General features: G+C 41.1%; 3 protein-coding genes across 8 annotated transcripts; 2 read left to right on the top strand and 1 right to left on the bottom strand.

The window, feature by feature from the left end:
• Window positions 1-3,119: 3,119 nt before the first annotated feature.
• On the bottom strand, window positions 3,120-5,915 carry mthfs (5,10-methenyltetrahydrofolate synthetase (5-formyltetrahydrofolate cyclo-ligase)). 2 transcript variants are annotated; one of them, XM_076011497.1, is made up of 3 exons: window positions 5,628-5,915; window positions 4,335-4,599; window positions 3,120-3,634 (listed from the first exon to the last, which is right to left on the bottom strand). In XM_076011497.1, exons 1-3 carry the CDS (start codon window positions 5,751-5,753, stop codon window positions 3,408-3,410), a joined length of 618 nt encoding a protein of 205 aa, XP_075867612.1. In that variant the 5' UTR covers window positions 5,754-5,915; the 3' UTR covers window positions 3,120-3,407. The 2 variants fall into 2 exon arrangements, with proteins under 2 accessions (XP_075867612.1, XP_075867604.1); XM_076011489.1 differs by lacking the exon at window positions 5,628-5,915 and adding an exon at window positions 5,202-5,434.
• Window positions 5,916-6,788: 873 nt separating this feature from the next.
• Window positions 6,789-13,654, top strand: fah (fumarylacetoacetate hydrolase (fumarylacetoacetase)). The gene is made up of 14 exons (XM_076011478.1): window positions 6,789-7,209; window positions 7,440-7,550; window positions 7,766-7,887; window positions 8,226-8,275; window positions 8,842-8,932; window positions 9,768-9,865; window positions 9,995-10,047; window positions 10,194-10,293; window positions 11,300-11,430; window positions 11,745-11,820; window positions 11,927-11,973; window positions 12,579-12,680; window positions 12,938-13,055; window positions 13,336-13,654. The coding sequence occupies exons 1-14, from the start codon at window positions 7,129-7,131 to the stop codon at window positions 13,404-13,406; spliced, it is 1,251 nt and encodes a 416-aa protein (XP_075867593.1). The 5' UTR covers window positions 6,789-7,128; the 3' UTR covers window positions 13,407-13,654.
• A 10,679-nt stretch (window positions 13,655-24,333) lies between these two features.
• On the top strand, window positions 24,334-58,822 carry arnt2 (aryl-hydrocarbon receptor nuclear translocator 2). Of its 5 annotated transcripts, none has more exons than XM_076011435.1 (20): window positions 24,342-24,825; window positions 30,437-30,548; window positions 32,194-32,241; window positions 33,711-33,758; window positions 35,216-35,429; window positions 36,155-36,368; window positions 39,414-39,516; window positions 41,467-41,532; window positions 42,456-42,541; window positions 46,618-46,694; window positions 47,365-47,499; window positions 47,844-47,918; window positions 48,657-48,808; window positions 49,260-49,344; window positions 49,647-49,773; window positions 49,903-50,005; window positions 50,221-50,359; window positions 50,613-50,763; window positions 54,967-55,112; window positions 55,709-58,822. In XM_076011435.1, exons 1-20 carry the CDS (start codon window positions 24,795-24,797, stop codon window positions 55,805-55,807), a joined length of 2,211 nt encoding a protein of 736 aa, XP_075867550.1. In that variant the 5' UTR covers window positions 24,342-24,794; the 3' UTR covers window positions 55,808-58,822. The 5 variants fall into 5 exon arrangements, with proteins under 5 accessions (XP_075867581.1, XP_075867550.1, XP_075867566.1 ...); XM_076011441.1 differs by having other exon boundaries at window positions 24,343-24,825; window positions 49,260-49,335; XM_076011451.1 differs by lacking the exon at window positions 33,711-33,758.
• The last annotated feature ends 2,126 nt before the right edge of the window (window positions 58,823-60,948 follow it).

Raw genomic sequence — 60,948 nt, 5'->3', positions numbered from 1 at the left:
CAGGTCAAGACTGTGGTTTCACAACCAGGTTCATTTCCCCTTCTTATTCAAATTGTCAAAGTGATGAGATGTCACATAAGTTTTGTCTGGTCTGGTGGTCAGATGTTCAGGTTATTGTAACTCTTGAATTGTTCAGTTAATTTTCTTCAGTGTGGTGGCGGTGGGTGGTGGATGGCAGGGAACCTTCGTGTTGTATGGCAGCCAAACTGAAACACATACATAATTATACTACTCTTGAGTATGTTGATGGAGGTTTTAATCCACATGACCCTTGAGGAGTTTCACAGAGGGGGTAATGCCACCCAATGGGCACCCCTGGTAAAACATCAATTTGGAATGAAGCATTACTGCAGATAATGAAACCGTGAAACCGCCGGTTTTGAATTATTTCATGTGACCCAGATAGAATTCCCATCACTTGCCTCCCAGGGTTGGGCAATACAAATATGCAAAAACCAAATGCCCACGTAGCACCTGAGGCTCTGCCTGAGCAAACGTAAATACATCCAGCAGCTCAAGCAGCCACCCAGGGTTTTATGCTGTGCTTATTGCAGGTGTCTGACTGTGCAATTAAAAAAAAAAAAAAAAAAAACCACACACACACGCAACAACGGAACGATTCGATTTCAAGCATCGCATGGCCAAATCCTCATTTGACATGTTTGTGAATGCAGTTAAAAAGAGAGTACCAGCGTTAGAGCTGGGATTATGTTATTCAATTTCATGCTCATATTTGCATTTTTACATAACGATGTTTCACGACATAGCTTCATGCATCATATTCAGCAGAGCATTTTCCAAAAGACTCTGGATTTGGGGAAATAAGTTTTACGTGAAGGAATAACTAAATACAGGCACCACTGAGCCAGAATCCTTCTGAGGGACCATGCAACTACACAGCCTTTGAAGATAATCTTGATATTTCAAGGGGAGAACAATAACAGAGAATGATGTTTTGTTTTGAACAATTAGTAGCCCCAGCAGGGATTTTAGTTTTTTTTAAAAAGAGCGCAAACAGAGCCTAATTTAAAATACGGCCAAGTGGGATTGCTCTTGCAATCTTATCACTGCTCTCTTCTGCTGTGATTTCAAGCTGGTCCCATATAAGTGGCTATCCAAAGTAAGATAGACAACAAAAAAAACAGTGCCTAATCCTTTTGAGCACAAATGACTCTGTTACAAGCTATATTTACGTTCCATCGGGGCTCAAAGTCTTTAAAAGTGGGCAGGTAAAAAAAGGATGATGAATTGGAAGAGAGGTTCAGGTTATATGAGAGGGAAACAGTGGTGGAGGAGGGGTAGTGTGCGCAGGGAAGGGACTGGGGAAGTCGAAATGAGCAGAGGGAGGCGAAGATTGATGGAAAACGGTGAAGGAGCGGCCGTCAGAAAAGAGGTGGCGAGCAGAAATTGCCAATCAGCAGGAATTCTTCCCTCTCATCAGGGCGGAGGGATGTGCCACGCGTCCACAAAATAGCACACACCGTTGCAAGTTTGCCGCATGTGAGAGCGTAATGAACAGTTTGATGAAGTGAGTCTGGAGGTTGAGGGTGACACGGTGGGTGAGATGCCACTTCCACGGGGGTGTGGTACAGCAGTGAGCTATGGAGCAGGGAGTGATAATGAAATCTCAGCATCCAGCCTGCCATCATTTCAGTTTCTCATCATCCTGGGAAGCAGCGCCGACTGCACGCTTCCACTCACAGGGTTCAAACAGTTAAAGGGACTGTTGGCAGACACTGTGGACCATCATCTTGTATTGTTTATTCTCACATCTGAAAGGGTGTGTGTCTGGAAAGAGCACAAAGACAACTTAGATTACCTTTCAGCGAAATCCACGTAACTACTGATGCCTTAAATTTACCCGATCATATAAGCTGTCCTCATTCCATGCTGTTCTGTTAACATACTGGGCAGCTAGAGTCAGTTAGAGCGGCTGGTCCATTGACAGAAGGGTCGGCGGTTCGAATCCTGGTCCTTGGTCCTTAGGCAAGACACTCAACCCTACATTGCTCCCCATTGGCCTGGCAGTGGCTTGCATGGCAGCAGGTGCGTGAGTGGGTGAAGGTGAGGCAACAGTGAAGTGCTTTGGGGCATTGTGTGTGCAGTGCACTCCGGACCATTTATAATAACTGCAGTGCTTTTAAATAAACTGCACAAATATTTAAGTTTATGACTTTCTTGTCTAAATTTTACAAAGTGTGGAGACTGTGGACAGGAACTACGGAAGCACATTGCTGCCACGCTAGAAAATAAAAAGAAGCAGGGCTCAGTATCACATTATAACGTGAAACTATCACGTTACTTTGCGACCATTTTCAAGTTTCTCCTGATGGAAAAGTAAAATAAACATCCCCATCATGTATGCAGGGAGACAGAATTATGAAGCGATCTTTGGCCAACAGAGCCACAGTACTGTCATATATTGTCATATTGATTTTACATGCCAGCCTGTCTTGAGGATGAGCGTGTCTTCCATTCACACCTTTCTCCGTTTGGCAGGATGAAATTTGAGAAGAAAGGAAAGACATCACTAACCTTAAAACTGTCACAAAGTGGGTTGTAAAATGTCATAATATGATATGTTTAAAGATTGACAAACTAAACACGGCTTAAAATTGACTGCACCAGTTCCAGAGTACAGGCACTGCAATGTTCGTACAGTTAAGGCTGCGCTCATGGACTTCTGCAATAGTGGGCAGTTTGGGTCCCAGCAGGGGCTGTTATAAAATGATGTATTAACATAATCCATGTTGTATAAATATTCATAACTCAAAACTATCCCCGGCAGCTAATCCACATTTCTAACAGGATTGATTACAGAGGGTTCTGGCTAAAATTACGAAGTTTGAATAATTGAATCGCTATGACTGTATACACAGGGCAGTCTCATTGACTTAAGGCTTTTTAAAAGTAAACCAAAGGCAGTCAGTAATGCGTGTAAAAAATGTACAACCTCGTTATGTAATGGAGATTAACCCCCGACACACCTGTTTCCTTGTGTTCTCTATCTCTGCGTTCTCTCCTTTGCCTATCATACCACACAGTATTTCCCCGATTAACTTTATTTCTATCGTCTTCGCTCAAACTTGTGTGTTGAATGAATGAAAGAGACGCTTGAATTTTTTTCCCTTCAGTTTTTTTAATCGCACCAACGCAATGACATCAGAAGCAAAACAAACAAAAAACAAAACGCAGCAGCAAAATATTTGCCATTTACTTCAACAGAAATATTAATGACTTTTCATTTGAACATCAGCCTTAAAAAAAAATAGCTGTGAGTTCTTATTCGAGTGAGATAGCAAAAGTCTCATTTCAGTTTTAATTGGCTGACAATTATGGGCTACAGGAACGCTATCGAACCTCAAGCTGCAGATATCAGCAGACAGACAGGCACTCGTCTGGCACAACTACTCCTTCTTCTCGTACAGCACCTCATCTATGAGCACGTCGTTGTCGTCGACAGGAATACTCTGACACAGCTGCTCTTTGTAAGCCAGCGCGATTGTGTAAGGCTTCCCCTTGGGGTGTCTGATGCAGCGCTCCAGGTAGGTGTCGTAGAAGCCCTTCCCCCGGCCCAGGCGATTCCCAGCCTGGTCGAACCCAAGGCCTGGCATCAGTATCAGGTCCAGACCTCCTGTGAGATCACAACATGCTTTCATCAGTGGTTGGCTCCCGAAAACGACGGCTTCACGTGCCAACGACTGGGCACATATTCAATTCCATCACCTGTGCTACACACATACATGAATGTGTGTGTGTAGCACAGGTGCTGTATGTATTCACACGTACACACACACAAACATATATATTTATATATATGTTTGTGTGTGTGTGTATGTGTGAATACATACATACATATGTGTGTATATATAAATATATATACATATTATATATATACATATACATATTACATATATATATACACACACACATATATATACATATACATATATACGTATGTATGTATGTATGAATATGTACATATATATATATATATATATGTATATATATATATATATATATATATATATATATATATAATGTGTGTATACGTATATATACACACATATATAATTTGTAGTGGTGTATTATGCCATAACAATATATGACTTGACTGCTGTCACTGTTATCAAACAGCTATCAAAAATGTTACTCTAAAGAGAAACACCACCACCATCTTCTGGCACATTTGTGCTACTTCATTCTGAGTCAAAGACACAACTGACAAAATCATAGAGGGAAAGTTTTGAAGAGGCTGTTACTGCATTAATGCATGTACTGAAAAATAAATTAAATTGTTTGCAGGCATGTGTGTGTGTGTGTGTGTTGTTCACCTGCGGCCAGAGCTTCCTCTCTGCTGTCATCATCCTGATTGGGTTGCCTGATGTTCCAGGAGGTCAGAGGCAGCATCTCTATGTCCTGCAGACTTTTGAGTTCCAGCATGTCCATGTGGTTGCTGTTGCTCTCGTACCTCGGGATGAAGCAGCTTTTGCCCCTTTTGAACACGTCTTTGAGGATCTCTTCAGTCTGGACTTCGTCGTGCATGCTGAGAAACACTGCGATCCGGTCACAGGACACGTATTTGGGGTGGCTGAATAACTGTGGGGGGAAAAAATATACAAGATAAGCAGAGGTGGCAAACTGATACGCATTCTGTACTTAAGTAAAAGTATGGATACTTGTGTGGGGAAAAAAAATACTGTGGAAAAAGTCTCCCTCTAAAATATCCACTATTACACACTTGTTTTGAACTACACACCACACGCAATTCAGATAGCTCCAACTTCAAGCAACAACTATAATAAATAAATAATAAGTGAACTACTTTGAACAGAATTTATAGTAAAGATACATGAGAAATCTAATTAAGCACAGTAACAAAGTATTTTGTACTTCCTTACGTCCCACCTTTGAAGATAAGAAACACTACAAGTCAAACTCTTAACTTAGTAACAATGCAAACTAAATGACTATTCATTGTAAATGATAAAGTAACCTCGAGTGATAAAACTGAAAGCGTTAATTTGGTTTTGTGGTTTGCTTTGGAGGCAAAACAGACAAACAAACAATGTAGTTGCAGTGAACTCTCGAGAAGAAAAAGACCTTTATTAACATCACGTGGGGGGGATTTGCTAATTACAGCAACAAAAAGTCTTGCAAAAAAGAAGGAAAAGCAGGATATCCACATGTTGGTTGTTTACATTTCCAGTGAAAGGGTGACGGTCATTAGCAGCCGTTACATAACTGGCACATGTCCATGTTGTGGAGTTCAGGATGACTGATTCGACTGGTGCGAGAGTTATTGCACAAAATATCGCTTCACTTTTCATTCAGGTTTCACACTTAAAGGTGCCACTTTTCCAGTTTACACCCAAACTGCCTGTTGACGGAGGACGGAGGAAGCTCGTTGATGTGACACCAATGACACAGACGTTGAAAATAATAATAATAATAATAATAATAATAATAATAATAATAATAATAATAATAATAATAATAATAATAATAATAATAACAATAATTCAGAGTTGCACGTCGCTTCCGTTGCTCGTCGTGGGGGGAGAGAGACCATAACACCACCCCAGAGCCCTCCTCTTCCTCCCACTCTTCCTCTTCCTCTTCCTTACCTTCTGTGACACGACCTGAGACTGGCGTCGCTTCTCGGCGTCACTCAGAGCCGCCACACGTCCTTTAACTTCCCTCCTCAGCGCCTGCTTGGCGGCCCGCAGGGTGGCCATCCTGCACGCTGCCATGCAAACAACCAACAACCAACAACCAACCACGAGTTCAACTACCAAGCTAACTGCGCGTCCTCTCCGACGACTGCTCCCGCCGAACCAGTTGCGAAACACCCCGGTAGTCGATCATTGACGAGCGGGTCAACAGCACACGGTAGAAGACGCGAGCGGGTCACGCGTTCACGGGCTACGTTATGCTACTCATTCAGTTCTGGGTCACTTCAGGCAGTTGCATGCGTGCGTGCGTGTCTGTCTGTATGTGACGTCACCACATACCAAGCGTTAATGCTTTCAAGACCGTTTTAAAGGGGGGAGAAGGACTTGGAGGGGTGTGTGGTTGACAAAAAAAGGCGCGGTACGTAAATAAAAACTAACATTTTAAATTCAGTGTATGAGTTTCTGCACCTCACTGGAGTGTTTAGGGAGATGTAGTTAAATAAAACGCCAGTGGAGGGCAGTGATGCGCCTTTCGTTGTCCACACTGCAAAAAATAAAAAGAGAATAAAATGAAATCCAACGAAACATAATTGTTTTTATTTAAGAAGTAATGGAATTTAATGCATATATGTTTTAGTCACTCTGTATTTCTACTATATACTCAAAAAAGCATTTTAATCCTAATCACAAATTTAAGTCATGTTCAAAGATATCTACAGAAAAATCCATATGTGTGACTGAAATGCCTTATTAAATTACTGCTTTATTGTGTGTTTTGTTGAATTATACTCCTACTGCATCAAAACATTTGACTGTAGTATCTTAAAGCAATTTCACTTTACTTTTAATTGTACCTATAATGAGCAGTCGATCTTTAAGTCGTGTGCAATGGATTAAGTGCCTACAAATCCCATTAAATATTTTACTTAATGATTAAATAATGCAAAATAGTAATGCTTGTTGCACTCCACATGTATCCTGCGTTCTTTTAAATATTAATTGGCTCCATGATTCATCCATCCAACCATTAACTATCTTGCTTTTTCTTCACTCAGCATTGTTGGGGTACTGGGGCCTATCTGGTCTTGGGGTGTTGCACACCCTGCACAAGTTCTTCAAAGAAACAATACAAAATATGCTAAACAGAAATAATAATGATTTTAGACAAGTTGAATAAAACAGTCATGAATTAAAACAGAAAAACAAATAACATAAATGTAAAGTAATTGCAGGTCCTGTTGTCTGGTGTCTGGATTTGAGTTTTGCTGAGTCACTTTGCAAGGTGGTTTGCATTAAATCCAGGATTGGGGAGGATAGCCCTAGAGGAATACGATTGGCTGTGCAAAGGGAGGCGGGCCTGTCCAAAGTTTCACATCTGGAAGTTGTCTACTGCTGCTGCCCATTCACTCAGTAACTCCATCAAGTTGTGTGTGCTGCCACGACCAAAGAGAAAATGTCCTTCATTAAAGTAGATGCAAATTCTGATTTCTCCTTCCACAACCTGCCGTATGGAATATTTTCCACACCTGATAATGTAAGTCCATCTCTTTAACTTCACCGCTATAGCTTGGTCTAAGTCATGGCATTCATTTTCAGTCTTTGCAAATACAGCTTTATTCATTTTGTGTTAGTTATACATGTTAATTTTGTCTTGTGTTTGAGAGAATCTGACTGTCAACTTGTATTTAGATCCAGGTGTAAGTAACTTGACGTGACTTGAGCCACGTGGATATACTAAAGTTAAAACAATCTTCATTCCTTTAGCCCAGACATCGGATTGGTGTTGCGATCGGAGATCAGATCTTGGACCTGAGTGTTATAAAGTCTCTGTTCCAAGGGCCTGTGATTTGCAAACATCAGGATGTGTTTGACCAGGTAAACTGAATCACGACTGATACCTCTCACGCTGACACTTTTTCTTTCAATCATCATACATTTTTTAGTGTGTCAGTGTGCAACGTCGCATTTCCAGTCTTTATGACTTTGATTTAACTGTGAAAAATAAATGTCCCGAGTGCTAATGAGTGCTTCACACTGCAGTGTGATGTGTACAGCACTTCTTCACGTGTTATCATCTTTCTGCCTCCAAGCCAACACTGAATGGATTCATGGCTCTTGGTTACGAGGCCTGGAAAGAGGCGAGAGTGACCCTTCAGCTGCTGCTGTCAGCCAGTGAGAGCACACTGAGGGATGATGTCAGCCTTCGGAGCAGGTCAGAGATCACTGAAGTACACACAAGATAATATCTTCATCAGACGTTTGCACTTTTTGTGACTTTGCTCCCAGCGACAGCCAAAGTCAGGTCACAGTTTGTAGTTTCATTAACTGTTAAAGACAAACAACAATGACACGGGTACTCAAACATTAAAGAGAAAAAAAAAAGACAGTTTTTACTTATTTCTACCATGAAAATAAAAAGTGCAATAAAACAAATAAAAATATTTGTTAGCAAATGATATTTCAAAATGTCCAGTCTTTTCGCACAGCTCACCTCTCAGATGTATTCTGCTCATTTCAAAAGGACGTTGCATGTCTTCCTCATGTCTACAGGGCTTTTGTCCATCAGAGTGCAGCAACGATGCACCTTCCTGCAGACATTGGTAAGCCTTAACTGTAAACCATCCCCCCATTCAACAGAAGTTTGACTCTGTTTTTTATGACTCATAATGGTAGTTGTATCACGTAGTATTATTTAGCTATCGTGACCAATTATCACAGAGATTAAAGCCCAACGTTGTTCACTGAACCTTTTAAACTGTAAAACCCAATTTTCCCTACTCTGAAATTGGATGACTGACTGACCTAATGACTGACTAGTTTCAAAGGTTGGTCAGCTTTCAAACGACCAAAAAACAGTGCAGTTTCTTTTACTCAACCTTCAAGAGTGAATGAAACTCAACCTTTACTCAGAAGAGTTCTCGGTCAGAGCTTTTACAGATGGACTTTTACAGTTTTAAAGTTACCTAACTTAAAACCTTAAAAGTGTTTTACCATAAATGAATGACAAACATTTGCAATATTTTAGGGCAGATAAGATGGATTTTAAAAGCAACAACCGCCAGCTGTACTGTACATCATATACTGTATATTGCTAATGGATGGTGTGGAAAAAAGATGTGAAATGTCAGTATTTCATTAAATTTCTCTTCCCTAATTAACACCACAGGTGACTACACTGACTTTTACTCCTCACGAGATCATGCTACCAATGTGGGCACCATGTTCAGGGGAAAGGAAAATGCTCTCATGCCAAACTGGTAAGCAGTCAGTCAAAATGGCACTTTGTCGTTGAGCTTGAATCCTGTGTGTTCCTGCTGTTATGGCAAAATGTTACTAGCTCTGTGTGAATGCAGGCTTGGGACAGACGCCACCAAGGTTTTTCAAAGTAATTTTGCGGCCTCACTGTCTCTCTGGGACCATGCACGCAACCTCACTGATGAAGGCAATATATATTTGTTCCTTCCAGCGGAAATGCTCAGATAGTTGGGGCTAAATCTGTTTCCTGTAGAATTTGACACCTCTGCTCTGGTTCGCCCCCCTCCCCCCCCAGAGGCATTCAATTCTTTCTCCAATCAAAATAACACAAATTATTATTGTCAGAAAATATTTTTCACAATAGCTGCTGAATGAATTTGAATTAGTCCACTGAGTGTAGACAACATCACTGTGTTGGTTTCCAGTTTTATGATAAATGCATTCTGTTCTTTTGACTCTGTACGGACTTGAATTTTTGTTCTACAGGTGATGGATACTTGAGCGGCTCTTGGACATAATTTATATTTAATCTTTGCGTATTCTAAATGGATGGATGCTAACGTGTGATTTTATTTAGTTAGTGTGGTTACCGTAGTTTACTTTTGTTCGGTTTCATTTGTTATATTCCAATGCCATGTGTTGTCAGAGGGCAAACAGGCCACACTGGGATGGAGCAGCATTTTAAACCAAGTCAGCTTAGCATTTCACCTTTTCATGGCTGCTGCGTCTCTGCTTTGGTGTCTCTGAATTCTGTGAGCGGCATTCAGATCCCTTTGAGGACTTTGCATCGTCCTTCTGTTACCAGTGTTGTGCTAATTTGAATATCTTGCAATGCAGGTTGAGGCTTCCAGTTGGATACCATGGTCGGGCATCATCAGTCGTCGTCTCTGGGACGCCTCTCCGTCGACCGTCCGGCCAGATGAGACCTGACCAGAGTACGGTTTTTACAATTGCTCTTTTCTGTTTTCCAATTTTGCAACTTGCATTTGAGTCACAGCCACAAACCATTTTTATCTCCGCTAGGTTGCAATCAATAACTACTGTGTATGTGGCCTTTTTTGCAGCAAAACCTCCGGTGTTTGGCCCATCAAAGCAGTTGGACATTGAGCTCGAGATGGTGATTATAGTCTTTGCTTATTCTGATTACTCACATAACTGGTGAGACCAATAACAAATTTTGCAATAATCATTTGTCAGCATGTGATACCCTTGGCCTTCCTTTGTGATATCAAATATCAGTCTAACGTTCTTCTCTTTGACCAGGCTTTCTTTGTTGGAGGAGAGACTCGGCTCGGGGAGTCCATTCCAATCAAAGAGGCCCATAAACACATCTTTGGGATGGTGTTGATGAATGACTGGAGCGGTAAGGCTGTCACATTAACAGTGCTATACAACAAGTACATCGAGCTCAAAGTTAGACAAATATAGAGCTTTCCTACCATCACTGTTTCTGCCTCCTTTTTCATTTTCTAATGAGTCAAGGATTTGAAAATGAAAAGGAGTCATGTAACTTTCCAAGAGGAATGTAAAGAAATGGAAAATACAGTAAAGCAAAAGGTTCTGACATCATCACACGCTTGACCAGGTTTTGATATAACTCCAAATCAACCACAGCCGCTAATAATTAGTAGTGACGTTTCACTTTGGAAGCCAACTTGTTCCCTAATTCAGATCTGCATTATACATGCTGAGGCTGTCACTCGAGATTAAGTTTAATTGAAATGGTTTTAGAAATAAAATGCAAGAGTCAGTCATCATCAAAACATCAGTAGGAATATGTATTATTTATCAAGCCGGTGATCTCTGAAGAGACAGTGCACGGTGCTTTAGCCTCCTGACTGTCATTTTCCCTAATATCCACTTTTACTGCCGCCACATTCATGCACTCAGTCAGGCCAGTTCCTCTGTCTCCATTGGCCAAAGAAGAGAAGAAAGAGGGTTTAAGTGAATGTGACAAGGTTGTCTGTTACCATACAGGCTTTTTGAGTACATCGGGAAGTGCTGATCTGCTGGGATTGTCATGCACAGCTGTCTCCGAGGTCTGAAAAAGAGAAAATATACAGTGAGCAGCAGGGGTTTGGGCTGTCTGGGCTCAGGAGAGAACGGACCAGTTGGAGACCATCGCAGGGGAACAGTAACTCAAATAAGCTGAGCTGTTTGGCTGTCATCTAATATTCTGAACAAACCTCCAACATTTTTTCTGTTAGTTCCACTCTGACTGTTGTGATCCTTGATGCTTCAGTAGTCGCTTGCCAGTCGCTCAGCATTTATCATTATTATTATTATTATTATTATTATTATTTATTTATTTATTTTTAATTTCTCATTCTTGAAATTACATGATTTGGGTTTTTTCAAATATTTTGCAGCCAGAGACATCCAGGCATGGGAGTATGTTCCTCTTGGTCCTTTCCTGGGGAAGAACTTCGGCACAACCATCTCCCCCTGGGTCGTCCCCATGGAGGCGCTGTTACCTTTTGTAGAGCCCAACCCCATTCAGGTTGCTGCATGAATCACTTCTTTAACTAATTAAAGTGATAACATTTTCTTCTTTTACAGTTTTATCTGGAGGCTATGTTCCTCATTAGAGCACAGGGTACTGCTACACATAATGCATTTTTAATACAGTATGTATGTATTGTCATTCAAGGCTCTTCTGCCTCGACATTTGATCAGACTTTAACAGTTATCTGCACAATTGTTTTTACCAAACGTCAGTCGCCTATACTTTAAGCCGCTGCCCTCCTAATGTGGTGCACCAGTATTATGTTGCTGCCTATGAGCCTTAAGCTATTGTTTCTGTTATCCCCTCAGGATCCAGAACCCCTCCCCTACCTCCAACACCCGGACCCTTACACCTTCAACATCAACCTGTTTGTGTCCCTTAAAGGTACCACACACACAATTAAGTGATTAAACTTGTTTTTTTTTGCAAACTACCAGTGACTACATTTTTGGAACTTCTTGGTGTTTTCCTTCTTCTTTGTCTCTTCAAGGACAGGACATGGCAGACGCGGCAACCATCTGCAAGTCAAACTTTAAGGTAAAACCTTCTATACGAAGCCAGAGCTCCTCAAAAACACTGAACAACACATGCATGCATTTTAGCATTATGGACAGTAGTGCTCTGAATGAAAATAATTTGTTGTCAGTTTGTAGATTGGCCCCACAAGTAAAACAAAACTCACAGATGGCGTTTCAGAAACTTTTACTTATGTACAACACAGAAACTGCTTTTACAGGCATCTTTCACTAGCAGTGATGCGCCACAGAATATATGATTATTGCTATTTATTTTAATGACTCTACAGTGATTGCAATGATTCTCAAAGTTGATTGCAAAGAGTGTAGCCAAGTTTGTGAGCTTTGCATTTATTATTTAAACATTAAAAGCCCCTACTGACTTTGACTTTGACAAATGTTTTTTTTTTTTTTTTTGCATCATTATTTGTTTATGAAATAACAAAAACATAAGGAAGGAATCAGGTCCCAACATCCTGTTCTTTGATTGGAACAAACATCTCTCATGTCAGTTCCTATCATGCGCACTACACACATTAATCTGGTGACCAGTATCAAGTATAACAATTTCTCCCATCATGCATTTCAAAGAAAAACAATCCAAACAGTTTCTCTCTTCATCTCTAGCACATGTACTGGACCATGAAGCAGCAGCTTTCTCATCACACAGTCAATGGCTGCAACGTCAGACCAGGAGACTTGATGGCTTCTGGCACCATCAGTGGATCGGTGAGTGCGTGCACTTCTTCATGCACAGCAGCCGAAATGTGTTGCTGTTTTCACAGTAGTTGGTTTTTAAACTGCAATTGAGCTTTGTGGTGAGTTAATTTTTCAAGTTCAAGATATATCGCAGGCTTATATTACTAAAACAATTGGCAAAATAGTTGAACAAGCATTAGCAATGAAAGAGAAGGCTAGTTTGAACAAAAACACAAGCTGTCACACTAATGCAAAGTACCTAAACTGTGTGTATTGCATCTCTAAAGGATCCTGAGAGTTTTGGCTCAATGCTGGAGTTGTCATGGAGGGGATCCAAGACTATTGATCTGGCAGGCGGCGAAACCAGAACTTTCCTGAGGGATGGAGACACGGTCACCATCACAGGTTAGCGTGCCTTCAGCACGGTGCTAATTGTGCCAAATTACTGGAATTACACTGTGATTGACACGTGCTAACATGCAGCATTCAGACGGTCCTTTATAGTAGTGGATTAATGTGGGACAGACATAAGTTTCACATATCGGGAAACAAGAGGGTTTCAGCGCATGAGACACTTTGAAAGAGGAAATGGGTTGTAAGTAGCTTGCAAAGGAAACAGGATGTGAAGAGACAAAGATGTGTTGCTGTTTCTAATAATACACACTCTCATCTCTCCTTTTCACAGGTTACTGCCAGGGAAGCGGATACCGAGTTGGCTTTGGACCCTGCATGGGAACCATCCTGCCTGCCTTATAACACTAAAACCTCATTACTTGTGTGACTCTCATCCTGGTTCCTACAAAAACTTACATACTATAATTTCTCACTGGACTTTGCCATTCATTGTCCATTTCATTACAATGACACAAATGAAATGGTATCATCACAAAACTATGGTGTTGCAGTTGCAGTATTTCTTTGCTATTGTAAACCAGTGAGGAGCTGACAGCCACATAACTTGACATTGTTCCTGCTGTACCATGATTAAAGTTGAAAAGATAGACTGTCAGTGTCATTGTATCCAGTTCTTATCATTCATCCACGGACTGTTCTGTCTCTCTCCCGCCCTCCCCCCCCCTGCTCCACCCGTTGCTCCGCCTTGGAACAGCCCACTCCCTTGTGATTGGCCGTCTGGTCACTGCAGCTACCTTTTAGAGAAAATGGCTATTAGTGTTCAACAGAGTGAAGCTATGTCCATATTAAAACACACACACACACACAAAAAAAAAAAAAACCCTCTGCAGAGTCTTTGATAATCAAGTCAGCTCCCCAAAATCTGAACGGCTCATTTCAGTGCAGTAACACAGAAAAAAGCCAAACCCATAAAAGAAATCTGAAAGTTCTTATTTTTCGTACTTGCTGTGTTAGTTGTCATGCCAGTGCGGCAAAAAAAACAAAAAAACAAAAACACACCTGCATGAGCTTAAAAGCTGAATTCGACCCATGTTGTTGCTGTTTTTAAGGAAGACATAAAAGTTATTAAAAAAGAAATCACACTTATTGTCTCAGTTAACCGATGAGTGATTACAGTTGTCTCCGTGACAACCGCAGCTGTTTAAAATTCTCTTTGTGATGGATGTACGCAATGCGTTATGCGTTGTGCATGGCAAGCTTGTTACTGTGACATTGTGGCCTTATTTATTTATTTATTTATTTTTTAATGTCAATTCCCGAGTGCTTTGACTCAGTGAACTATGTGTTTGCCTAATGTGTTTGTGCAGCTGTATTTGCGTGCATGACTGATTACATTAAGACCTTATTAGCATGTTTTCCACTGCTCTCTAGTCAGCGTGGTCCATTTGGACGAGCGATCGTGTCCTCAAGCAGCTCCGGGGAGCTCAGAAACATGGAATGGTCAGGCAATCAATTTGATAAGCATCAAAACTTGGACACCAACATTGCTAAAAATTCAAAAGAAAAAAAAAAACATATATATATATTAGAATTAACAGACAAGTTCGGACTTCACGTAAGGTTTATAAAGAAAGGTTCTTGTGAAAATATTGAAGAATTTTAGGGGGGGAAATTATTTATAAATAATAAAAAATAAAAAGATTTAACTTTTTACCTTTTTATTGAAAAATTCTGAACCTGAATTTCCTGCAAGCTATTTCCATATTTCCATTTTCCCCCGTACAGGAATGTTTATGTTCATGTTTGCATTTATTCCATAATATTCTTTTCAAATAATGTGTGTGTGTGTGTGTGTGTGTGTGTGTGTGTGCGTGCGTGTGTGTGCGTGCGTGCGTGTGTGTGTTGAGCAGGGTTCCCACTTTGAGCTCTGTAGGCCTCGGAGGTGGATGGGTTCAGAAGAATTTGGGCTACAGGGAGGCAGATGAAAGCAGACCTTAATCTCAGTGAATGGATGGAAAAAGTTGAGGAATCCTCTCTTATCAGCCAACTAACCGTGGGCTGCGCTGTCTCCTGGTGTAGGGTTTATTTCATCAGATTCTGAAGGGAGAACAATACGGGCTGAATCTTGAAACAGGCCTGCGTGGTGGCTCGTGTCTCTGCCACATTTTCTCTCCTTCTTTTCAACATTCTAAGCCTTTTTCTCTTTGTCTCTCTTTGTCTGCTCTGAAGATCAGGATGCACTTGATGTCTTACAACATCTGGAACTGCCCCAATTTGAACTCTCTCCACCTTTTTTGACTTATTTTGATGTATAACCCAGGAACAGCATGTGAGCAAGATACATTTAAATGTGTAAAATAGCTAATAAATTGAAGATCTGTGACTTTAGCACCCACAATGCATCATAACTGCAACCACTTTGTCACATTGGCGTGGTAGATTAAATTCATTAAATTTTATAGTTTTCGAACTGGTTAGTTGATGCGTTAGATCCTCATTTCTGGTATTAACTCAATTTCTATGGCATTAACATTACATCCAAACCAAATGATCTCAGCCAAAGTGATGATGCACGGTAGTTCTGTTGAAGGTACATACAGTGCTATGGTCTTACATCTACCCTGCTCAAGTTTCTGAAGGTCAAATACACTTTCAAAACAATCATATGATACAAATATAGCAAACAAATAAAACAAAATAACATAACTTAGCGTCTACTCAGAGCATGTAAAGGACAGTCTCCTGCTGAAATTCAAAGGAGATAAATTAAATCTACTGGGATTCACACACTGAGCAGATCTGCTGATGCAGGGCCAGAATAAAGGCCTAATTACAGCGCATTGATTTCCCTGAACAACAGTGGTGATGTCTATGGTGCAGAGTGAATCATGGCAGCTCTGGGATAATAATGATCTGGGACATGGCACAGTGAGTTGGAAAAAAAAAACTTTATGCAAATCAAAGAGTAGATCACAGGTATTCTGCACTCTCTTGAAGAATGTTCATTATTATTATTATTATTATTATTATTATTATTATTATTATTATTATTATTATTATTATCATTAATAATAATAATAATAATAAACTTTATTTATATAGCACTGTTCATGCAAAAGGAAATGCAACCCACAGTGCTTAACAAAAAAGACCTGACCGTTTTTTTAGTAGTTTTTATTTGCAATTTGAGCTTTTCTCAAACACTGCATTTATGCATGTCTCATATATGTCTGGAATAGTTTGTTTTTTTCATAGGGTTATCAGTATGTACAGTACAGTTTGCCCAGACAAGGACAAAGCTGGAATTTTCTGTTCCACAGACTAAATATCAGTTTGTGCCGCGGTTCCACACATAGCCTATAAATAACGGCATCCTCTGAGATCCCCAAGACTGCTGGCCTCATAGAATCATCCACGCCTCCCAACCCCTTGAGTAGTGCTAATGTTTTATCATCTGTTTGCAGTGAAACTATGTTACAACTTAAGTTTTAACTGGAGGGTTTAAACAAAAGCTCCACAAACAGTGTTTTTTACTCCAGTTGGCTGTTGGATGGTAATTGCTGAGTAATGGCACATTACACACCCACCAAGTAACTACATTCTGACCAGTTGCACATTCTAACATTGGGTGAACTAAGAACTTGACAGACTGCTGTAGAGATGAAGTGGTAAAAATAGACAGTGGAATTCTTGGTTCAATCGCTTCAGGCATAGCGGCGGAAAAATGAATGGCTCCCTGGAAAACTAGTAAATTGTTAACCAGGTTCACCAGTTCCTTAAGGCTGACAAAACAAGACTTCCATTGACCACAGCTGTTAGGCTGGAAGGAGCACATTTTCAACCCACAACCCTGGGTGCAGGCGGAAGCAGGTGTAGAAGATGGATGCATGGATGGTTGGAAGTTTTTCTAATTAGTTCTTACAACAGATCAAATAGGTCTTAGGTATGTCAGACACAGAGGAGTGAGGAGGAAAGATAGAGGCAAACTAAAAGATGTAAATGCCACCCAGTGTCCCTTGAGTGGTATAACACGAGCAGAGGCACAACCTCTTTATGGAGAATGTGGGGCTGAGGCACCATATCAGGCCAGTGTGCACTCCAGCAAGGTTAAAAGCAAGAGAACACGAGGACGAGGCTGGGACTGTCAGTGCTAATTAATTACTGTTTTACATTCTCACAGTGTAGACACAATTATCATAATATATTGTGTGTGGCCCCAAGTTGACCTTCAATGCCCTGTGGATGGGTGAATATGCAGAATATGTCCTTGACTCGAGTACAAATGGAGATCTCTGTCTCCACAACAATTGGCTGTTGTGTTCACATGGCTCTTTGGGGCTTCCACAGTCCTTTCCATTTTCCTCATGGAAGGGATGACATTGAAGAGAAGAAGAAATGACAGTTGTTTGTTTTGTTGTGGGTGTTTTTGTGTGTGTTGCCCAAACTTAGATGTCCAAAATATTGCCAGACACAGTTTGAATCATTCTTATTTTGGTTTAAACTTCTCTTCCAAAAGGGTTGAGTTGAAGATTTAGATTCACGCAGCTCAAGGACTCAATACACATTGTTCATCCCGCATATGTCACTAATGTGGCAGTCTATGACAGAGTGTCTGTCGTGAGATTGTCTTAAAATAGTGAATGCAATGTTTCTGAAAAAAGTCAAATAAAACCAATAAAATCCCAATTGCATTTCAGTTTGACTTATGATTCATTGTGGTGGTCACGTTACAAATATTGGTCACTTCAAAATTGTGTGATGAATTTACAATGAAGCTGAAGTTCAGCTCAATAAAGGCTTTTTTCTCTTTGGATTGTCTATTTGACTCTGACACCACACTGCGTTTAGTACAGTTCAGGAGTCACGTTTTCAGGGAGCACAGACTCATATTTCTGGATGTATTAAATGGAGCCATAGACATTCCTTAATTTTCACTGATTCAGTCCCACGAGTCAATTTCCCAAGATGCACAGTAGATAGAGCAGAATTTCAGAGTGCTATTTACTTTCCTTGTCCTGAAGTAAAATTTGCAGATTTGCAAGATAAAACTGTCTGAGATGATGATGAACACTGCTTTCCTGGTTTATTGATTCACAATTCAAAAGAAAATACAGAGGTTTAAAAGAATTACATTCATTTAATCTTCCATTAATACACTCAGTTCCAAACAAAAGTATTTGAACTGGATGAATCGGCGATAAAATGCTTTCAGAGTGAAATTTCAAGCATCATATAAACAAGCTTTTCTAGCAAAAATAGAAGTGGATAATAAAAGCAGTGGAATGGAGAGCATTTGAGCAGATAGTAAGAAAACTGACAAACTTATTGTCTGTCTTCCAGCCATCCTTTCAGCACAACTGTTTCAGGCAACGTAGCCTCCATTCACTGTTCAAGTCAAGAACTTTTATAAACTGCTGACTTGTGCACAGAGCCCCTACAATCGCCAGCCGCCAGGTCACCAGAAAAAAATGCAGTACTTTTTTTTTCTTAAATCCCTGCAGCCTCAAAAAAATAAAAATAAAAGCAACGTGTAGCATTTTTCATCCTGTTCACAGGATATAAAAGGAGATACCTAGAGGCTGGTGTGGAACTGGACATTGTACTAAATGGCTCTGTAATTAACTATAAGTATAGGCACTTCATAACATGCACTGACATGTCATTTCAAACATGCTCAATGCTGTCAATGCACAAAGACACATCAATTTTGGCTGACAGCATTGAAAACAGGCCAGTTACTCATTGAAAACAATGGCTTTGGAGTCAAAGTGGACAGAACAACTAAAAACTTGTGCCTGGCAGCTCAAACATTTCGTAAGTGTAACGTTAGCCTTGCAGTTTTCTCTTTGTGCCAAAATATGCAATATGTTTTTAGGCTTTATGCTTAAGCGTTAAACACAGCTGTATTTATCAGGTACATTCCGATACAAATAGACATTCAGACACTGAAGCATAAAAAGTACAAGATGGTTGACGCAAATGTCAGGATGGCTTAAGTCCAATGTCAAAGATTTCACATCTGGCTAGTTTATATCATCATGTAATCATGCTAATAAACAGATCTGATATGTCAAGCATTGCTGTTTGATGTTCATACTTTGTCTTTACACTCATTTTAAAATGTTCAATTTAATATCATTCACATTTTAAAGATGCAAAAATGAAGCCAGTAAGTGAAGTGACCATATTGTGTGGCTATTATCTTCATGTCACATGACCTTCCATCCCAGTTAAGACACCAAAGTATGTGGGATCTATCTATTACAACCCCTTTGCTATTGTAATTGTCTCATCCATGAATGACGACAGGTTTTGAAGAATGACAAAAACTTCAGGTGACCTGGTTGTCATTGAGCATATTCTTGATTTGGCTACTTTCACACTGAACTATTCTTTTTCTTTTTGAAATTGTGTGATTGAAAGAAATGTCATGTGGCTTCTGCCTCTTTAGTCAATAAAGGGAAAATGCGCTCAGACAAAGGCATTTGTCGTTTGTCTGGCTGCCTGCGATTGTTTGTTGAAGTGGAATATAAAGGCAACTCCTGAAGACATCTCAAGATACAATAGTGCACAAGCTAATGTGCTTCTCTGTAACTGGAATATTTAAATAGTTTATGGCTTTATTGGAAGTTGAAATCCCTTACCCACCACTTTCTTTGTCCTTTGCATTTGAACATCTATTGAATGTTTAACAAAAGGTTTTGCAGGCCTGAAACCCCCCAAAAATATGCACTCAGGCTCATTGGAGAGGTACTTGCACCCCTCAGCAAGTCTTGTTTTAGCATTGTAAAAATGTAATACAGTGCATACCAAAGTCTGTGATGTTTCTTTCCTCTCTTTGACATTTTCTCTCTTTTATTTTGGCACGGCAGTGCAACTATACTTTTGAAAATAAGTCAGTCACCGAGGTGCTGTTCCTCCCAAGTGGAGGTGGGGATGGCACTGAAGGGGTCCATGATGACCTTTGCACAGCGGATAATCATGGCTACCAGCAGCATACAGAGAAAGGCAATGCAGGCCAGAGTCAATCCCAGGTCCACATCCACAAAGGCTGGCTCTGTAGTGCTTTCTATCTCCATGATGGCTATGGTCGTCTGCTGCTGTCCTCAGACAGGCGCACACTTTCAGCTTCCATTCTGAAGAGGTTTCTGCAAATGTAAAGGGGAAGAAGGAAGAGTTAAGCACAAGACAGACAGTGCAAAAGGACAAGGAACCAAAACCTATCCTCGTTTCAAATGTCACAATGACATGCATAAAAAGTTGCACAGTCCTTCACTGAATACTACAGGAGGATATCCCCAGTTTGTCTTCAATTAGAGTATCTGATAAGCTTTGACCACTGAACAGTTTGTGATTTGATTCAATTTGAGGTGTTGCAATTTCATTCAGTTGACTTAAATACACTTTTAGCAGACAAGAGGGTTTACTTCACCTCTCTCACGCTCTTCCAGCATGTCATGTTACTAGCTTCTGAAACATTCCATCAACCGCACTAAGTTGTGTGTCAAATTTGAGTTTCATCCTTGTGTGTATCAGGCAAAATTCACGCACAACCAGAGCTCTGAGAAGTTCCATTTACAGAAAATAATTTACATTTTGGTTTCCTTTAATCAAGATTCCTCTGACATAAAAGCACCCCCACCTGATTCCATTGTGAAATGGAAGTGCAAGGACTTGATATGTCTTACTTTATTTTGTCATACACCAAAATCTAAATTCCTACAGTCAGACATAAACACTGTATCTGCAAGTGAAACAAACTTTTCAGTATGTTTCACTTGCATTGCACAGATACTTGCATTAGGAGCTATGGAGCTACTTGTTAATTGATGATCAATGGCAAGAGCTCGCTTATAGACTTCTAATTAAACTGATGAATGGGTCTGTAAGGCAGCAGCACATTGGAAATTATTTTTCAGTGACGCTTAGCTGCTGCACCAAATGCTTTTTGGGGCCAAATTGAGGTAAGCATTGTCGTGGTGAGATTATTCTCACCAGAGAATCTCAAAGAAGGAAAACTATTTTTTACAGAGAGAAAACAGTAATTCACTGATCACACTCCATCAGCTATGGTCAGTGACACCGCGCAATTAATTCACTGACACGAAACCTGAAGACGTGTGCCCTTTTTGTAGTGAACTTACTGTGATTTTCCAAAATGTCACCCTTGAAGACTGTGCTGAATAAACTATTTTTTTTTTGTCATTTTGTAGTGGTAACAATGGCACAGTTGGTAGTGCAGTGCATTTTTTTTTTTGTCAGAGGCTCGCTGGATCAATCCCTGGTCCCGACAGTTGGTCAGTCAAAGTGTCCTTGAGCAAGTCACTGAAGCCCAAGTTGCTTGTGAGGAGCATGTGGCTTTCTTGCATGGCAACAGTGGCCATTACTGTGAGTGTGTGTGTGTGAATGGATGAATTAAAAAAAAGATGTTTTAAGTGGTGGATACACTGGAAAACTGTGATAAAAGTACACCTCATTTACCATTTACTCTTTAACTGACCAAATCAGTAATGCAATATAAATAATACTTCTTGTTTTAAAGCTGACATATGCACAAAGGAGAGAGGCCACACCTGCTGTATTTCAACCATTGTGTCGTGCCGAGCCAGATGGGTAGAGAGCCATGGAGCACCATTCTCCTTCCGTTCCCCCCTCTTTTACCCTTAGTCCTCTCTTGCACGCTGTGTGTTTGCTCTGCAGCTGGCTTTCTACTCTACCCCATTATTCAGACAGAACTGTTTAAGTGGGAGCCGGGGGTGAGGGGACACAGCACAAAAGCAGCCCTGTAATCCCCAAGAACAGTGCTTTAGTCCAGCCGAAGACCAGAGCAGACAATATGCCGACATGTAGGCAACAGCTCAATTGGTTTAACTGACTAACTAACTAACTAACTAACTAACTAACCGACTAAAATAACTGTATTGCAAAAGGTAATAACCCTGACCATTTCCGAATTAGTACAACGTGGGCTTGTCACAGAAGGTATGTTGCAAAAGCAATTAAAACCTCTGCAACACTGTATCATGTTTGGCATGACTGATGAATGCGATACGCGCGCAACAACAACACACACCTGTTGTCTCTCGAGGAAGCTTCAGTAAACCCACCGTACATTGCCTCATTGTGACAGAGAAACTGTCTAAAATTCTAAGTTTGATCAGGAGATGAAGGGGGATGCCTTTAGAGACAAAAAAAAAAGACTTCCTTTCAATTTTCATAGACACCACAGCCCCCACAAACCTAAATCTAATTTGGATCTGAGCATAGATGCATAGAAATATGAGGTAGTTCAGTAAGGAGTAGATTTCCACTCGAAGGTCCATGACTATAATCCATGCAAACTGTCTCATTTTGGAATGGAGCTGTAAATAATGTAAATAATGAACCTCAAATGTCAAGTGGCTAATAGCGATCACTGCATACCCGAAAGACATGGTGAAAAAAATACAACCTCCTATTTTGCAGACAGGACTTTGCAGTTCAGGATAACATTAATACATTAATACTGTATATTTCTATATGTATCTCACAGAGCTCCACAGACAAAATGAGACTCGAAACAGATTGCACCCAGATTACTTGTTCAAGGCTCGCTGCTCGAAAAGCATACATCACACGGCAGCTCATAACACGAACAACAGCAATGATCCAGAAAAGCCTGTTCAAGAACATGCACTGAACTGAAGAACAGAGAGAGAGTGTTGCCTTTTCCATGCAGAAAAGACAGAACTGGCCAGCTGGAGAGAAGAATCAGATGACTCCTTACCTGCTTCCCTCACATTATTCACGACTACTGCTCCTTTGATTGCTCCCGCTCTGCACTAAGGACTCTTAAGGACAGGGAGCAGAGGGACGCAGGTGAGGAGTCAGAGGAGGATGGCAAGTTAATGTGAAGGCTTGACGCAGGGAGGGCAGATGGGATGACTGGGTCAGACGGATGAGGAGTGGAAGGGAAGAGGTTACTGGTTGCTGCTGCTTCCCCCCTCTGCAGACTGAGCACAGTGCTGCACACAGTCCTGCTCCTGCTTCACTCTCACTCTGTGCGGTTGCACGTTAATGTTCACAAGACAGACGCAGTAAGCGCACAGGGCATCACATCTGCAGCAGGGCCTTCTCAAAAAGGATGGAATTGATTACTATACATATATTTAATCTGGTGGAATCTGATTAAATTTGCAGCAAATATGAACCCACAAAAAACGTGTATGTAAACACAATAATTGAATGCCTTGAACATAGACATAATACAATCCTGTTAGAAAAAGTTTCTTTCTGAGTTAGACAGTATTCTGTTGTTTTTTATCACGTAACGTAAAAAGAGATAAATCCTGGCAACACAGAAACTTAACAAGGTGAGTGAAAAATGGATATTTTGCCCTCTCATTATTTTTACTTAGAAAAACACTGTCACACATATAGTTCTGGAAATATGCCTTCCGGACAATAAGTCTTCAATACTTGTCTAACGCATATTGTTGTTGGAGGAACAAAAAAAATCATGACTGCTTATCAGTGCAACCAGCGTGTATATTTGTGAAAAATTAACTGGTCACTTCACAAGTACCCATATCAAATGAATGAATGTGACTAGTGCTGTAAAAGCACAATAAGGAATAAGTAATCTTGAAAGGTGCAAAGTAAACTACAATTCCTTTACCCATTTGGCTATTCTGTGATCATTTTATTACGGTAAAATGAAAACTAACACACCGAACGATCTCCTGTGGTGAAACACCAAACACCTTGTACTCCACTGCCGTTTCCAGTCTCGCAAGTTTTAGTGTTTTTTGGGGGCAGTGGAGTACAAGGTGTTTGGTGTTTCACCACAGGAGAGCATTTGACAGTGACTTGATGGGACAGGATTGTGTGTGTGTGTTTCTCTTGATTCTTAAAAGGAGGGTTAATGTTAGGTGCACCTTATAACGAAAGCTACTTCTTGACAATTATGTCTTTGAAAAAAAAAATCTTAATTTTTAAATACATTTTATAATAAAACTATGAACACAGACAATTGATCACCCAGAGAGATATGACTGAAGATCAATCATATTTCCATGACCAAATGAAAACATAAACCAAGCAATAGACAAGACCAAACAGTGCAATTTTATTTAAAAACTCTCCATTTGTATTCTGAAAAATGCACAGCTTGTGCTACACAACCCCCCCAAAAAACAAAAAAACCACACCAATAATAGCAGCCACGTTTGGTTAACAGACAATCATTATTTATACTTTTAATATCATGAGCCAAGAGCTCATCTGTCCTTGCCAGAGATATAAATGGCCACAACTGGTCTCAGTGGGGGCAGCTCAACACAACACAGAAGGCATTAGAGCACAACTTAGGGAGACACACTCGCAACCAAAGCCATCACTGCACCAGTCACGCTGTGTAACATTAATTTATTCAAGCAACCCTAAAATCTCGCGGTGCTACCAACATTCAGACATCTTGCATTTTTTTTTTTTAGCAAGTCTGATCTTTGCTTATTTTTTTCCGCCTGGGAAAAAAAGAAAAAGAAAAAGAAAAAGAAAAAGAAAGGAAGGAAGAACGAAAAGCCCTTGAGTCGTACACAATTGACGCAAACCGCTGGTTTGGTCGGCCATTCGGATCTAGATTAGCGTTGCTCCGTGCTCGCCGATGTGAGTGAGGGCTGTTGGACCGAGTCTTGCGTGCCAACCCTAACGGAGCGTCGACCGTCTCTAGCGGGGGGCTCTCCAAGCCGTATTGTGCGTCATCTCCATCGCCGTTTTATTTCGTCTCGTTTCCCCCTCGTCAGAGGAAACATGGCAACTCCCGCAGCGGTCAACCCGTCCGGTAAGTCCGCGCCCCGGGTGTCCCCGGTGTCGGTTTTTGCGACGTTTTCACACCACATTCGGGCTAAAAACGAGCCGAGTGTTTTTGTTCGGGGCTGCTGCTGCTGCTGTGGAGGAGGAGGGCTGAAGCGGCGACAGGCCGCCGCAGCCTGGCTTCCAGCATCCATCCCCCTTCCCCCAACGCGCCGAGCCGCCCGCTTCGCTCGCAACGCGGCCATTCTTTATATCTCGTCAGTTTATACATCTGCGAGGAAACACGACTTGGTTAACGTCGCGGCGTGTGCCTTGTTCTGTGTGACGCCGTCACCGTTCTGCAGCCGCTTCTGTTTTTGTGTTGCTCGAGGCTAAGCTAACGTGACCATTTCGCGGATCCCTTTGCCTTGGCCGTCATACAAAAGGATAGTTTGCATATTGTTGCCTCGCTCGCGTCTCCTCTGCGCTAATCACGTCTGCGGCCGCGTATCGCTCGCTGCCCTCCGCGAGCAACAGGGTGACAGTCGCTGATGTTTATGATTTCGTTGCCTGTTGATCCCTTCACGCTTCTGGAGAGAGGTATTTATGTGTACACTGACACCGACAGCGATCTCACGGTCGCAGCGGAACCGCGTTGAAGCTGCCAATGTTTTGGCATTTGCCATTTGGTGTGTAATCCGAGCCCGAGATAAGGTTGAGCTAACATTTCGCTGTTGTGATTATTATTCTTTCTCTTTTTCCCCCCCTTCTTCTTCTTCTTCTTCTTCTTCTTCTTCTTTTCTTTTTTTTTGTGAAAGACTGTTTACCTGAGATTTTGCTGCACAAAGTGAGCAAAGCGAGCAAAGTCGGTGGGCATTAAGTGGTGGCTGTAACTGTTTAAATATTCACTCTTCGCGGCTATTGTTGGTCGATATCTTAACGGCTTGCTCAAGACTTGCCTATGGGGAAAAAAAGTTAACGTCGGAAGTGTGTAAGACGTAGAACTTGTACCTACACCATAGTTTGTGTAGGAGGGCGAGTGAAATGAAGGGTCATCTATTCATGGCACATAATTGTTGATTTTCTTATCGACGAATGCACTTAAGTTTGCGTTAAAAAAAAATAAATGCCGGGTTACATTAAAGTGGTAGGCAACAGTGAAGGAAATTCCTGAGATAAGTTTCAGTTTTTATTCGTAGCTAAATGTACCAAGTGCCCTTTATCAGGTACACAGGGCTGTGTGTGAACATGCTGTAAAGTTCTGCCCAGTAAATAGGATTTTAACAAATAAAATTCATAGTCAAGGGTTATGTTATTTTCAATCCAAGAGGCAAAGTGTTCCTTGTGGATGAGGTGTCTGGGCTTTCAGAGACCTCCATATGAAAACAGGTCAGCCGTGCTCTACCTCACGCTCTGTGTCACTTCATTGGCAATGTAAATGAAAGGAGAAATAAATAAAGAATTGGGTGGTTATTAGCGCCTCCGTTGCATACAGAGTGTCAAGGTGAGGTGCTTGTGGAATGAACAATGAATGCATTTGAAAATTACTCTGTCAGATAAAAGAAAGGACTGAGTGACCTTATTAAAATCTCCATATGTTTTTCAGAGGGTGAGGGTCACATATTTAGTAGTAGCAGCAGCAGCAGCAACAGCAACAGCAACAGCAGCAGCATTGCTGGTTTTAGGACAAATCTATTGTATCCTCGTTTCATAATCCCCATGCGTGATATGCTTGTTGTTGGGTAATGACTCACTGGGATGTTATGTAGAAGTGTGCAGTGAAAGCTGCTGGAAGCTCTTTGCTGACACTCAAAATGAAGTCCCGCCTGTATTGCTGGTGCTGTTGTAGCCACTGAAGGACAAAGTTAGCTCGCTGATCTGTGATCAGCTTTACCATTTACCCTGGCAAGGCAGGTGTGTAGCCCTCAAAGAGGAGGCCGGGGGAAGTGGGATTGCTGTGTCACTCTGGGATTATCTCAAGCTGGCCAGCAACTAGATCCAATTGGTGTAAGAGCATGTAAAACATGGCAAGTGAACATGTGTTGCGTGTATAGAAAGGGCAAAAGTAACGACGTGGCTGTAATGTATTCAAATCAAGCGACAGTGTAGATAGGGGATCAATGTATCTTTAACTAGACGAATTTGAAACACTTGATGCATGAATTTGTTTAGCTCTCGTTTTTCTGGAGAAAAAAAAAAGTAAATTCCAAGTCATTTAAGAAGCAAATGGTATGGGAGTTCGTCACTAAGCATTCTCAAGTTCTCTCTGTTGTATTTGGAGATTTTTGTTTGAAGACAAAACAAAAACGTTTAAACTAATAATGACCTTGTACTATCGGCATATTGACTATTTTTTGCTGTGTGCTTACATCCAGTGTGAGTTTTACTACAATTAGTTGATTAACTATCCCATCTCAGTAACTCTATTAAACTACATACAAACTAAAGAAGGAGCTTAATTATTTTAAATGGAAATGATCTGTATTAAAACGCAAGTAGACAAACTCTGTTAACGCATGACCTCCATCAATTGAATTATTCTTATTTAACAAAGTGATTCTTTTGTGTACGTTCTCCTCCTGGAGCACAGTTGTCCTCAAATGTTGCTGATGCTGTTTGATAGATTTAGTGGTGAGGGAAAAGAGCAGAAGAAGCAACCTTCTGAGTGTGAGCAGTGATTGAAAAGGAGAAAGCATGCACGATTCCCCACGGTCTCCTGACAGGCTCATTAATGCATTTGACCTCAGGGCTTTTCAGCTTTGGCTGTCTGAAGATTTGCTGTATGTGACTGAGTTTAAAGCAGGGGTAGGATGACGCTTGCTGCCTTCAAGAAATGCTGAAACACTGTTATACATTGAAGATTAGAGAATGTCAATGAATCCCATTTGAAGAGTTGAGAAAATTGTTCTCATGGTTTATGCCAATGAGCGGGGACCCATAAGGTGACCAAAATATTCACTGTAGCCTCCTGTACAGTAGTAGCCAGGGAGGTTGGGACACAGTTCCCTAGTTAAATGCTCATGGAAGTCGCTGTATTTTTGTAAGTCGCAAAGAAAGCTGCTTTTGTAACATTATTTTAACTGCTTTGGTTCGTAAGGAAAACTCTGGGGCATTACCTGGCTCCTGGCTAGCATGATGCAGTGGATATTTTTGCAATAAAACATGCTTATGACAGTTGTAGTTACACTAAATTGGAGGCTAGGCTGATATTACATGAGCAGTATGGGTACACATTATATTTTTCATCTGTTGTATTTTCGGCTCGTGTGCGTGGCCACCAAATTCATCCATATTCATAAGGTGTAATTATTGTTTTGTGAAACTCCATAGTGGTTGTATAGATTTGAAAATGTAGTAGTTAAGTCAAATAGAGTGCAGTCCCACACAGTGCAATGGCCAAACCAGACAGCAAACAGTAGACAGCACATCTCTCTGCTACTGTGAGGCATTCAGTGCTCGGATGGAAGTAGGCACAAAGGAGATTTTGTATCTGTTTTTCTGTGGCCCGTGGAACACACGGACCAAGGCTGGATGGAGGATGGAAATCACCTGAGCGGATAGACAGAGCGTTCCTGAGCACCTGCCTGTTGAAAATTTGGTCCAGGCTAGAAAACTGGATACCTGCTATCTTAGAGGCCACCTTGGTAATTTGCCCTAAGGAATTCTTGTCTCTGATACAAAGGTTACCATACCAGCATATGACAGAGAAAGAAATAACAGATTCGATATAGGCAGAGTAAAACATGTTCATCAGAGTCTTATCGACATTGAACCTGGCCAGCTTCCTCAAACAGTACAGGTGCTGGTGGCCTTTTTTTGCAAAGCATTTCAGTATTGATATCAAATTTCAGCCTTTTATCGGCAATTGTACCCAGATATTTATAGCTACTAACAATTGCAATTGGTCGTTGGTCGTGGAGCGTTGACAGTGAAACCCCTGGGTCAACAACAAGGATCTCCTACAGTGTGTGTCTTTTTCGTTTGGAAAAACCAAATAGTGCACTTTGCAATGAACAAGCGTCTTGATTCAGTCCTCAAAATTGTGAGTTTGTTGGACCAGGAAACTTCCAGGAAGGAAGTACCGTACTGCGAATTCCAGGATGCATGGCCACATTTAAATGTAGATGTAGCTGCCTGCCTAACAACCATGTAAAACTGACTGAGAGTCTTGCGTTTCTCATACCCACTTCATAAATGAATGATGGACGATAGCCCACGAGAAAGGTTTGCAGTGTTTGTGTTTTCACTCAAAGCTATGCTACTGCGCTGAATGCTTCCTTATCAAATATTAACACTGAATGCAGCACTCTGGGATACAAGGGTGTTTATCTTAGCTGATGTATGGTATTTCTGCAGCCTTAGAAAGATTTTCAGCCAAGATCACGTCACAGAATAGAATAATTGTACATTGTCCAGATCTAAAATCGTGCAATCCTCATAATAGTGTCTGTCGTCATGAAAGAGTATATGTTTGCGATTAAATATCTCTTAAATCACACAACATCCATCCAGGAGGAGTTCGAAATGTGGGCTCGTAAGTCAACAGATATGTGACCAAACAAACATGGTCCACATACTGTGTAATCCGTCAAGAGTCACAGGTCCACGTGTGCTCTAATGAACACGTGTAAAATCTCTCAAACAATTTAACAATCAACATCTTCAATCTAAAAAAACAAAAAAAACAAAATTGCATATAAACACGATCACAAAAAAAAAGGAAATCATAGACACACCTCAGACTCAGATTCAGACCACTCGACTGACCAGACTTGAAATGATGTATCCAATATGCTTCTTGCTGGAGGAGTCGCCGCCTCCCTGGACAGGCTCAATTAATCCAATGCCCATGAACCTTTTACACTGTCGGAGTCTACAGTGTGTGAAGGTCCACTGGCCAGCTGAGATAAAATGCTCGGCAGGCAGATTTGTCACTTCTCTCTCCAGTGTCTGATGTTACTTTTGTGCACTGAAATTCTGACTCGTAGCTCTCGGTTCCTTTTTATAACAAAGACCACAAGGGCACTCTGTTGAATAAGCTCTATCTGCGGTTGTGCCCGAGGTTCAGCTCCTCACCCTTTTCTTACCACCCATGTCCAGATGTGTGAAATGGTTCCCTTTAATCATAGAATTACAATCGACACAGCGGGCGAAAGTTGACAGGGCACAAGGAATTGATTGAAATTAAAAAGTGGATTTGACATAGAAATCGATCATATACGTTTGTCCCTGAAATTACTTGATGGCTTCAAAGTGTGCACGGGAGGGTTTTTTCTTCTTCAGTTTTTTTCATCACTCAATGCATTGTTGTGGATTTTGCAGAGTAGTTGAAAATAATGCATTCTCCTTTCCTCCTTGCCCACAGAACTCTAGCTCCCCTCACCTCCCAATGGTTAACAGTAAATAGAGCACTGCTAGTGCATCGTGCATTATATCTGTTATATCTTTAATTACACAGTAGAAGTTTGGTGCTTGCTCCAACTTGCAAGTTATTGAGGATGTGCGCGCCCTTGACCCCTTTTTGTAGTGTGCGTGCATTTAAGAACTACACCATCGAACAAGACCTAACCAGGACTGTCCTGGTTTAACCCTAGAATAATCTGAAACTTCCTACCTGCACAGTTCCTATTAAGCCCGCCCTGCTCTCTTGTGTTGCACAGAAATGGGCAGTGAGTTACCGGGGACTGTGACGATGCCAGGAGCGGTTGGTGCCGGCCAGGTGAGGATGGGAGGAACTGTGCCGGGCCGTGGGGGCAAGAGAAGATCAGGAGGGTGAGTATCTTACACCACTGATGCATTGCTCATTTTGTTTTTTTTTTGTTTGTTTTTTTAAGCGGCTTTTGTAGCATGATTAAGTCAAACCCAGCTGACATTTTGAAGTTCAAAGACCTTATTGTGCTTTTGCAAAGTCTCTCCTGAAAGATAAAACAGCGCTACTTGTTCTTTTACCATCTGATTTTCTTATTAAAATGTATTGGATGTCTGGAATAGTTTGCCTTTTGTAGCCAGATGTCCTAGTCTGTCTAGAATTATATTCTTTGACAGCAGATGGCTTAAAGAAATTTCAGTTTTGGGAGGTTAAGGGGAAAAAAAGCCTTTTAGTTGTGCAAACACATAGTTTCCCACTGGTTGTGAACGCTGATTTTGCAAGTGCTACACTTGCATTTATAATAATTAAAAAGCAGTTTTGATAAGAGATGGCCATATTTTAAATATAAAATGTCAACATTCCAGCCAATATTATTTTTCGTCTTGGTCTCTAATTTAACACTTTCAGGTGACATGCCCTAATGAACTATGTTTTTTTTTTTCATGCAATTTCCAGTCAGAGTCAATCAGAAAAGTTGTATTGAATTGAAATGTGTAATAGTTCAATATCATTAGTTTCCTATTTGGCCTTTTTCCAGAGTGAACTCATTTCTTTTTGATTTATAATTAACACGAGAGGGGATGTTTACTTTTTATTAGTTCTTTTTTGAAGGCATGTGTTGAATGCCAAAAAAAACTAAAAATCTATGATTTCGCCCGGATTGGGAGTTTTTAACTGGGCTTTTTAAATTTGCAGTAATACACAGTGACTCAGATGAAGCAACGTTTGTCTGGTTCGAAGCGATACGTTTTACTCATGCGCATGCAATAGGCCTACACAAACATGAATAAGTAATACAGACCCAAGTCTGGGGATATGTTTGTGAGCGTGTGTGCAAAAATGTGGTGGGTATAAAACATCAGAAGAAAACAGACAGCTCCCATGGTGCATGAAGCTGTCAGGTGAACCATGCGTACAATCGGAGCGGTGACAGGTACTCCAGGTTTGGAGGCTATGGTCCATTTTTGGAAGGAAAAAAAACAGGATTGATTTTGAATTTAATCACAAAATTTCAACTTTATTGTCGAAACGGAAACATTTCACTCTTCTGTAAAATGTAGAGACACTTTGCGCAAGCTTTTAAATCTCATAAATGTTTTTTTTTTTTTTTTTTTTTTGGTCTGGAATTAATAAACTGGGTTGAGTGTAGTAAGTGAATGAATGAAGACAGCAGGATATGTAGTAGACTGAAAAAAGAAAAGCTGAAACACAGAAATAAAGAAGTCCATGGCTATAGGCCATTAGAAAGTGTTCAATTTGTTAATGTTCTTGTATTGAGTAACCATAACAAAATCATTACATTACATAATGTAATACAAATGCTATAGTCATAGTTTTTTTTTGTTTCAAATAAAAAAATCATAGTGCATTCAGGTAAAGATGCGTGCTGCAGCACCATTTGAATATCACTGAACATCTTTGTGAGCCCAGAATGTTTTACTGTGTGTCCATAGCCCCTTGAAAATGTACCTCTCGTCAAGTCTATACCATTATAGATTCCGTTTGAATAATAAAAAAAAAAAAATGTTTCCTGTGGTTGCTTCTCAGAATGGACTTTGATGATGAAGACGGAGAGGGACCAAGCAAATTTTCAAGGTAAAAACACTGAAGCACTGAAGCAGTTTTCAATATTTTGCAAGTCGTCCACAATGTCACTCACTTTCTTTTTAGGGATATCTGCAGGTAACCTCCCCATCACCTCTAAAAACCTTGTTATGGCCAACATATATATATATATATATATATATATATATATATATATATATATATATATATATATATATATATATATATACATATATATGATTTGACATTCAATGGTTGAGGTTGTTTTCCCTCATATTCCAAAAGGTTTTGCTATATTTTTTATACGTCTTACAACTTTCAAATTGGTGGGAGATCCCTGCAGATACTGTCTCTACATTGACTATTAAATTGTCGCCTCATTACTTTTGTACTTTTTTTCTCCATTAGATATTCACTGGTCTGCTATGTTACTTTATTTGGAGAGAGAGCGAGAGACGCATGGATCTTTCTCTCTCATGTGTGTCCGTCATCCACTTGCTTTTTTCTCACTATACAGCAGTTTTTCTACATCTCTATCTTAAGAGGTGTTTAGAATGTTGGCCAAGTTCTTTTCCAGCTGAGAGCAGTTGATTTGTTGCTTTTAGCAGAGGAAAGGTGGAGCTGCCTCCCTCTGCTGGCCACAGGAAGGACTGCAAACTTACGGTGCAGCGTAATCGTGTCACTGATTAGTAGTAAGAGGGCCACTATTGATTAACTTTATACAAACCTTTTTACAAATATAGGTCTATAATTACTGACCTGAGCACAGGAACAAATATTGTATGAGCCATACATTTAATATATGTGACTCTCGAGTTCATACCAAGAGCGACTCTGCCGTTTGAGGTATTTTCCTCTTTTTTTCTTTTTCTTTTTTTTAATAATGGGATATTTTTACCTTTACAATTGTCACGTAAAAAAATTGTGCAGGTTGTGTCTCCAAAACAACTGGCTTTCAAGTAGCGGCTTCACTCGTAACGGGAATAATCTTCACTTTTTGCCTTTTCAAGCAGAGCATTATGAAATACATACATCAACAGGCAGCAGATGTGAACTTTTTGGATTCACTGCACGTGGAAACAGTTTGGTTTTAATGGCCATATTGCAGACTTCTCACTGTGCATCCATTAAATGGAGTAAAACATACTCGACCGCTCTAGGTGGTGAAGGTAAGCTTGTTGAAACAGACCTAAATCACAGGCTGTATTTGCTGAAGCCAAGACCCAGAAGTATTTAGGTAGTAACCTATAAAAGAGACGCACAGCACACTCCACAGATTAGTATGTTAAAAAAAATGATATTTCATCATTCAGAATTTTAAATGAATGTCTGTCACACTAGCCATCAGCACCATGTTTTCTGTTTCCCATCAGTTTTTGAACCATTACCTCACCCACATTATTACTGTAGTTGCCTTTAAACATAAAACTGCTACATGGTGCTTCTGATCTGTGTGTGTGTGTGTGAGTTTTACATATGGTGTCGTTTCTTCTCTACAGGTATGATGATGATCACATTGCTGGTGGGGATAAGGAAAGATATGCCAGGTAGGCCTAGCCAGCTGAGGCCTCAGAGGATATTCCATTGATTCAGCTATCAACAGCGTTGGCAAACTCTTCCCAGTCGTAGGACTGGATCAGTTAGACTGGGCCATTAAACACCATTCATTCAGCACCCGTGAAAGAATACAGTTGGCCCTGTTCAGTGCACACCTTGCTTAACTTGGCCACGGTTTGGAAATTATTACGCACAAACGCACAAACATAACATGCAAGCCTGACTTAACGTTTCAACTATGCAATTGCAAGCACTTCCTGTGCGAGACCACGCTCAGCTGTGTCATTGTTTATTTAAAAGTGACTTAATGAACACTGTTATTTGCTGCTGTGCATTGGCACGACCGGGTCGTCAATGTGAAATATTAATTTGCAATGTAAAATGTAAACCTTTGTCTCATAATTATTGTACACGGTCCATCAGTGCAGCCGTCCAAATTAGGTTTCCCCCTAAACCTCGATCATGAAATCAAATCATCAAAAAATAAATGAAATCATTCCATTTAAATTCATTTTTTTTCCCCTCCTATCCATCTGTGTGTCTAACAAAGGCTAAGGATTCAGTGGCACAATATTGTTATTTATTACACAACAACATTTTCGAATGTAGTACTTGGATCTGTTGTTTCTTCTGCTGCAGACCTAAAGTGAACCTAAACCGTGACCCCTGATAACAGAGCTATGTACTGACCCATGGACCAAGTGTATTTTTTACATCCCAAGTATTGAACAGCTAATAGCGTACAGTGAAATATTAAACAAGGGCTGTTTAATAAAACAGCCTTGTTTCTTAGAGAGAATGCTAACTTAGCAATAGATATTAGCCGGTCACTTAAAAGTTACCCAGCAACATATTGCAGCATTACAATAGCCATTGTCTATATTTTCTATTACTACCAAGTACTAAGAAGATGTCCTACTCATACTTAAAGTAGTCCACTGAATCACACTTGAGCTAAAAAAATAAAACAGACCAAGAGAATTTAATAATTCAAATCTGGTTGTTGTGGTTCTAAAGCATAAAATGAATCTCAATTAAGGAATGCTCTAAAGGAAAACAATGATGATGAATGACAGCAATACTTTTCTTCTCAGATAATAGACCCTCCTGACATGGACCTGCGATCTGGATTAGTGTAGACAAAAAATACCACGTTTCACGGTTGTGCAGTCAAAATTAAGACACTGATGACTTTTTTTTAAGTCATTGCTTTTTCTTTTTTTTTTTTTTGTTTTAAATTGTTCCATTGTTTAAATCATTCAGTCATTGGAATAATTTCCAATTTTGAATTGCAGTAATTACAAAAAACACAGAAACCCTGACAGAGAAAAACTTTGAAATTACAGAGGAAATAAATGCGAAGAGGATCAGCGATGCCTCAAGGCACACGGAGTTCGATGCTGCAGTGCCATTTTTCAGGCCTCTCACTAGACTTTCTCATTTTTAGAGAGAACCACAGCGAAATCGAGAGACGACGACGCAACAAAATGACCCAGTACATCACGGAACTGTCAGACATGGTACCGACTTGCAGCGCCCTGGCTCGGAAACCGGACAAGCTGACCATCCTGCGTATGGCTGTCTCCCACATGAAGTCTATGAGGGGCACCGGCAACACATCCACAGATGGGGCCTACAAGCCCTCCTTTCTAACTGAACAGGTCTGTGCCCAAACACATCCATGGAATGAGGTTGAAGAAAAAGAAGAAGTTGTTTTTTTTTCTTCTTCAGACACTTGAGTTTTTGCTTCTTGTGGTTTTACAATGTGTTAGAGAACAGCATGTTGTGCTGCTTGCAAGAAACTTTGAACAGCTCAACACTCAAAAATTTGAAATGAAATGAAAAGTTCAAGCCTTTGATTCTCTGGAGGCGTCAAATTAAGTTCACTCATAATGGTTATGGTGCATTTTAGGTGCATTCTGAAATTTCAACCTCAAGCTCAATATCCTCAACCCTCTCCGAGTACTGTATATATTTAGTTCTATTGCATTGCACCTTCATTAAGGTGTTAAGATCTAGGAGGGACTAAGGTCACTATTTTTATTTTGTCAACCTCAAAGTGCTATAACGTGATCATATGCTAACGGAAGCATCTCAGCAGTATCACTATTCAAGCTCAGTAGTTGTGTTCTATTGTGGTACTGCCACCCTTGTTCATTTCGCTGACTGTGATCACAGATCTTTTGGAATGTGCACGCACCACTTACCAGCACAGCACAAACATATGATGATCAATATTTGTTTTTGTCTACTCTAAAACATTGAAATATGAAGAATTGCACACTTGTGAAAATTTGTGTTTGTGAAGCTTTTAAGCAAATGTTTCACAAACTTGTAATATTCATATTATTCACTGTATACTCGTACACGTCGGTCTTCTCTGTAGGAGCTCAAGCATTTGATCCTGGAGGCAGCCGACGGCTTCCTTTTCGTGGTCTCTGCAGACACAGGCCGGGTGATCTACGTGTCAGACTCGGTGACACCAGTGCTAAACTACACCCAGTCCGAGTGGTTTGGCAGCACTCTTTATGAACAAGTGCACCCGGACGATGTGGACAAGCTGAGGGAACAGCTCAGCACATCAGAGAACTCCATGACGGGTAAGAAGGGGAGGGGAAACAACCTTGTGGTTTCTGTGCTTGTGCACGACGACAACCACACAAAACATACGCACACGTAGCGCAGCCAAGCAGGTATGCTACTTTGTAATTCTTAACCGTGAGCAAGTTTGAATTGAATTCTTTATTTGTGCATTAAAAAACACACGCAAAAAAAAAAAATACAAGCCTTAATACTCAAAGTAAACAAGTATCCAGAAAATTATAACAAATGCTCAAAAAGGAGTAGGAAGAATTACAAAAGTTATTTAAACCTACCCCCCTGTTCACCTCACATTTCATCTGCATTTCATTGTTCAAAATGTGAAACATCAGAAATTCCCCCTGTCTTCACCAGAGGGCAACATTGACTTATCAGTTTCCATGTCAAGGTGACAGAGAGTCTCTGCGATCTCTAAATGTGTTTGAGTCAGTCTGACTCAAAGGCTCCTGTGAAGCACAGTAAATACCCAGCAAGACCATGTCATCCCAAAAACATACTGACATCCGTGTAAAGCCGTGACAGATGATACATAAACATTCCCAAGCTTTGAAGTTTGAATGGAAACTCTCCAGGAAAGCTTTTGGCGAGTGGAACTAAAGGGGTATGTTTTGCAGAGTGGGCTGCTCACTCGCTCCAAGCTTGTGTCGGGCTGCGTGTTTTTCCTCCCTTGTTGACTCGGAAGAGCCGGGCGGTGTCTATCAAGTGGTTTATGAGCTGCTCCATAATCTTTGGCGTGACACTAATAGTGTAGTGATCTTTGCACATCGTTACATAGAGGCTGATATTTGTCTATGATATTTTAGAATGGAAATTGGCCCTTTTACTTCATTCGCTTAAGGCGGCATGACACATTTAACCTTTAAACGACACTGTTTCCGAATGGGTGCATCACCTTTAAAAAGACAGCATGAACTTTCCTCTGCTCCGCTCCTGAAGTCTGCCAGGAGAAGGCAAAATGCTGTTGAAACAGTTTGTGCCACATGGCGCTGTTGTTGTTGTTTGTCTCCTACTTGCTGAACAACCACAAAATGCTGACATGAATCTGATTTTATCGAAGAGGAAATTTAAACAAGGCTCAGAGTTTTGTTTTGTAAGTCGTGGGAAATTGAATGGGACTGGAGCACTAAACCCCCGACCCATTAGATGGCAGTGTTGCATTCCGCCTTCAGTCATTTAACTTGTCCACTGCAATCAGTTAGTAGAGAGAGCCCTAGACGGCGGATACATTACCACGCTTACAGCCGTCCTCTTAGGTTTAGATTGGATAATGGATATAATGTTCTGCCACTTTCATACAGCCGATGTGGAAATGAATAAATGCAAAATAGCACTGACATACTGCTCAGTAAGATATTTGATAGAGGTCTACATATTTAATACGGAACGCACACTCCCTGTATCATCAGGTTTAGTGATATGAATACTGAGTGCAGTATTGAGACCATGGCAATTCTTTACAGAGCAGCTATCGGAAGTTCACCGTGTTAGCATCGGGAGTGTCAATGTGCAGTCAGTTGCTATCCTTGGTATTTATGCACTCGTAACACGACTCGTCGATTAGTCACGACGTTGTTCATGGATTTTCTGATTTAACATTTTTCTGAAAGTGTGCAGAAATTGGCACGTCATGGTACAGAACACGGCTTTGTGAGCAGGTGCAAAGCCATAAGAATTACATCCGCTGATATGAATAAACCAACTGTTTCTTTTCAGGCAGTAGTTGTGAAGATGTTACACGGCTGATATGTTTTGACTTCCCCTGCCTGCAGTCCAAAAAGAGAAACAAAAGCAGCGCGCTTACTAAATTGAGCCGTCTGCTGATGCCGTCTGCTGATGAGGTCATCAGGCCTGTTGCGTGTTAACCATGGTGATCAGGCTCCTCATCTGCTTTTAACAAAGTTGTGTATCTTTGTGTGAAATTCCAGTTACCGGTAGTTTCTTGTTTGCCAAATTCCGAGAATTCCTTTTCCATCTGGAAGGCATCAGCCAGGCTCTAATAATGATGGACACTGATTATGTTCTCAGGTCGTAGCTACGCTAAAATATTACATCCCTGTGATCACGCACCCGGGGAGGGACTTGTTTGTGTACCACAACTACTGTACTTCTCAAGTGGATGTACAAATATGCAAAAGGTCAGAGGAAATTCTCCCTGCAGGTTTCTGTGTTCTGTGTCTACTGGCAGCCTCATTTCTCACTTTTCTTCCCAGAACTCTTTATCTTTTTTTTTTATCTCAGACTCAATGCCAGAAAATTGAAGATACTGAGAAAATGGCAGTAACCTGAGCTCAACCCAATGAACGTTTCTCAATACTCAATCACCAAAAAAAATCTGTCTTGGATCAAAGATAACATTCATCACCTCAAGTGATGTGTTTTTCATTGATCCCAAGATAGTAGACCGAATTTAAAAAAAAAAAAATGCATTACTTTTAACATCACTGCATGCTTTTATTCTGTTCAAGTGTCTTTTCTTTCACATACATTCACCCAGAAGCAAATTTAAGGAATGCACTTAATATTGTTATATTGTTATCATATTGTTATATTTAATAACCTCAAAACAAATTCTGTCTATTCAATATGTGCACCTTTAAGGTCAATAATGATTCAAGTTTTTTTTTTCCTCACACTGGCTCCTATGTAAACCCATGTTTACATTACGTCACCCAAGGCATAGTCACTTCCAATCAGAGTTATTCCCTTGTTGACTACATCAGTGGTGTGGTTAACACACAAAAAATGCCCGTCTGAGAAAAGATAGTATGTTTGGTTTTTTTTTAAATACAAACCCTCTACCATGTTCCTATTTAACCAACCGTGCGTCTTACTGTATGGCTACGCTTGCTATCTTTTCCTTTCCAATATTCAACCTGAAGTAAAAAGACATGGGGAGAGGCTTGGTGTTAGACTGGTTAAGGGTGAGGGCATAGAGATGTTGTGTGAGCGCTTACGTCGGCATTGGTCAGAATTTTAATTTTAAATGTAATAATTATGAGTTTTGTGTGAAATGTAACATTTTTGAATTCGACGTGTGTTTACAGGACGGATTTTGGACCTGAAGACGGGGACGGTGAAGAAGGAGGGGCAACAGTCTTCCATGAGGATGTGCATGGGCTCGCGGCGCTCATTCATCTGCCGCATGAGGTGTGTGACCATGTCAACTCTGTTCCCAGTGTAAAGAAATTTGAAACAAAGAGGAAATCTTTTCAAACCTTTGTTATACTTTGAAAATCCCTTTATTTCTTCTAGATAATGAATTAAGTAGATTTTTTTTTTACCTTTAAAACATGTCTAAAAAAGCTAGAATATCTTTTGTGTCCTGCTGATGCATTCCTGCCAATATCAACAATATTACAACACTCTGAGCTCTGCTTGTCTGTGTCGAAATCAAATATTTCTTTTTTATTTATTTCTTATGTAGTTCATCTTTGAAAATGACTCTGCACTCTCTTAGTCAGCCATTAGACAGCCACTTCCAGGAACATGTAAACATAGGCAGGTCTATTGCGTTGTCCCAATGTGGAGCTGGAGCGAAAACAAGACACTGAGCTACGATATTTTCGACCAATCGTTTGGCTATAAACACGGTGTGTACGTCATTGTTTTTTAAAGACAAACTAGACCCAACTCTTCTAAGATGACGTCGCTGGAGTCCGTGGCCACCGTATTCTTCCATTGTTTTTCTACCTATCATGATCTGTCTGACTCGTAAGCGTGCACTACTCATGGTGTTTACTTACTGGCGTTGCGGAAGATGACGGGATTACAAAAAAGGAACGATTAAGAAAGTAAATGTCTCCGGAGGCCTTATTCATAATAGTGGTGGGTAGTCTTTTTTTTATTTTTATATATTTGAGCTACAAAGACATAGTTCAAAGACATAAATGCTGATGTGTAAAACGTGTTGTAATTAGCTGCTGCAGACAGCTCTGCAGTGGCATTTCATATCTGATTGATGATGGTGTTCAAGCCGTCATGCCTGCAATTAATCATGATAAACAAAGTTTTCTGGCTGAGCCAGCGGAGGAAGCACTCCCGTGCGGTATGCATTTATCACTATATTCATTATTTCGCCTCTCACCACAACACTGGTAACACTCACATGTGCATAACACATGGCTGTACAAAAGAATAGGAGTGAACAGACGAGCCGCCTCGTGGGCTCACATCTGAATCATATTGAATCCTATTCATAATTTGGAACGCGCCTTCGGAGCAAATTCACAACACATTTTGCCAGTGTTGCCCTTTGTCAGCGTTGCATTTGGCATTTGGCTCGCTCTGACACTACTGGCTTCTGACCAGATCTTGAGAGCCACATGTTGAGGTGTCAGCTTCTCCACAAAGGAGCACAACACAGCTTTCAGCCCCCGCCTCACCAGTAAACAAGCCAACCTGCGGCTCGCCTCTGTTTGTTTTGAAAGAGAAACGTGGAATGTAGGGACGTCGTCTCTGAGCCTGAAAAACAAAATGCAACGTTAGTGATAATACAGTTGAATTATTAACTCCGCAACAGTCAGCATAAAAATATCTCTTCGTGTTTGGCGGTGCCACGGACTCGAATCGACAAGCAGCCGAAGTGAACGGGCCTCACCCCCACCACACCCCTGACATATCTGAGCCGACTGCACGCTGTCTGGTCATGTTTATTGGTTGCCACTCCAACTGTTTGGTGGGGCCGCAGACTCGAATGGACCAGTGAACAGTGAAGTGAACAGACCCCAGTGTTCTCTAGCCCAGCACCATGGACAGAGCTCAAAGACAGCGACACCTCTGTTGTTGGTACAATTCACAGTTGCAACAAGCAAAAATATCAATGCACTTTCACCCAAAAGAACCCAGGCCCATTTCTGAGGGTAGAGCATATTCCATTATTTTTACTGATTGCTGATTTTTGCAAGTGTAGTTTCACTTCCAGCGGTACCGATAGTTACCGCTAACTCTAATTAGCTCTACCAACTGAGCCTAAACCACACATTCAACGCATTTTGATAGACAAAAAAAGGGACAAGAAAATAAAATCAGTCTTGTCACAAAGCCAAGATTTATTGTTGAGCGCTGCCTTCATTTTTTTTTGTTTTTGTTTTTCTGCAGGTGTGGTAGTGCTCCACTGGACCACATCTCTCTAAACCGTCTGTCTAACATGAGAAAGAGATACAGGTAAGCGATCCTAATCATATCACGCATTCACAAATTGCACATTAAAAGTTGGCATAACACAGGATTAACTATTTCACTTGTGGACGGGGTAAAAGACAGACTGATGGAGTCAAGGAGTGGAGAGATGACCCATAGATATTAGAACAACCACATTGTCATTACTGTAACTGTTTAAGACATGGACAAACAAACTACTATTAATAAATGAGCTGTAGTTGATATCATAATTGTTTTATTGTTATTTTATATTCTTGTTTATCCTGCACTGCAGAGGCAGGGACAGGGTACACCCAGAACCAGTTGCCAGTTTATTACAGGGCCGGCACAGAAATACAAGTATCCATCAATATGCGCATTCACTCCTACAAGCAGTTAATGACCCTCAGACCGTGGAGGCACTGCTTTGCCAAAGCACCATTTCGGAGTGTGGGAGTCACTGCTGACCTGTGGATGAAGCACATTGGAGAAGCTAACTAAATCAATGGGTGGCAGCTGCAGGCTCTGACCGGTCACACACTGCACAGCCACGGGGAACAATTTGTCATCAACCAAAATTGAACTCCTGCAAAATGCATATGTAATAAATGGGTCTAGAGGAACCGTTTAAAAAGAAACAGTTATACAAAAGACCAAATATGAAATCATTTCTTTGTGTTCATTCGATTCCCAGTGAAGACACTCCACTAAGATGGAGATCAAAACTGTCTTGGAATGCAAATTAACAGAATTTTTAACATGCAAATTGAAACGTGATTAATCGTGGTTAACTGTGGAAAGTCAGAGATTAATCTCGATTTAAAAAAAATTTAAAAAAATAAAAATCATTTCACAGCCCTAACTAATAGTTACCGAAATTGTTTTTGAATTCTTTTACGACTCTGTCATAGCTTTGTCTTATGCAGCTGTGTGTGCTTACTTGGCAGGAATGGCCTGGGACCTTCAAAAGAAGGAGAGGCTCAGTACTCGGTGGTGCACTGCACTGGCTATATCAAAGCCTGGCCCCCTGCAGGTAGGCAAACACCCAATTGATATTCTTGTGTCTATCACTGCTTAACCCAAACTTTACCTCATGGCAGGACACCCCTCCCACATGTAGTATGTGTGGCTTGGCCCAATCTAAAACAGCTGTTGATTCAACAAGGCTTTGATTCAGACACAGACGCAATTCCAGATCCGCTTCAGTGCATCAGGGCGTGTTGGCAGAGCAACAGTTTTGTATTTATTTATTACTCCAACTCTTTGTGTCGGTGTATGATACTGAGTGACTGAATGTGTCTTGGTTGCATAGTTTCCCCAAATGATGTTTGCTTTCACTGAACTGAGCAGGAACCACGCACATGTTCCTCCCATTTCGGGAAGCTCAGGAAGTAGAGTGTATACAGCGCTGCATGTGTCCACTTTTCCTTGTCCAGGCCGTTCGCTTCCATGCTGACTTGAGACATCACCCTGTGGCAGAAAACTGAGAACCGTTTTGCTGAAATTGCCGGTCTTGCCATTGTGATCCCGTCCAAAGACTTCAATTCTGTCGGTACAAAAGGCTGTCAAATCCTTTTTTGCAAAGTGAAATACTCTTGCTCCTTGTAGGCTTGAAATTTGGCTGGTAGACGTTTGCAGCTTGTTCCGTTATCATTAACAGTTTCTTTGACAACCAGTATGCACATTTCACACTAAATTACAATTCTGAAACTTTCATAAATATTTGTGCAAGAACCCATAAACGGTGAAATCAAGGTCAACTGGACTTGGTTTTAGAATTTTTGGGCCTTCGATCTTTCAATCCATAAAGTACTGAATGTTTATTATTACAAGGCAGTAAGTCCCAGGTATTTCCTTTGTGTGGGTTGTGGGTTGGGTGGGACAGTCCGAAATGGCTTTTTTTCCCCCCCTTTTCGCTACGTTGCTGTTCTGTGTGAATATGACGGAGGCAGATTTCAGAAAAAAAAGAAAAAAGAGTTGACGCAGCGGATATTAGTCATATTAGTTCATTAGAATCAAAAGCAAGTTGCCCTCTGTCACGCCTGGTTGGGCTGAAGGTGGAATGATTGGTCTTACTTACCATTGTTCTTTCATGCTTTTTCTGTCGTCTGTACTACAACAGAAACTTTGTATCTTATGCTGATGGGCCTTACACACCGGGAAAAATCCCACTGTTAGCAGGATGTTTATATTCAGAGAGTATTGTTTTATTTTATGATCATTTATTTAGTTTACTGTCAATTCATATGGAGGCTTTGACATTTCAGTGTGTTTGTGTGAAAATAAACCAAACTTGGAGGGCCTCTTGACACGATTCCTGTAAAGTATGAAGGCCTTGACGGAGCTGGTGCGTCACAAAAAAACAACACAACACGTGCGGACGTTCCTGGACAAATCATTGCGTATCAATATTATTCAGACCGGGCGTCATGCGGTTTTGTGTCACTTCACGGGAGAAGCTCCACAGTGGAAAAGTTTGTGTGACAGAGGAAAACTACTCATGTCATACTCACTATGATTGTTTGCACGGATCTTCTTCCTTTCTCTCTGTCTGTCTCTTTGTGAGGACATAGACTCCAGAGAGGTAATTTCCATTCATTTTCTATTTGTTTGTACTGCTTAGCCCAGTGGTAGGCAAACTTTCTGACTGGTGGGGCCACAATGAGTTCTAAAATTTGACAGAGGGGGCCGGAGCAGGAGCAGATGGATGGGGTGTTTTGGTGACCCACCTCATAGGAGATTAAAATGTATCATGGGATATGTCGAAAACATATTGTCCATTCAAAATTAACAAAGGCGTTGCAACAAAATATCTGTCTTGAAGCCTCACGATATTTAGCTCTTTCTTGAAAAGACTCTTAAAACACTGAGGAAATGGATGCAATACAGCTATTTTATTACTTACTATTAATATAGTTTATTCAAGTTTGGCAGCCCATATTAAAACGGCCCGCATATGGCCCCCGGGCCATAGTTTGCCCATGCCTGGCTGAGCCCAAACCATTATCCTAACCTAAATTCTAACTACTGTATCAACTAAACTCAATCAAAACTTCTTCTTTTTTTTTACCGTACCCCTAAACCTTCATCCAAACATTTAATGACAATGTTGTACGAAGAGTTGACCAGCTCATATGTCCTCACTTGAAGGAAATGCCCTCTCTCTCACACACACAGACACACGCTCACTCACAGATATACACGCACACACATAGAAACATATGTGTTTTGAAAGGTTTGACACATGTTTCACTTCCTTGCGCTAAAAATACTCCTTTGGAATGTTCTGAATACAGTACTTCTGGCGAACGTTAACAGGTAACAGACGCAGACAGCAGACAGCCGTGCACAAGCGCAGCTGCTGTTGACTTAGCGGAGTGATAAGTCAGGAATGTGGCCATGTTGTGGACTTCGTGTTCCAATGTGGAGAGGAGCCGATGACAGCGACTGTTATGTAGCCCAGTGATGAATGTCTGTTCTGCAGTCTCCTTCAGAGTTTCCCGGGTCATTCAAAGACCGAGTGTGCTCTCACATCTGTGGCCTGTGATTGGTCTGGAGTGTCGGTGCTTGTGTTGCAGTCAAGACGGCACCGACCGAGACCGAGACATAATCAAGACTATAGAGTATCGAGATCGAGACAAGGCCAAGACTTTGTGTGTATATATATATGTATATATATATATATATATATATATATATATATATATATATATGTATGTATGTATGTATGTATTCATATATATATATATATATATATATACATATATATATATATATATATCAAAGAAAAATAACAACAAAACAGGAAAAAAATGGCCAATGTCTTTTTTTAATTTGAGTTGCTTCTAAATGGAACAGCAACATTTCTTTTCAGCAAGGTATCTTTTAATGATTTTTTTTATTTTGAAGCATTTTCAAAAAAAACATCTTTGCTTCATAAAATTTAAAAAATAAATTAACTAGGAATAAGGGAGTGTGTCACTCAGGGTGTCACAAACGGCAGCAGCTGAATTATTTTCCGTTATTATCGTCTCATTGTAGTGTTGGCTGAGTCTTGACCCGTCTTGATCAGAAATCCCGAGTCCGCCCGGTCCGAGACCAAGACAAGACAACGCACCTCAGCCTCGAAAGTGGCAGTGGTGCATATACCACAGAGCAAATCTCATCTCATTTTCAGTCCAGTCAGTCTTTGCGTTTCAGTAGCAAACATCATGGTCCAGCACTGGAGCGTCGCCTGACTCTGCTCCGCTGGATGTACAAGCGCTGTTTCTCTCAGCTTGTGTCAATCCATTTCAATCAGACTGGGAATCGTTTTCACACCACAAGCTGTAAAATAGACATACAACGCACAGGCTGTTGATTGTAAATAGAGATATTCACAAGGTTTTTAGCCGCAGCATTAACGATTAGCCATTCAGCTGCTTTAATTTCATGATTTCCATACAAAATTGGGTTGGAATCATGACACATTAAAAAACTTGGTTATGAGAAAATAAAGTTTTTTCATTACTTACTGCTAACCTATATAGTAAGTAGTTAAACTCACATTCAACTGTTGTTTACATCAGTATATCACTTTACTAATGGCTGTTGTTGCATAGTAAGCAGTTCCTGTTTCAGCTTGTGGTTCTCATGTGATTTCGCAGCTGCAGTCTGCGTTATGTGGCTCAGCACCCCAGAAAAACAAAGTTAGATGATGGAGGAATTGAAAGAATTTCCCAACAATGGTCGTAAAACTGTGCTTGTTCCCAAGGTCTCATTTGACGTTTTCTCTTTTGTTGTGTCATTTATAGATTGGTTAGCAAAGTTTGTAAAAATCGAAGAGGACATCAACAGGACAAATGAAAGTGAACATCACTATTGAGATTTGGGATGTCTGAAGCAAAAAATACTTTTGTTTTCAATCTTTGTCCCTCTTCTTCCTCTTAATGATTGTGCTTAGACGAGTCAATTTGAATATTACAGCAGAGGAGTCGTGACCTTTGCAGGCCAACGTTGGCTCTCGCCAAGGAGCAAAAATAAATAAAAACAAGTGTTGGACCTAGTGACATGTCCATTAATTGGTGCTGAGTTTCTGACCATCTTTGAATCCTACATTTCCATTCTCAGGTATGACGATACCAGATGAGGACTCGGAGTCCAGTCAGACTTCAAAATACTGCCTAGTTGCCATCGGAAGGCTGCAGGTGGGTGTTAGCGGAACGAATGATTAAAGCACTAATTACTTGTCAAAGCAAGAGACCTTTAAAAATGTCAACATTGTCCACAGACACTCCAGTGTCATTGATTTCACTCAAAATGCGATGCCAGTTGGCCTTTTATGCTACTTTTTTTTTTTTTTTTTTTTTTTTTTTTAAAGCCTATGGCTGCCAGTGATGAATGAAGCTAAGGCAGCACACGCATACACAAACTTAAATCTTACACTACCAGTCAAAAGTTTGGACACACCTGCTTCTTCTTTATTTTACTACTTTCTACACTGTCTACAAACTGAAGACATTGAATGTATGACCCAGATATGTGGATTAATGTGGCAAAAGAAAAAAATGTTAAATACCTAAATATGTTATGTTATATACATTTCATATGAAGGGTGGCTATTCTACATCATCTAAAATATAAAACTTGTTTGAGTTATTTCACACTTTTTTGTTAAATACATATTCCATATGGGTTCATTCATAATTTTGATGCCTTGAGTGAAAATCTACAACGTAAATAGTCTGGAAAATGAAAGAAAAATAATTAAATTAGAAGTATGTGTTATACTTACTGTTTGTAAACAAGAGTGTTGGGTTTTCTCTGGTCCAACACCGTTTTCCAATCATGAGCTTGTTGTTCCTTCATGTCCATTAGGTGACCAGTTCTCCAGTGTCCATGGATATGAACGGCTTGTCAGTGCCCACAGAGTTCCTGTCACGGCACAACTCGGACGGTGTCATCACGTTTGTTGACCCACGGTGCATCAACGTCATTGGCTACCAGCCCCAGGTGAGCACACGATTGATGATCTTTGTGCGAGTCTTCATCTTGTATCCACATCAAAATCATCCACCAGCAAAAGTTCCACAATGGTAATGTTATTATGTCACTGCACACGTCACCACTACTTGGATCGACTTCAGACGCTTGTGTTTAAAAATGAAATAGAAAAAAATAAAAATAAAAGACAAATCTAAGCAAACAATTGCTGCGTTTTCCATTCGTTTTTCGCAAAATAAAAGCAATATTTCTAATTTCAGTCCTACTTTCTACCTCCTTTTTCGGGTTGGTCTAGCTTAATTCTTGGCTCTGTGAAATGGACTAAACTAAGCTGAGCTGTGTTCTGTCTTAAGGACCTGTTGGGGAAAGACATCCAGGAGTTCTGCCACCCTGAGGACCAGAGTCACTTGAGAGAAAGTTTCCAACAGGTATGGCCAAACATTCACTGTCACTGTGGTCATGTTAAAGTAGACTCCGATTAGAATGTGCAATATGCAATGACAAATAATCAGCCTCTAGTGTCATCTCTACTGGCCTGAGGCCTGTATAGTTTGTGCACCGTTAAACCCAAACAGCATTTGTTTCCTTCTGCCCTTGCCTTTATGGTCAAGCCTCTGAAGGATATTCTTTAGGGAAATGGGTTTATAGATCTTTGTCATTTTTTTAGTAGATCAATGGTACATTTTACAGACATGTTTTTGTTTTCACTCTGTGGAAAATTGTTTGGCCTTCATCCAGGACACTTTGAATACAATCCATCTTCACTTTTGTTGTTTGTTCTTGGCAAACGTAATCCCCTCAGTACACACATTCTTGCTTTGGTTCAACTCACACGATTTCTGGAAACTGAACCATTTGGGTTCTGTAGTTTCAATCACAAGCAAAGTGGGTTTTTTTGCATTTAGTGAAATGAGGCTTCCAGAAAGTGTCTGCTTTGCGTTATCTTGTTTTCTGTTGTATTAAACCAGATTGTCTCTGCGCAGGCAGACTCTCACCACGCGTTTAAATTAAATTGAATTGAATTACAGCAAATTTCTGTTGTTTTCCTGGTTCAGAATATATGTCTATCTTAATCTGTTAAATTGCTTTAATATACCGTGACTTACATAAAAAATGCAGACTTTCCATAATCCATTGTGTTAACAAGTGTTTTTGCTCCCACTCAGGTTGTGAAGTTGAAGGGTCAGGTTCTGTCAGTCATGTATCGCTTCCGAATGAAAAACAGAGAGTGGATGCTGATTCGAACCAGCAGCTTCACCTTCCAGAACCCTTACTCTGATGAGATCGAGTACATCATCTGCACCAACACTAATGTCAAGTAGGTTCCTCAAACTCACTTTCATTTATAGTGTTTTGAAGAATTACGCTGACGTCAATGGATAGATGAACTTAATGAACTTAATCTATACGTCCACAATTTAGGAAAGAATGTCAGATTTTGTTGTGTTTTAACAAAATAATAATTTTGAAGGTTTTGTTCCCAGAATTTCCATCACTAACACTCTAGAGCATTCTCTTCAATCTGAAGGTTTTCCCATGTGTAGACAGAATTTTGACTTAAAAGTTGAAAATAAAAATATTTGTCTTTAGCTTGGCCACATAGAAAAGATGTGCATACATTTAAAATGTGTACTCTAAATTATGTGTACTGCGGCTTAGCCTCGAAATATTACCACACTAATTATAATTGTCCTAAAGTCTCACAGAGTGATTTCCTCTTCTGGCTCTCTAAGCTGCTAACACAGCACATGGTGTGTCGTATTTTGCAGGCAGCTACAGCAGCAGCAACAGGCAGAACTTGAGGTTCACCAAAGAGATGGACTGACGGCCTATGACCTTTCTCAGGTAACCCAGGTGAATTCCCTTTTCTTCTGCTTCATCCTTCTTTTTTTTAACAGAAGCAAAGCAGCCCCTAAATCCTCAATCTAAATGTTTACAGAATAACCCAACATATGAGCAGAAGTGGAACTCATGAGAATACAACACATTCCTCATCCAAAATTGTCATTTTAACATACACAGATTTTTATTTCCACGACTTCATGCTTATTATTTCAATTGGTTTTCACATTTCTGGTTTGACTGTTTGAGCTACGTTTGAACCTCTGAAAACTTAAGAGCCTCCTCTCTCTTAACTGTGTTCGCCGAACGAGCAGGTGCCTGTGGCCAGCGTCAGCGCCGGTGGAGTGCACGAGGCAGGGAAGAGTATTGATAAGACGGAAGCCCTGTTCTCCCAGGAAAGAGACCCCCGCTTTGCTGAGATGTACAGCAGCATCTCTGGATGTATGAACACACACACACACACACACTGTCCAGAAACCCCTGCATGCTTACTGGCAATTCCTATTGTAGTTCCTGCATGTCTTTGTTGCAGTGTTAATTCTATAATTCTTGCCCTAATCCTGTGTGTAGCCGGTGATAAGAAGATGATGGTACCATCCTCCAGTGCTGGGGGACAGCAGCTTTACTCGCAGAGCTCTCCGTTCCAGCAAGGACACTCTGGCAAAAGCTTCAGGTAAGAGTCGAAACAGGAGCGTTAGTGTAGGTGCAGCTCAAAAGAATTTATTCAAATCTGACCCCAAATTCACACCAAAAGCGTCTGCGGTTTAACCCACCGCACAGCAGACGCGCCGCAGACGCTTTAGGGTGAATTGGGGGTAACATTATTTTTTGGGGGGTTGCAAAAGACACGAAAAGTCTAAACCTTGCCTCATCCTTTCTTTCATACAGCTCTTCTGTGATCCACGTTCCCAACGTGAATGACATCCAGCCGTCAGGTTCATCCAATCAGAACCTGGCTCAGATCAGCAGACAGCTCAACCCGGGCCAGGTGGCGTGGTCAGGCAACCGGCCCCCCTTCTCCGGACAGGTAGCTCCTAAATCATAGTACAGACTTCACATTAAGTGTGTGTTGGAGTCACCAAAGTAAATATTTTTGTCGTTTTAAGACTGTAAGTAGTAAATTAGCAAATCTCCATATTTGCATTGAGCAAAAACGCTGCATATTTAATGCAACTTTGGCTGTGCAGGAATGCAGAGCAGGCCTGTGCGTAAACCACGAGCTGACTGTGCACTTGTAATCCTGCTCGGCTGCCAGTGTGACCAGTGTGTTTGTTCTCCAGCCAAGTAAAGCCCAATCCAGTCCGTTTGGTATTGGTTCTGGCCACAGCTACCAGACTGACCCGGCCTCCTACAGTCCCCTGTCATCTCCAGCCACTTCCTCCCCCAGCGGCAACGCATACTCTGGCCTGACAAACCGCAGCACGGCCTTCGGTGAGTTCACTTCGGTTTTTGACCTCAGTGATTCATACTGGAAGCGCAACGTGATAGTTTCACGTTATTTCGTGATAATTATCACTAAATTATTTTCTAGGGTGGCAGCAGTGCACTTCTGTAGATTCACCCCGTGGTTGTTTTTTTTTTTTTTTTTTTTTTAATTATCTTTTTATTTGGAAAGGAAAATTTCCATCGAATACATTAATTACAAACTTAGTCATTCAAGGACATATAGAAAACGAAACACTTCAGAGCATCTAAATATCACATAAAAAAAGCAGGCTAGATTTATACATAGCACAAGCACATTCATATGAAATCAGATCTAATTGGTTTTTACGTATTCAGTCCATTTGATCAGTGGGTGTTATTGAAATAGCAGTGCAGGTGTTGCCATGGAAAGAAAAGAAAAGAAGAGAAGAAGAGGGAGCAAAAATACTGTAGCTGCAGTCCAATTTTTTTTGCACCCTGAAATGTTGTGTTGGTCGTTCTAATGATTAATGGGGCAACTGGATTGCCGAGGTTCTACCTCCAGGCAAATCAATTGCCCTTTTATGAATTGAGTGTCTCCACCCAAAACGTTGAGTGATTGCTCAATGTTTTGGGTGGGGACACTCAACGTTCCAGTCCGACTAAATATTGGTGCAAAAAATGTTTTCTGGGTAGAGGTAGCGGCAAAGCAGCGAGCGGGGCTGGGGGGTGGGGGGGTTGCAGAGGCAACGACACAGGAAAACATCACTGCAGGCATCTCTTCCATGGTTCTCCTGACAAGGTGTTCAATCCTGAGATTTGAGTCAGGGTGTGGACATCACTCTCCCACCTTCACTTTACACACTTCTCTTACTTTGGAGGAGCTAAAAAAACAGTGCAGGCTGCTTTCTCTTCCTATCAGAAATCTAAATTACGACAACAACGGGAGTGTTTTAAACATGAGCATTCCAAATGTATTCCGTTTCAATTTATTTATTTCTTAAGAGGACAGTGTACAGTCTACAGTTTACAACGATTGTACCCAATTTCAGCCAGGGTCTGGTTTACATTGGTGGCCCCCTGCCAGTTGTTATAGGCACAGCACCTTTAAATGTCGTGTGCAAAATACAAAGTGAAACCAAACTGCTACAATCAAACTTTTTTTAAAAAAAAAAAGCAAACCAAAACAAGGCAAAGCCCGTCACCTCGTTGCAACACAAAAGTATTTTTAGTGTTGTGAACAGGGAACTGCCCATAATAGACGAGCTTGTGTGGTCCCGCTGCTACATGATCGTAATCTCATTCTGTCTGTCCACAGTTCCTCAATAAATAATTTGTTGTCCAGAAAAATTAATAATGGCGAGCAGCGTTCTCCACTTCTCACACATCTGTCAGTCCAGTGGCCAGTGTGGCAATGTGTTTGGTTGATGAGCCTTGACCTCAAGCTGCGACGAGTTCACATTTGCAGCATATTCAGTTCCATTTGGAAAACAATTTTGCTGCTTAAAAGCCCGACTTTTGTGCTGCTATACAGATAATTATATGGATAGTGAAGCAAAGTCAATTGAGCCAAAATCACTTATTAACGGTTCCACTGTTATTATACATCATTTTGAGGCTTTGAAAGCTTTTATCTCTTCACACTGTGTTGATGGCTTTTTTTTCCCCCGTGTGGCCAGTGATTAGTACAGAAATGTTGCAAACAAGGCTTTTGAAAGACTATTTAATACATTTTCTAATGGCAGGCTGGCAAAAATGAATGTCAGACATCCTATGTTGTGTTGTCTGCCTCTCACAAATTTGTATAAACTGTGGAGAAAAAAAAAAACCAAGCGTTCCAATCCAGTCTGATTTAAAACCCAAAGAGTGACGACAAAGTAGATTTGTTGAGCTCAACCCCAAACTCTGTGTGTGTGTGTGTGTGTGTGTGTGTGTGTGTGTGTGTGTGTGTGTGTGTGTGTGTGTGTGTGTGTGTGTGTGTGTGTGTGTGTGTGTGTGTGTGTGTGTGTGTGTGTGTGTGACTTTTGTTTTAACTTGCCTGTTATGTTCTCAGCGGCCGTGACATAAATTATATAACCACAACAAGTATATTCATTAATTTTGACAGTCTTCAAATTAAAAGCATGCCACCAAAGACATTACTTATACATTTTGAGTCTCGAAACTGTTGCTTTGAGTAGCGAAGAAGCGATTTTCCACTTCGGCCACTTAAAGCAGATCAACTGAACTCATTTGCCTCAAGTCGCACTGCTGAAGTGATTAAAACAGCCATCTAGTCAGTTTCCCTGCTGATTGTCGTCCACATGGCAATAGGAATGAATCATATCCAGCTCACACGGCTGCTTGATGTTCTTTTAATGGCCGGGCACATTAGCAAAATATATGATCCTTGGAAAGTTCCTTGTTTACCGTTTGTTTGCATTTTTTTCTTATTCAGTTTTGCTTGCTGTGTTTTCCACCAACTCTGCTCTTCTCTTCGCTTTGTTTTTTTTCTCCCGTTTTAAACATGCTAGCAGTCAAAGGCTGCACTTTGCCAGTCATCTTGTCCTTTTGCTGGTGCTCATTTTCTGTTCAGTCTTGTCTGCCTTCCACTTCAGCTACACGCAAGCAGCCAGCCATTTTATTTGGATAATTAGTCAGCATTTTTTACAATGCTGCCAAGTCTCACAGGCTGGGCTCAGCAGAGGAGATAGGCTTTTGTTTTGTTTTTATATTGAGAATTGCCAAGGTGTTCCTCTGCAGGAAGGAGAGCGCGACATTTCAGTCCGACGTCTTTAACGTCCAAAACAACTTTTGCGTGGAATTGAGTGTTTGATTGTATTTAAAGTTAGAAATGTTTGCTGCTCAAAATTGTAAGGATCAATTTGTTTTTTCATTAGAAGAAGTTACCAGAATTAAAGTTCATACCGATATGGCTACACTGATTAGCCAAATTAGAGATCCCAATCCCCGTCATGTTTATGTTTCGAGATTACAGTACGCAACATACAAATAGATTCAGTTGTGTTCGGTTACACCACCATTGTGAGGTCTGGAAGGCTTTGTGCTCCCCAGTCAGGCTGTGTGAGCCGTTTCCTACATTGATACAGCTTTTCTTACTGCTGTGTGGTCGCAGCACATCAGTTTGATAATATAATCCATGTGAAGAGTGCCTACAAGTTGAAAGCTTCATACTCTAGATAAAATAATGAGAGTGAGAGCAGAACAGCCAACGCTGCCAGACCTACAGGGAGACCTCTGATCCTGCAGCTGGCTCAGCAGGACTGGGATGAGCCTTCACAGCCAGGGTTATTTGTCCAGTTGTATCTTAGCAACTGCTGCTCCCACTTCCCTGACGCCTACTCCCTCCTGCTGATCTCCTCCAATATATGTTGGTTCGACGACGTACTCTGCCAGCATACACTGGCTACAGCACTATCGGTCTCGTCGTGCAGAGCAGTGTTTTCCAACCACTGCGCTGCAGCACACGAGTGTACTGTGAGATGTGAAAAATGATCCAATTTCACTCAATTGTTCTATTAAAAAATTATAACACTCTATTGTTGAGTGACTGCGCTTTAAAGGAATGTGAGTCTATTTTCCTCCCTGGATATCAGCTTTGTGTGCATCTGAACAGGGCCAGGTTTCACACTGACTGACTAATAATAAATTCTAGAGACTACACCACCTGTCAGAAGTTTGGACACATTGGACATCTTCTCATGCTATGTTTACTTGTTTACTCCTTTTTACATTGTAGATGCATACGGAAGACGTCAAATATATGAACAATATATATGAAATTATATAGCAAATTAAACATTGTTAAATAACTCTGAATGATTTATATGAAGGGGGCTATTTTGAAGAAATTCAAATATGAAATGTTCTTGAGTTACCTCACACTTTTTTTGTTTTCCTACATAATTCCATATGTGTTTCATTCATTTATTGTTTTGATCCCTGAAGTGAGAATCTTTGTAAATAGTCATTAAAATAAAAGAAAAAGGATAAAATTAGAAGATGTACCCAAACTTTTGACTGGTACATTATATTGTCATTATTAGGCCCAAAGGTGTCATTTTATAATATTTTTGGTTGGTGGTGTGCCATGGTGTTTTTTCAAAGAAAAAAAATGTGCCATCGCTCAAAAAATTTAAATTGAAACAAAAAAAAAACCAAGGCATTCTACTCACATGTGTCGTCAATTTTGACGAAATTCATCTCCAGTCGCCCTGCGTGTACCTTCAGATGTGTCGGGCGAAAGCAGTCAGAGTGGAGGCCAGTTCCAGGGTCGCCCCAGTGAGGTGTGGTCGCAGTGGCAGAACCAGCATCACTCGCAGCCGGCCGGAGAGCAGCACACGCACACCAACCCCAGCCAGACGGAAGTCTTCCAGGTAACACGCACCACACGCGCACACGCGAGCGCCTCCAACTGGACCCTAACCCGCAGTTCACTCTGAAGGCGTCCGTGGCCGTTAAAGTCAGTGACTATGCCTACATGCAGAGCTTAATCAAGCTCAGCTCAGAGTTCGGTTTCCTCGTCTAATCGGAAAGTCGAATTATTGAAGGGAACGTGTCCTCCCCAACACTAGGGGGCGAAATCAGTCATTTCAGCACGTTCATTTATCCTCTTTTGTCGCACAGTAACAACACAACTGGAGTGCAATACAACACCGATGTAATGTCCTTTCTGGCTGTCAAACAATAAAGCAGATTTCACTTTAAATCTGAAAGTATAATGAACAAAATGCATGCGTTTCTTTAAATGCACACGAAACGACAACCTGGGTTGTCCCGCTCGGAAACGCCGTTTGGTGTGAGACGGTACCGAGCGGTTTCCACGCCGCAGACACTTTTGGTGTGAATTGAGGGTAATAACGTGCAGATGTCCGTCTGACCTCGGAAACGCTCTCTCTCTCTCTCTCTCTCTCTCTCTCTCTCTCTCTCTCTCTCTCTCTCTCTCTCTCTCTCTCTCTGTGTGTGTCTGCAGGACATGTTACCCATGGCTGGAGATCCCACCCAGGGCACAGCCAACTACAACATCGAGGACTTTGCTGACCTTGGCATGTTCCCTCCCTTCTCTGAGTAACACTATCGCTCTTCGAACCCCCCTTTGAACCGGACTCGTGTTTTTGTGTTTATCCCATGCCGTCTCGCTCCTTTTTTCTACGTCGCTGGATCACCCGACGCGCCGGCGTGCCAGAAAAACCAGAATGTCAGGGCGCGCTCATTAGACACCCCGTCCAGCCATGTTTAGTCGCCTAGGCCTGCCACAACCCTATGTATTTACAGACACATGCATACCTCATCGCTGCAGCGAGGAAGCCCGACCGTCAGATGGAAGGAGGGTCACTCAACCCGCGGGGCTCCAAACCCCCCCCCCCCCGCAGATCCGCGCCACAGTGAACAGAATGTCGAAGCACAAAGCTCTCTCCAGTCAGCGTGTGGCGCAGCGAGAGGAGGTCGTAGTGTTGTTGTCAAGACTAGAGGGTAAAGAGACCGAGACGTTTGGGGTTCGAGACCAAGACAAGACTTTAAATATCAAAGAAAGATAACGACAAAACAGGTAAAAAATGGCCAGTATCTTTTTTTAAATTCAAGTTCGCTTCTAAATGGAACAGCAACATCTCTTTCAGCGAGGTATCTTTTAGTCATTTTCTTTAACATTTTGCTGCTTTGCAAACTATTTTGAACCATTTTCAGAAAAACAACTTTGCTTAATAGGATTGAAAAATAAATTAACAAGGACTAAGGGGCAGGGTGTCACTCACTCTGGGTGTCACAAACAGAGCGTCAAACGGCAGCAGTTGGATTCTTTTACATTATTATCGTGTCATCGCAGTGTTGGCTCGCCAGGTCTGGATCAAAAATCCGGAGTCCGTCCAGTCCCCCCCAGACCGAGACCAAAAAAGAGTAAAAATGCCTCTAAGTCCGAAATGAGACCAAGACCCTTGAAAAGTGATCTGGAGACCAAGACCAATCTCCAGGACTTCAACACTAGTAGATGGGTTCTCAGGAGGCGCAGTTATCACTGCGCTCCAGGTCGTCCCAGCAGAAAGCAAACTTTGAACTTCCACTACGAGTCTTTCTTCCTTTAAAAGGTGAGAGGACTTTGTGTCAGCAAACATGATACACAACCGCTGCATACACTATACATAAGGTAACTCAGCACAGCAAAATTGTGAGCCTGGGTATGCAGAGTCATTGCTCAGCCGCTATGTCGAGGTGCCTGACATGTTTTTGGGTGGTGGTTGAAAACTCACACAAACTCCACACAGGAAGCACCCTGGGCAGCCACCCTGGGGGATTTGAACCCAGGATCTTCTGGGCTTCTGTGAGATCTTCTGGAGATCTTTCGTGAAACCACAGCGCTAACCGCTGCATCACTACTCGAGTCAAACCTGTTCACCTTTTCAGTTGCCGTGCGCTGATACAACCCCCCCAAAAAAAGGGAAGTTAGTGTATTTTCGAGGTTGTTATACAGACGACGATGCCGATGAACCACTTGTTACCCTTTAAATGAGGTCTTACGCAGTGGCTCCATCAGCCTGCTGTCGGCTGTAAGTGGACATTCGTTTCGGCCCCTTTCCCTGTCAGGAAGCCAGTTTGACCTCGTCTTGTGTGCTGCAGTAATTGATTGGCAGTCGTGCGGTTGGCTGCTCCTGAGGGTTTGGTGCGCGCGCACACTGCAAAGGGTGTTTGACGCAGTATGTTGTAGGTGGTTTTAAATCTAGCCGTGGTCATGCCATTAGAAGTGTGAGTCATTGGCTGCCGTATCACACTAGATTCCACTGTGTCCAACTTTTTTTTTTTTTTTTTTTCTGTTTTTGCTTTAACCTTCTTTCTTTAAAAGAAGAAGTGAATCATTTCATATAGAAACTTTTCTCTATTTATACTCCATTCTTAGTAAATTTATAAAAAAAAAAGGGGGGGGGGGAGAAAAAAATATCATCTAAAAATATCATTTGTTGGAAGAAACGCAAACCTCAGCAGCAACACACCAGAGCTGTTAAAATATAAATTTGGTCATATTTCCAGTTAATGTCCAGGCAGTTAATGTCAGTAGAGCTGATGGTTACCTCACTTGATGACGGCTGCCGTGACTGTCGAGAGCTTTTCCTTCACGACGCTGTTAATGTATATACAGACGAGTCTCGACTCCGCTCGCTCCTTCACTTCACGAGATGCGAGTGCTGAAAAACACGCACGCCTTCATCTGCCTGGTGCAGCCTCTTCACCACCGACTGCCAGGCGGCAGCAGCAGCAGGACAAAGAGCTCGTCCACGCGGTGCTGCCTTCATCGCCTCACTCATCGCATTGACTTTACTGTGTAAAACCCCATTTGTGACTGTTGAAACTTCGCTGTACACATCGACGACGACGACGACGACAACAAAAAAAGATGATACTCATTGCGGACAGTTGCTTAGCTAAGGCTTAAAGTGCACTTCATGATGCTACCTGTGGATCCCACCAGCCTGCTTTTAGAATGGAGGGGGGGGGGGGGACTCAAATGCCATACAGTTGAAGCAAAGTGCAGTATATACTAGTGTGTTTGGTGTTCTGCTCAGACATTGTCACTTGATTTTAGTCTTTTCAGCTGTCAAGAGACCGAATCCTGCTTTCTCGCAGAGGAAGCTTTTTCATGATAGATTGTATAATGTGTCTGACACGTGGACGGGACTACAACCACAGCATCTTTTTGCTAAAGATCTCCAATTGATGTTTCCTATGTAAATAATGTGACTTTTTATGTCGACCCGTGTTCTTTTCACACAGTACACGTTTTTTTGTCTCGTTTTAATGATGTCATGTGCAATGTGAAAACATGTAACTATTGGTATTTAGTTAGTCTGTTAATTGTAAATTGCGTTCTAGGCCTGTATAAATTGTGTAAATGTGCCCCATTATTTTTCTGTAACAAATTGTGATTGTGATAATAAATTCTTATTGGTTATGTGGCTTCCATTCAACATTTTAGTCTTCGTCGTTGTCATGGTTTATACATGGAACTCAGTTTGTAAAGGTGAAACCTCTCTTTACTAATGTCATTCATGTTTTCTTGATTAAATGCTGAGTTTAACAATTAAAGCTATGTTCACTTTGTACAGTGTTGTAGTACTGCATATGTGGAAGCTTGGTCCAAAGGTATATTCATTTCAGATTTCCCTACCATTGGTACTTCCTATGGCTGAGAGATGCGGATAGTAAGTACCCCTGTCATTGGCAGTAGTAGTAGTTAGTAATTAATGGCAGTAACATTGTAATATATCACCATATTACTTGTCATAACAAGAGGTTTTGTTAGGCAAGACATTTTTCTTTTGAATAAAGAAAGAACAAATTGTCTCTGACAGGAAACCTACAAGACATAGAATGTTATTTCAAGTTATCTGAGATATTCTGAGAATTTTACAGCGCGTGAACAGGTCATTATTTTTGCAGGCGTGAAAGCAGATGGGTGGTTGGTTGACCTCAGAGTCTGCAAGAGAACTGACAGCACAGATAGGAAATGAAATGGATTTAGGGAGTAGAGCAGACTGCTGACACGGTGAAATGTGGGTGTGTCAATCTGAGGCATAAACGCTGTGTTGTAATTTAGAAGGAATGCACAGCGCGTGTCTTCCCTTGTACTATTTTTAAAGACTTTCCAGCTGTGGCACCCATTCTTTTTCCCGCAAACTCAGCCACATTGTGATTGCTTGTGTCAGCCTTGCATCCATGCAACCGTCACCACAATATTCTAATCATTACAAATTATTTTTTTTTTGTGGGGGGGGTTCAGTTGCTGAGATTAAATTACCATTAATAATTACCAGCCAAGGATTACTGGAAAGAAGAGACCGTCGCTGATCGCACCAGCAAGTTCCAGCTGTAGTTCTTCTCGGATGTCCTTGGTGTTCTCTGTTGTCTGGTCCTGACACTTTGGATAAACTTAATGTGCAAAACTTTATTTCTTAAATGAAGAAGTGGACTTGTCAGGTTCAAGGTTCGAATGAAACTGTGTATCTCTGGTCAAAGCAGCATCATCTGGCCCACAAACCATCGCTTTCAAAGTGTTTTGGTGGGAATGCAATATTCTGTTCCGTGTTTATCAGAATTCTGATAATGAGATACTGTAGTTGCTACAACCCTGATGTTACAGGCTGTACATTGGGTGAGTTGATGCGATGTAAGTGGCCTTGCCAAATCATTGACATCAGAGCTTGCAATACTAAGAAAAAAAATATCCTTTCCTGCAAAAGTAATACCACTGCTACTAACGAGGTCTAAACTGCTCTTTGACCCCGATGCTATACATCATCTTTAACCGCCTGAACACTGAACATTTTTTCCACATGCAGCCTTTTGCAGAATGTAAACTGCAGGAATGGTGCATCAGTGTATACAGCAGCTGTGTTTACATGGGCCACAAATAATGGGATTGAACTCTGATCAGATTTAAAGTCACGTCAAGTAAACGCTGCCTTGCGATCAAATCGAACCGATCCGATCGAAACTTCAGCTGACAACTCTGTTTTTAAATCCTCACTGCCCTCCCTGTTGGATCATGTGATCAGTGTCACAAACAGGTATAAGGAGAACCCACAAGTCAATCTGATCACTCTCCCCCCACCCCCAGTGGTCATGTCAACGGGACAATCCGAACAATTTAATCAGATTGATAAAAGGTGACCCTCTTTATGCAGGTACCAGGCCCAGAAAATGCAGAAAGGTCAGGTCAGAGAGGGAATTCAATGTAAAGCATATGTCAAATCAAACATGGAAATCAATCCTATGACTTCCATAGCAGATCTGTCCAGCCTGGGTTAATCGTGGTATGGATTAGACACCATCTACCATCTTCTGTGCAGACTCTGCTTCTTCTCCCTGTGCCTGCCTGGGTTCTCAGTAGACACTCGGACTTTCTCCCGCAGTCCACAGTCATGCAGGTTAGGCTAATTTTGCAAACTGAGTGAAGTGTGAGTGCAGATGGTTGTTAGTTGTGATGAATTGATGAATTGATGAACTTGTCGGGGATGTTATTCTGCCTTTGCCCAGAGACAGCTGGGATTGGCGTCTGCACTCGGACTGTGACTGGTGACAGAAAATGGATGGATGGGATATTTAACGAGAGGCTGCAGAGTGGTAAAGTGGCTGATGCAGGTTGCCAGCTTGTTTATGGAAACACACAGAGCTCTTCTGAGACGAGTCTGAACTGATCTTTGGGGTCGATAACTACATATGTTT

The sequence above is a fragment of the Nelusetta ayraudi genome, unplaced genomic scaffold (genome assembly GCF_046127955.1).
Source record: "Nelusetta ayraudi isolate G7.1 ecotype Tasmania unplaced genomic scaffold, CSIRO-AGI_Nayr_v1 ptg000005l, whole genome shotgun sequence".
NCBI lineage: Eukaryota > Metazoa > Chordata > Actinopteri > Tetraodontiformes > Monacanthidae > Nelusetta > Nelusetta ayraudi.
Note: the sequence above shows the minus strand (reverse complement) of the source record. Positions and strands in the feature narration are given on the sequence as shown.

Coding starts and splice junctions, on each gene's coding strand:
- mthfs (XM_076011489.1), bottom strand. CDS start 5,330: ATGAAAAGTGAAGCGATATTTTGTGCAATAACTCTCGCACCAGTCGAA. Junction 4,600..5,201: donor GTCACCCTTTCACTGGAAAT/GTAAACAACCAA, acceptor TTCCCCCCACAG/TTATTCAGCCACCCCAAATA. Junction 3,635..4,334: donor AGAGGAAGCTCTGGCCGCAG/GTGAACAACACA, acceptor GTGATCTCACAG/GAGGTCTGGACCTGATACTG.
- arnt2 (XM_076011435.1), top strand. CDS start 24,795: ATGGCAACTCCCGCAGCGGTCAACCCGTCCG. Junction 32,242..33,710: donor GGACCAAGCAAATTTTCAAG/GTAAAAACACTG, acceptor TCTTCTCTACAG/GTATGATGATGATCACATTG. Junction 49,774..49,902: donor GTACAGCAGCATCTCTGGAT/GTATGAACACAC, acceptor TCCTGTGTGTAG/CCGGTGATAAGAAGATGATG.
- fah (XM_076011478.1), top strand. CDS start 7,129: ATGTCCTTCATTAAAGTAGATGCAAATTCTGATTTCTCCTTCCACAAC. Junction 8,933..9,767: donor AATGCTCTCATGCCAAACTG/GTAAGCAGTCAG, acceptor CTTGCAATGCAG/GTTGAGGCTTCCAGTTGGAT. Junction 11,821..11,926: donor CCTGTTTGTGTCCCTTAAAG/GTACCACACACA, acceptor TGTCTCTTCAAG/GACAGGACATGGCAGACGCG.